Genomic DNA, 72,089 nt, shown 5'->3' with positions numbered 1-72,089 from the left:
GGTCACAAAAGAACCAATAACAACATTTAAAGGACTACAGGTCTCCATTGCCACATTTAGGATTAATGATGATTATTATGATTATGATTTATTTAATAATAAGATAAAGACTGATCAAAATGGTCTCCATGGGAGAGTTCCAAGGAAATAAACACTGCTGACCAAAAGAACACAACAGCCCCTCTCACATTTGCCAACAAACATCTTGATGATCCCCAGGACTTTGGGTAAATATTCTTTAGACCGATGTGATAAAAGTTTTTTTTTTTGGAAGGAGTGTGTCTCGTTACAGCTGACGTAAAACTAACACATAATTTCAGAAAAAGAACATCATACTGAATGTAAAACATGGTGGTGGTAGTGTAATGGTATGAGGCTGCTTTGCTGCTCTTGGATAACTTAATATGCTGTAATAGATGGAAGCAGGAATTCTGCTTTTTACCAGAAAATCCTGAAGGAGAATATCCGGCCATCTGTTTGTGACCTCAAACTCAGGCGTACTTTGGTTCTGCAGCAGGACAATGATCCACAAACGAGTCTACCTCTAAATGGCTTAAAAAAATGCTTTAACATAATCCTAATCAGGATTTTGATGTTGCTAAATTAAAACATTTCTGTACAAAAATTGGAACAAAAAATCCTTCACAGAGATGTGAAAGACTCGTTGCCAGTTATCTGTAAAGCTTGATTGCAGTTGTTGCCGCCAAGGGTGCCACAACCAAGTTATTACTTTTTCACACAGGGCTAGATTGGTTTGGGTAGTTTTTTTTCTCCTTTAATAAATAAAATTAGCATTTAAAAAGTGTTTTTTATATTTACTCAGGTTATCTGTGTCTAATATTGAAGATTGTTTGATCATTGGAAAAAAATCAGTATGACAAAAAAAGCAAAAACAAAATAAATCTGTAGGAGGGCAAATACTTGTTCATGCCACTGTATTTTTTACTGTGTGTTCTGAAAGATGCTGGGTTTTACTTACAGTAGACTAAACGCTCCACATGAGGCCAGTTTTTGCTGTAACTGACCCACCGGACGTTCACATGATTCCTGCTGCAGTTTGACTATTAAAATTCAGAGCCTCTGGCTAAGATCTGACCCAGATTACAGAGAGCAATGCAGAGGTACAGACACAAATCACGAATCAAACAAATGTATTAATCATTATGGTAAAATAATCTCCTCTCATTTCCATCTCCGCAAATATTGCACTTCTTTAATCAAATCTGAATTACTAATGCTGCACATCTCCGGCTCATACATTTTAAACCAAGCCGCCTTCCCCTTTAATCACTCTCACCCCTTCCTCCCTCACTCCTTTATTCTTCCTTTTATTCTTTATTTTTCCTTCCTTCTTTCACTTTCTATTTACTTCTTTTACTCCTTTATTCTTCCTTGTATTTTTCCTTTTTCCTTCCTTTTTCACTGCTTCATTCATTTAATTCTTATTTTTCCTTCTTTCTTCCACTCCTTTATTCATCCCTTTATTCTTTATTTTTCCTTGCTTCTTTCAATCCTTCAATATTGTTTTATTTCACTCCTTCATTCTTCATTTTATTCTTTATTTGTCCTTCCTTTCTCCCCTCCTTTATTTTTCCATTTTCCTCCTTTTACCCTCCTTCTTTCACTTCTTCATTCTTGCTTTTATTCTTCATTTTTCCTTCTTTCTTTCACTCCTTTATTCTTTCTTTTATTCTTAATTTTTCTTCCATTTTCTTCACTTTTTTATTCTCCCTTTTATTCTTTATTTGTCCTTCCTTTTTCCACTCCTTTATTCTTCCATTTCTTTCTTTTTCCCTCATTCTTTTATTCTTTTAATCATTTTGTTATTTTTTTCCCTTGCTTCTTTCAGTACTTTATTCTTCCTTTTTCCTTCCATTTTTTACTCTTTTATTCTCCCTTTTATTTTTTATTTGTCCTTCCTTTCTCCACTTCTTTATTCTTCCATTTCTCTTCCTTTTTCCCTCCTTTTTTCACTCCTTCATTCTTCCTTTTGTTCTTTATTTTTCCTTGCTTCTTTCACTTATTCGTTTTTCCTTTTCTCTTTCTGAATCCCTCCTCCATTTACTTTTTCCTTCCTTCTTTCACTTCTTCATTCTTTTGTATATATTCATTTTTCTTTTTTTCTTTCACTAATTCATTGTTCCTTTTCTCTGAATTTTTTCTCGGTCTTTAAATTTTTCTTTCTTGTTTCACTCCTTCATTTTCCTTTTATTCTATCACTCATTTCATCATTCTTTGTTGGCCTCCTTCCTTACTACTTTTTTCTTTCTTTGCCTCCTTCATTTCAATATTCTTCCTTTTTTTCTTTACGTTTTTTCTTTCTTTTAGTCACTCATTTCTATCTTTCTTAGCCTCCTTCCTTTCACCATTAATTGTGTCTTTCTTTTTTCTATCACTCATTTCCATCTTTCTTGGCCTCCTTCCTTTTATTATTCTTACTTTTTTCTTTCTTTTCTTTTTTCTTTCTATCACTTATGTCTATCTCTCTTGGTCTCCTTTCTTTCATCCTTTATTGTGTCTTTCTTTATATCTTTCTTTTTTCTATCCCTCATTTTTATCTTCTTGGCCTCCATCCTTTCATTCTTAATCCTTCCTTCCCTCTCGCCTTCTTTCCTCTCTAACGGCCTAGGTTAGTTTCTCTCTGACTCTGTGTGTGTCCAGAAGGGGGCGTTGTGTGGAGAGCGCTGAGTACAGAATCTGGACTGAAGCTCCAGAGTAAAGTTAGTAAAGTCCTGCTGGAGACCTCTGTCCTCTCTTTCTCTCTCTTTTACTGACCCACAGGCTGCTCTCGCTGCGTCCTCTCGCTGGGTCCTCTCGCTTCTCCGCTGTAAACAAACATCAAATCCGCGGCCTTTCACCGGAGCGAGTGCTGTGATGTCCTTAACGAGCTTCCTGTCCGTCACCGTCCCTCTGTACCGTCTTCAGTCTTTCATTTCACTTCAGACTCAGCTCCGAGACCTTTGGCTGACTTAATGCATCTTTTGATGCACAGTCAACAGCTAATTGACTAAATTAACAAGCTTATTTGCATAATCAAGAATTTTGGGGGAATTTTTTTTTAGGATTTTTTTTTTGGAGCGAGGCCCAGAGAGTGCCTGTCAGTCAGTCTCCGCTGTCACGTCCAATCAAACTCACTCTTCTGGATGACAGCTGACCGGGTGGGGGTGTGGGTGTGGGGTGGCCAGTGGATAGAGGGGGTAGTTGGGGTGTGGGGGTGGTAACCACGTCGATATGCAAAACAGGTCGTCTGGCCTGGCCAATGGCCGAGCTGTCAGACGCCAACGGGGGTCATTGGGAATGTATGCAAATTTGACATTTCTTCTCTCATTTGCATACACACACACGAACACACGCACACACACACATCAAAGGATTTTTTTTGCCGGTATCAGAGTGGAGAAGCTCATTGGTCTGGTTAGTGTAATTTGTATTTTAGGATGAGAGGACAGTGACAGGTGTCTGTCCTGCAGAGTCGCTTCTGCTTAATGACAGGAGTCACAGTCTCCGGGCCGGGGGTCTCCGTGTTCCCCCGAGCCCCCCTCAACTCCTCCACTTTCCCAGTTCTGATGTTTTGTCCTGATGACAATCCCTCTGATTACAGAATTAAGCTGCTGGTTGCCTGGGCTGAACATTCAGAACAGGGGGAGTGTTTTCCTATGGTGGAATTACATTCCTTAACTACATGGACAAAAGAATTAGAATGCCAGAAATCAAGGGTATTAAAAACGATTACATCCAGGGAGGCCCTTCTACTAGATTTTGAAGCATTGCTGTGAGGATTTGATTGCATTGAGCATTAATAATATTAGACAGATCAAGATTTTGGCCAATCACCACTCCACCTCATACCCAGCCCAGTATTGGACGAAGGATAATCATCATTCCACTTTTCCACAGCTCAAAGCTAGGGGCTTTATTATACCCCTACAGTCCAGACCTGTCATTAGGCATGGTGCCAGGAAGTTTATGTTTATCTCCTATTCTATTGGCAATAGTTCTCTACTGGAACTAGACATGTTAGACAATCTGTTCAGCTGCAAAAGGTGCTGAAACTTAAATTGGTTGAATCAGAAAGGGATTCCACAAACATTTAGATATTTATTTTTATGATTTTTAGGACTATCATATGCTGTTCAGTTCTGATATCTATTGTATATCCTAAACTGTGACTACTTAACAATTATACCATTATTTTTTGTATGAAATATATCAGAATAAAAATAAAATTATATGAATATAAATATTAATTTATAACATGGTAAAAAAAAACCTGGTACAATAACTCCATCCCTCCATTACTGACAATTTTGTAATTTACATTAACTTACTTATTACATCCACAGCATACATTTTAGCATACATAATAATATAGTGTATCGTATATCTACATTCTTGTAAGTGTAACTTATAATATTTTAACTGGCACCACATGGCAAACATTATTAATACAATATCCATAAGAAAAATCATTTATTATTAAAAATGTTGAATTCTCAAATATACAGTAGTATACAATAGTTTAATATCAGTATATCATAATTATAATTATACCTAGTGCTATCTCTGCAGTTGTAACTTTAACATTAACAAACAAACAAACACACACACACACACACACACATTTTATTAAAACACTTCCAGAATAATATTAAGTTCATTACTCAAAAGGATATTACATTTCTTTCTAATGTAAGGATCAAGAAATCATATGCACAATTATAGCGTACATGTTGTACAAATATACCAATATGCACAATCCCGATAGAATAGAGCAGTGTTTCACCACATGTTTTTGACCAGGTCCATGTACTGTGAGTCTGTCCAAAGATTTCCAAACACCAGGACTGTCAGTCACTTGATTAATTAGAAGAATTAGTACACACCTTTAACGCGTTTAGAGACACACAAGGCATATTTTTTGCGTTCTCACAATACTAAAGACACACTGACATGCTCTAAATCACCATTATAGATCACTACAATAGGGCCCCTAATGGTATGTTTGCAACTGTAACTTTAAGCAACATTTATAAAATTTTACTTAGGAAAATCTAAATAATATACAGCTCTGAAAAAATTAAAAGACCACTTGAGTTTCTGAATTAGTTTCTCAGATTTTGCTATTTATAGGTACAGTGAGTCCAAGAAGTATTTGATCCCTTGCTGATTTTCTTTGTTTGCCCACTAATAAAGACACTATCCTTCTGCACTTTTAATGGTAGATATATTCTAACATGGAGAGACAGAATATCAAGACAAAATTCCAGAATATAATTTTAAAGAATATATTTTAATTAATTTGTATTTCAATGAGGAAAATAAGTATTTGATCCCTCTTGCCAAACACACTCAATACTTAGTGGCAAAGCCTTTGTTTGCAAGCACGTTTGTTGTAGTTAACCACAAGTTTAGCACACACACCAGGGGGAATTTTGGCCCACTCTTCTTTGCAGATCCTCTCTAAATCATGAAGGTTGGTGGGCTGTCGCTTGGCAACTCTGACCTTCAGCTCCCTCCATAGATTTTCGATCGGATTGAGGTCTGGCGACTGGCTGGGCCACTCCATGACCTTAATGTGATTTTTCTTGAGCCAATCCTTTGTTGCCTTTGCTGTATGTTTAGGGTCGTTACCACGTTGGAAGACCCAACCACGGCCCATTTTCAGATCCCTGGCAGAGGGGAGGAGGTTGTCCCTCAGGATTGTGCGGTACATGGCTCCATCCATCTTCCCAGTGATGCGGTGAAGTAGCCCTGTACCCTTGGCAGAGAAACACCCCCAAAACATTATGCTTCCACTTCCATGCTTGACGGTGGGCACAGTGTTCTTGGGGTCATAGGCAGCATTTTTCTTCCTCCACACATGGCGGGTGGAGTTGAGGCCAAAAAGTTCAATTTTGGTCTCGTCTGACCACAAAACCTTCTCCCAATAACTTGGTTCATCTTTCAAATGATCATTGGCATACTTGAGGCGTGCCTCCACATGTGCTCTCTTCAGCAGGGGTACCTTTCGGGCACTGCAGGATGTGAATCCATTGTTGCGCAAAGTGTTGCCAATTGTTTCCTTGCAAACTGTGGTCCCAGCTGCCTTCAGGTCATTTGCTAACTCCTGCCGAGTGGTTGCAGGACGATTTCTGACCGTTCTCAGCATCATTGCCACCCCTCGAGGCGAAATCTTCTTTGGAGCACCGGGCCGAGGTCTGTTGATTGTCATGTTATACTCTTTAAACTTTCTGATAATTGCACCAATAGTTGTTACTTTCACATCCAACACCTTACTAATCTTTTTGTAGCCCATTCCAGCTTTGTGAAGGTCAACAATTCTGTTCTTTGGTTTTACCCATGTTGGAGACTTGAAATCTGTGTGATCTGTCTGATTCTGTGGACAGGTGTTTTTCACACAAGTGATTAGTGAGAACAGGTGGCTTCAGGTCAGGTAACAAGTTGATTGGGAGTGTCTAACTGGTCTGTAAAAGACAGAACTGCTAATGAATACTAAGGGATCAAATACTTATTTCACTCCATGAAATACAAATCAATTAATATATATTCCTTAGATTTATTTTCTGGATTTTCTTTTTAATATTCTGTCTCTCCATGTAAGAATACATCTACCATTAAAAGTATAGAATGATCATGTCTTTATTAGTGGGCCAACGAAGAAAATCAGCAAGGGATCAAATACTTCTTGGACTCACTGTATATGTTTGAGTAAAATGAGCATTGCTGTTTTATTCTATAAACTACAGACAACATTTCTCCCAAATAAAAATACTGTCATTTAGAGCATTTATGTATGTATTTATTTATTTATTTATTTAAAATAAAAAAGATGCTGCACTTTCAGACCTCAAATAATGCAAAAAAAAACCCAAAACAAAGTTCATATTCGTAAAGTTTTAAGAGTTCAAAAATCAATATTTGGCCGAATAACCCTGGTTTTCCATGCATCTTGGCTTGTCTTACACACTGCTTTAGGATAACTTTATGCCACTCCTGGTGCAAAATTTCAAGCAGTTCAGTTTGGTTTGATGGCTTGTGATCATCCATCTTCCTCTTGATTATATTGCAGAAGTTTTCAATTTGGTAAAATCTAAGGAACTCATCTTTTTTAAGTGGTCTCTTATTTTTTTTCAGAGCTGTAGTTATAATATTTACAATGTCTCCAGTCCTGCTGATGTTTTGTCTGGTTCTTTGCTGTTTAATTGAGGCAGCTCTGGGACAGTTATTACTCTCCCTTGGCCACACACACACACACACACAGACACACACACCAACAATCACACATACACAAACACACACATACAGGCTGTATTGGCACCTTGGTGACAGAGACACTGCGTCTGGAGAGACACGGGGGGGACGAGGTCACCCAGCTTTGGCAGGTCCAGCCTTGGCTCTCTCCCAGTCAGTGAGCTCACGGCCTTGGCAGGTCCCCCCGCCAGCCTGGGCTGCATGTGGCCGGCATCCCCCCCCATCCCGTCCTCAGCTCTCCGGATTACACACCTGCCTGGCACGAGAGCACGGCCAGGGAGCGAGGCCGAGCTGGACTCAGTGCTGCCAGCTCTCCGCTGCCCTCGCTGGGCCCACTCTGATGTCAGCTGGCTGTGAAAGGCGAGGGCCCCCGTGCTGACCAGAGACTGTGATTAAGCAGCAACTGGGAAGCGGCCAGTGCACTGGACCCAAGCCACGCCGCCCTTGTCTGTGAGCGCCACCAAGCCAAGATTCACTCGCTGGGCTGCTGGGGCCGGGCCTGCTGCTGCAGAATCAGACCCAGAGTGTACACAAGCTGAGCCTGAGTCTGAGTGAATAGGGAGGGTTTGTGTTTGTGTTAGCAAGATTGAACATTAATTATTCCCATCATTCCCATTCACTAATGTGTGACTGACTAAATGTGTCTATAATAGTCATTACACGATTTTTAAACTTGATTATGATTACAATTATATCTCTACAGAAAATATATATAATTAGTATTGTGTATAAATATAGAGTATTCCAATGTTTTCCTATCCAACATATTATTACATTATCTGTAATTGTCTTTATGTGCAGTATAATTTATGAACAGTATAATTATGAATGTTCATATTTGTTAAGTGTATATTATTAACTCGATCTTTTGTACAGCTCTATAATTATTTAAAACAACAACAATAATAATCATACTTTAACAACTTTGTAATCCATAAACAACCGATTTTGAATTCTTTCCTTTTACCTTTAAATACCGGTACCTGCCCAGGTTTAATGGTTCACAGCACTGATCATCATCACAGCCAGAAAACAGTGTCTTTTTTCAGTTTCCTCCATATTCATCATTACAAAATCATTATCCATAACTTTTTTCAGGCCTGACTGGTCAAACAGTGTCACTACACTGTGCCACACACCCCCTCCATCCATCTCCCCCTAAAGATTCACCCAAACAAAGTGGAGGAAAACAAAGACGGAGGCCGCTCTGCTCTTTAGGCGAAGCTGATGATGCATGAAGCTCGGACGGTGGCCAAGTCCACTCCGCTCGCTCCCTCTAATGCAGACTTACTGCTGCAGCCTCAGTGCACACGAGAGAAGACACGCACTGGCTGCTGCCGCTGGCCAATCGGCCGGCCTCTCACAGCATGGCCTCCCACAGCAAAGCGCTCTGGAGATAGAGGGGTATCTTTCATTCTCCACAGTTGGACACTTGTAGTGCACTTTGTGACACTGAAGGAGCGCTGGTCAGTGCACACTTCGAGCATTCAAGTGTGCAAGAGTGCAAGAGTATGGAAAGCATTCAATCTTAGTTATAGTCCGATAGAAAAGTCAAAACATTTGAAGAATTATTAAATCTTAGCTCACAAATAATCTTATTTACTATTAATTTTTTATTTGTTTGTTTTTAACTCTGATGATAACTCCTGGTCTTCCTTTCTTGGGGCAGTCCTAATGTCATAACGTTTTTAAGGGTCTTTGTAACTGCACTTGAGAAATCTTTCAAAGTTCTTAAAATGTGTTGGAATGATTGACCTTCATTTCTTAAAGTATTTTTTTACATAGTCAAGTTCTTGCTATAATATGGATTATAACATTACTCAAATAGAACTATTAACTGTATACCAACTCAACTGATACTCTCAAACATATTAGCAGGCAAGAAATTTAAGTAAAATTCAAGTTCAGCACAGCTGTTAACTAAAAGCTGTTTCAGATGACTTTGACAGATGACCTTTAGAGTAGAAAATTTAGCCAAGATTTGCAAAGCTGGCATCTAAGCAAGAAGAATCTTAAAAAAACACATATTTTGGTTTTTTGGTCTTACACTTTTTTGTTGGCTAAATAATTCCATCTCTTTTGGATGACTTTAGTATTAAACTACTATGCAAAACATTATAAATAATTATTAGGATATTTCCTGATATTCCTGTTGCTAATCTCATTTAACTTCATGAAAATTTATAGTCCTATTTACAGTACAGTCATCCTTATACAAAAAATACATATATTGTTACTATTTTCTTTTTAGCTTATTTTTATTCTTTAACATGTACGTATTTCAATAATGTTAGAACAATTTAAATGTAAAGTTAATTGCAATTAACAATGTACACATATATTCTGTTCCTCATTATCACAACATATAAATATTACCATATGTGAAATTTCATAATGAGAATAACACCAGAGAGGAAATTGGCATCAATGCTTTTGTAAACTGATTAATTTTCTCCTGACGTGTTGTCTGCAGTGTGATCTGGAGCAGATCCATTGTTGGGCTTGGAAGGATTTTTTATGTTCCCTCCTTCAATGAGAGCTCTCTGTTCTGTGTGTGCTGAAAAACATAAATTTTGTAATCAACCATGTTTTCATACAGATTATTATTGTTTTGGTGCAGGCTTTTAAATGTCTGAAAACAATAAAGCTCAGCTGAAGACAAAAAAAGGTGAGTTTTTATGTGAATAAATGCCAGTCTCCTCTAGATCATATATTGGGAGATAAACAATGGATATAATATAATATATTTTCAATACAGTTAACAGAAACTGGCAGCATGTATACTAGTTGTTTGCTGTAACTTTACAGGGACACTCTACTTTGTACTTTTTTCTTTACTGCACAGTGCTGTGGGGATTATAGTATGTACTCTATATACATAAAAAAAATAATATATATATATATATATATATATATATATATATATATATATATATATATATATATATATATATATATGCTATAGTGAATTTCACTGTATTGTACTGTCATGTGTTCTATTGTATTGCATTGTCCTGTATTGAATTTTAGTGTAGTAAAATGCACTGTATTAGATTGTATTTAATTGTAGAGAATTTTACTGTATTGTATTGTATTGCATTATATCCCATTGCATTGCATTGTATTGTACTATATTATATTCCATTGCATTGCACTGTAGTACATTGAACTGTATTGTATTGTTCTGCATTATATCCTATTGCATTGCACATTGTATTGCATTATATCCTATTGCATTGCATTGTATTGTATTGTACTGTATTATATCATATTGCATTGCACTGTATTGCATTGAACTGTATTGTATTATACTGCATTATATCCTATTGCATTGCACTGTGTTGTATTTTACTGTATTATATGATATTGCATTGCACTGCATTGTATTGTACTGTATTGTATCCTATTGCATTGCACTGCATTGTATTGTACTGTATTATATCATATTGCATTGTAATGCAGCGTAGTGAATTGCACTGTATTGTATTGTACTCTACGGTATTATATCATAATGCACTGTACTGTAGCCTATTGCATTGCACTGTATTGACTTGAACTGTATTGTATTGTACTGTATTATAGCATATTGCTTTGCAATGTATTGTACTGTATTATATTCTATTGCATTACACTGTATTGTTTTGTACTGTATTATATCATATTGCACTGTATTGCAGCGTAGTGAATTGCACTAATTTTTGTATTCTGCTGTTTAATTTTGTGCAATACTACACTGAAAAGCACTGTATTGTTTTGTAGACTATTCAATTGTATTGCTTTGCAATATATTAAATTGAATTGCAATGCATTACATTGTATTGCCTTTCAATGAACCCATTACATTGTGTCAGTTATAAAATCACACCAAGATCAAAAGTTTCTGCAAGTTTCTCTCGACTGCACCGGTCTCAGCATGAACCCCTGAAGCACCCCAGGGCTCTGACACTGAGCCACAGTGCTAGCAGTCATCTGCTCATGTCTTCACTCCACACGTCCTCTCACCTCTAAAAATGCCTCTCACCCACACTGGGCGGCCTGCATGCACTATTCATGAGATCCGTAACAGGGGACATTATTCTCCCAACAGAATAACCGGATTCATCCCGGATACGAGCATGCGTGTGTGCGTGTGTGTGTGGTGTGGAGTGAAAGGTCAGGAGAGATGGTAGAGGCTGTGATGTAGGGTGGCTACCCCTATCCCCATACCCCTGCCTGCAGCAGTGAATGCACCGTCGACCCGCTTTCTCATTTCAAGTGGAAAAACAAACTAATTACGTGGAAATATGATAATGTATTGCGCTTGGGGAGTCGCCGGCTTCTCTCATTAAGGCACTTGTGCAACCTCACTTGTTTCCTTGCACTACATTTGCCCCCCTGCCACCCCTCGCTACCCCTCGCTTGCTCTCTCTCTCTCTCTCTTTCTCTCTCTCTCGCTTTCTCGTTCATACTCTCTCTCTCTCTCTCCACTCAGCTAATGTGCGTTATTTCTCCCAGGGAGTGCTGCCCTTTCACGAGTCATGAACATTAGTGACCAGTCTGGGGCACTTTGCATCAAAGTCTGCCTCATTTGCATAATCACAGGATTGCTCCCCTCCTCGCCTGCAGTGAAGGTCACGTCCCATGATTCCTCTGGAGATCATACCCCCTCCTTCTGGTTCTCCAGACTCCTTACACACACATTCAAAGATCCCTAGCGTCCCTAACACGCCACCTGAGGGAAGGCCACAAGTGAGCCCTCGCTGGACTTCCTCCTCAAATTAACCCTCAGTTCCTCCATCCTGGTATCAGGAGCCTCGTCAGCCCTCATTCCATCCGACAGGTCCTCAGCTCTCCACTGTAAGGCCGCTGACAGTTAACCCCTCCGCGAAACTGTTAAACTTCTCCTATCGCGCAAAGTTTCCCAATGTTCCCCAGCATTTCCACACAGCAGGCTGTAAAACTGGGAAGCAAAACTTCGATCACGAGGTGCAGCGAGCTGGCGACGGCTGCCGCTGGGCTTCAGGGTCAGATAGTGTGCCAGCTCTGCGAATTCCGCCACTGTTGATTGGATGCGTTAATAAAGGATATCACTTTATTTGAGCCAGCGATAGTGAGGTGTTAAAGTCACATCCTCATCCTCCTTGTGTGTGGTGCTACTGTAACATCAGACTGTACCTGTTAATTAAAGGAGAGCTCTGTGCCAGTTGTCACTGCTGTGAGCAGATAGGAACTTTCCTCTCCTTCTTCAAAAGTCCCTTCAAAAGCTCGTCTCCACTTTCTGTGAGTATCGTACTGAGCCAACTTGAATGCTATAAAGGAACACCACAGAATATATTAGACAAATATCTATCTGTAGTTCAATGGACAACAAAATTCATTACATAATATTACTTAGAAAAGAAGATAGTAAAAAGAAAACTGACTCAAAACATGTTTTTACCCCCCAACCTGGCACCAGCTTCTATGATTACACTATAAGCATATACTCTATATACAGCTCTGAAAATAAATAAAGAGACCACTTCAGTTTCTGAATCAGTTTCTCTGATTTTGCTATTTACAGGTATATGTTTGAGTAAAATGAACATTGTTGTTTTATTCTCTAAACTATGGACAGTATTTCTCCCAAATTCCAAATTAAATATTGTAATTTAGAGCATTTATTTGCAGAAAAAAGGAAATGGCTGAAATAACAAAAAAGATGCAGAGCTTTCAGACCTTAAATAATGTAAATAAAAAAGTTCATATTCATAAAGTTTTAAGAGTTCGGAAATCAATACCTGGTGGAATAACCCTGGTTTTTAATCACATTTTTCATGCATCTTGGCATGTTCTCCTCCACCAGTCTTACACGCTGCTTTTAGATAACTTTATGCCACTCCTGGTGCAAAAATTTAAGCAGTTCAGCTTGGTTTGATGGCTTGTGGTCATCCTTACTTCTTATTTCTTTTGATACTTTCATACTTTTCAGAGTATCAAAAAAACCTTTAATATCAGACAAAGGTAACCTGAGTAAATATAAAAAAAACTATTTTTAAATTATTATTTAATTTATTAAGAGAAAAAACACATTATTTGGAAAATACATCCATATGCAGCAGATATTAGATTGACAACTGTTTGAGTGTTGCTTTATCTCCTTAAACACTGTACATCTACCCACACTAGTAATTTGATTAAGTCAATCTACATACAAATAGTTGAGATTAACATTTATTTAATTTGTTTAGAACCTGTTTTTAAACAGACAATAAATGTGTAAAACCTAAACCTTTACCACTGGCCCCTGACACCATTAATGTTACATGCGTGTGTCTTACATCTTATAACTCATCATCAAAGTGTATTAATTTCTCCATGTTATCTTACTCGATGTGTTTAATTATGATTAAATAATTAAAGTTTAGATCCTTTTTAAATTTAACTCACTTGGCAACCTTGACAGGTAAGTCTGTTAAAGCAGGAAAATCTTAACTGTTCTTAACTTAAATCCAGTTGGATGTCTGTTGCAAATGCAATTTACATATTAAAATTAAACAAAAACATGACTTAATAAAAACATTAATAATACCAGCTAGGTATTTATATTATTCATTAAATATAATGTGGTAAATTACTTAATTCCACCTGTTGTTCCACAATTTGTTCTGTGGACCTGTGTTGGAATCGAGGGTGGATGGAGGGGATGGATGGACTCAGAGCCAGAGAAAAGTTCAAGGCCCAACTGTGACAGGTGCTCCAGGCCTAGATGGGCACTCGGCCAGCACAGTGCCATGCTTTCTCTCTTCTAAGGTCTGAATGTAAAAGGGTAGCAGTCAGAATGCATCAGCAGTGAGTGGTCACTTCAGATGGGATTAAAGCTAAAGCCTGCTGCAGTTCCTGGCATCTTCTCAACTCACTGACAGCGTCAAACGAATTCACACACATGAAAAGTCAGAACCAGGCCACTGTAAAACTTTCTCAAGTACATGCGAGGCCCCAGAAAAACATGAACATGTGTTTTTTATGAAAGTCTAGAATTGTTTTGGTAAAGGCAAATGCTCTGTATAAAATAGAAGTATGAAAACTCTAAAAACATGTGGAAATTGTTTTTTGCCTTGTTAATTTGATCTCAATTATTTAGGAAATCTTCTGTTATACAGTATGAGATAAAAGTTTAACATAGCTAATCATAAACACAAGGTCATTGTGTCCATGAAGTAACAATATTCAACAATAATCTCAAAACATACAGTAGTGAATCTGGGTGAAATAAAATTAACAGGACAGGAAACAATTCTATATTATTTTTTTACGATTTCATTTTTCCAAAAAAGTATTTTTTTTAACAAATCAAACAAATGAGACAGAAATGTTAAACTAGCACATTTATTAATTGAGGAAAATGATACAATATGACAGTTGAATAGTTGAAACTTCTAGGGTAGATTTATGCAGAAATGTAGATCATTCCAATTTTATGGAATTATAGAAAAGCTGCACATTCATTTAAGAATATTTTAAAACAATAAACGGATCTATTAAAAAAAATCGAAGTATTTTTTTTCACATATCAAATTTTAAAAATCAACTGCACCCCAATGCATCATGGGAAAGCTCTATGTCAAAGTATCACATGACACTTTGTGGGTCAGTGTTTGTTCCTATTTAATATATTAAAAGGTACACAGTAAACAAAGCCAGTGCCACAAAGGAAGTAAACTAACTCACTTAAAGAGCTCGTGACAAAGATGTGATGGAAAATAGGACAGATATTGTAAAATAAGTACATTTTTGTAAAATATATTAAAAAGTGATGAAATAAATTATAATTTTCCACTTATTTCCCTGAATTACCACTTTTTCCCATTTGATTTACCTTATATTTTTGACATCACTTACTTTAGACGAGCCCCAGGTTCCCAGTGTTCAGTATTGACTACAGAACCAATACATTAATGCCTGGGAGATGGGGGGCTTTTAAGACAGTTGCTCGTTCAGCAGCCAGTGCAGGAAATAAATGTCAGTGTTTTGTGTCACAGCATCTCGTTAAACATGCCTCAACACATTCTTGAGTGATTCAACACTGGATTAATTAGAACTGACAGGCCGACGCCGTCAGCCCTGCCTGCGTAACCCCCCGAATCTGTTAATCACGCATTTACTGCACTCACTAACTCACTGTGTGTGCGTTAATAACAACATAAGAGAGTAGCTGGGTTTCATGAATGTACATGAAACTTTAAAGTGTTCACATCTTTTAGTGCAAGTTAATCAATTTTTAAAAACTTTTGCAAAGCGCTCACTGGGTCTGGCGATGCATTAACAGTGGATGTTAACATGACATTGCCACTGTTGAGGTCAGAAAGTAGATTACATTTTATTTGTCCTGAAATATGGATTAAATCTCATAATGAATCTTCAGTTTACACTTGTTTTCTCTCTCTCTCACACACACACACACACACACATACACACCACAGTGGAAGCTTAAATGCATTAATTCGACATGTTTCCTCATTTATCAGGATTAATAAACTTTTTTCTGTTTTTCTTTCTGTAAAACTTTTACTGTGCATAATAAAAAGTATCCTGAGATATTATAATTAAGTAAAGAAATACAGGAAAGTACCAACATTTGCACATTTTTAATTAAATTTTATATTCATTATGTGTGTGTGTGTGTGTGTGTGTGTGGCCTTAACCCCTACACAAATTTTCTTTGTGTACTTACCTAAATCATCACACACTCTCCTCCAACTGTGTGGAGGTGATCAATATTATATAATAGTGCTGCGGATGTGGTTTCTGATACTGTACGACTCCGTTATCTATACACATTGACTGACAATTACTTTTGTACTTCACTATTGTCAGTCGCTTTGAACAAAAGTGTCTGCCAAATGTAATGTAATGTAATGTAATGTAATGTAATTAACAATAGTGCAGAAAAATCCAGGATTTTTCCAGCCCACACTTGACATTGTGCCAATAGGTTCATGTTTACCTGTTTCAGGGAGTCCTATTCTATCAGCAATAGGTACAACGTAATGTAGCTGAATGCATTCACTTGAAGGGGCATCCATAGGCGTTTGGAAGTATAGAATAGATATCAATTTGTCATTCAATAAGTAATGTTAAAAGAAACCACATTTGTAAGTTGTATTGTAAGTTGACCATGTTTGTTAACTAGCTCGGTCAAAACTCAAACATCCAGTGCTAGTCAAAAACTAAAATTGTCAACCAGAATAACCAGATTGGGCAACTTAAATATACCATACACAATCTTACCAAGCTACTATAAACTTTTATTACTTGTTAGCTCCATTAGCCTTTGTGCCCGTGCTAATGTGATGTTGGAGAGGAGGCTTAGTATAACAGAACAGATTTACTGAGCTTGTCTGCTGATGGAATTGTCATTAGCAGAAAACAGAGCTCAAACTGGGGTGTATCAACATGGCTTGTTTTCTTTGCTGCATGTGCTATATCACTTGCACTCTCTGGGGGCAGTGAATGTATGCTCAAAACACCTCTGGCCAAAGCTGGGTCCAAAACCACACAGGAACAACATACTGAGTAATCTGACAAAGAGCTAGCCAACAAAGCAGGCCCTCAAACCCCTGCTGGATTTAGATGGTTTAAAATGGTCTTTGATGGTCAAGGTGGTTGAAAGGCTGGCTTGAGAGCAAAAGCATAGCCAATATATACTCGAAAGAACGTTTGTTAAGATGGTTGATCAGTTTAGTTTGTGACCAGTATACCCTAGTTTTATTTGTGAGTTTGATGGACTTAATGGTTCATGAGCATGAGCATTAAACTGGTTTACTAGCTTGATCTGTCATGTCAACAAGTTTGGTCAACCTCTTTAAGAGTGGCAATACTAGTCAGGCTTGTATGTATGTGGTCCTGCTTATGAACTTGGTCACGATATTTGTGTTAGGGTGCATTTCCAAAATTATGCATGAGAATGTCGTAACCACACACTGCAGAGAAACAGATGGACTACAGTCTGTTACCATATATGTGCTCCTATATGCTGAGTAGAGCCGATGGACAGTGGGTATAGAAACAAGGAAGTGGTCATACCTTCCAATCTATCTTTGAGGAACGTTGTTTATTCAGTTTTGAGTTTTTCAGTTCTTTTCTCACACATTTCTTGACAAACTGGAGATCCGCTGCCCATCAGAATAGAGGATACTGTTTTTGTACCAAATAGAGATGCAACAAATCAATAAACATGTATTTTCATACACAAGGCGCACTGGAATATAAGGCACATTATGTGCTCAGTAAGGAACAAGGGTGTCTCCATGTCCACTAAATGAGTCGCTAAATGACGTCAACACCTAATTTGCACAATACATGTTTTTAAAGCTGTAAAGGATTAAGGTTGTGGGAGTGAAAAAGGGTGTAAAAAACATCCTAAATATGTTAGAAATGTTACAAATGAACAACATATGTTGCTTTTTAAATAGGCCGTCACTTTTTTACAGTAACTTCATTTTTACGTGAATTACATAAATTAGTTTTTTTTAGGGTTTTGGTTTGACTGACTGAGACTGTGTGAGTTTAATTCAATATTTTTTTCGTGTCACACTGAAGAGTTATATTTACATCCTGATCTGTAAATACGGGGCGGGGTCAGTCAGCGGCAGCTGTGGGCACGGTGTTGTGGGCAGGGCTCACGGCAGGAGCCGCTGCAGTGCGGCTGAAGAGAGCGTGTGTTCATCTCAGAGTCGCCAAAAGTCTCCAATAACACCACAAAAACTCGCTAGATTTGTCGGTAGTCGCTTTAGTCGCTAAGTTGGCAGCATTGACTGACAGTCACACACTGTCTACTTAAGCAATAGAACACGAGAGGGAGTGTGTTATCGCGAAATAACATCACGGCTGTGAAGGTGAGTGCCGTAGATCATCATATCACAGCCGTGATGTTATTCGCGATAACACACGACCTCGAGTGTTTCTTTTTTTACTAAATAAATAAAGAAAATAAATCAAAGAACTTTAAGAAATTCAGGTTGAATATGCTTTAATATGGACTGAGCCTTCCGCCAAAAAGCAAGTACCCCTCGCTGCAGAACCACAAGTCCAGGGGGTGGGGCTGGATCTGATCCAACTCTTCCTACGTCGTGTTTTCATTGGTCTGAAGCAGATCCGGTTTTACTCACTCGCCTTTCGGAGTCAAGAGGAGAAAGAAAAAATATAAATAACAATCTGGCAGTAACAACATCCTCATTCTATACTCTCAGTGTACTGGGCATTTTTCCAAGCTCTTTTGAAAATTATACATCGTTACACTCTTTTTATAGAACTCTTTTTTTTTTGTTCGCCGTTTTGATTGTGTATTAATATCTGTAATAATAAATGAACATGGTAGCTGGTAGATAAGACACTCATTGGCATCCTTTATTTTAATTATTTATTTTTTATTTTGTCTTTAGGCCCTTTTTATTAAAGATAAAAAATGAAATAGTTAATATTTATATAGGAAATTTACAGCATTTTATTATGTTTGTAATCACAGACATGTTCCTTCTTTTAAATCTGTATTGTGTGATTTAAATGTGCTACGTAGCAAATAACATTTTGATCTATAAACGGTAAAAGTCTTAAGGTTGGGTTCCAGGATTTATTTGATAAGATAAAATAAGTCCTGGTCGGGAAACGTAAGCGACACGTGTTAAGTTTAACGACGAATTGAAATGCCATGACTTAAAACCAATGAAAAGAAGATATGGGTGGTCAGGAGGTCAGGCTCCACCCCTTGGATCAGATCCAGCCCCACCCCCTGGACTTGTGGTTCTGCAGCGAGGGGTATCTCCCAAAAAGTAGTTCCACCACAACTTAACTACATACAGTGTATGGTTCAGGCAGACTAACACCACGAAAGTTAGCTTGAAATCAAAATTAGGAATAGTGAAGACGGTAAAACGTTAGGAGCGCGAAATAACGTTAATACTCTCCTCTCCTGCTCCGTCTTCAGGTGAACGCCGCGAATTTTAGCATTTCTGCTTATTTTCCTGGGTAGTGTTGGTTTTAGCTAGCTGGCTGGACTGTGGTTAGGTTAACGTAGCTTGCTTTAGCTCAGCATTAACTTAGTTTAGCCTAGCCTGGCTGGTTAGCGTTCTGGCTGTAAGACGGCATTAACCGAGCGATTTTCGTTCCCTTTTTTCCACGAAAGACGAGCCAGCGCTGCGGGCTTCGGGCGAGCGTGCCGCGGCTGAGCGCTAGTCTGTGCTAAGCTAACGCTGCTGCGGGTGTCCTGTGTATATACGCTGTATGAAACGCCAAAGGCCCAAAATACGCCTGGACCAGACGCCGTGTATCGAAAAGAACGGCGTAAAATAAGGCGTTCTGTGTGGGTTTTACGCCGTAATATACGCCGTATGATTTCAAGACGCCGTAATATACGCCGTATGATTTCACGACGGCGTTAAAAACGCCGCTAAATATGGCAAGCCAAATGGGTCAGAATTCGCCTGGGTCTGACGGCGCTTAAAGCGTGCGTAATACTTAAAAAACGCCGTCCAAAACGCCGTTCAGGGCTTACTTTTACGCCTTGGAACAAACGCGAGGCGCCGCCAGGCGTTTAAGAGCGTGTGGCGGCGCCAGGCGCTTACATAACGCCACCACGCGTTTTCATAACGCCTCCAGGCGTTCCATATGCAAAAACGGACAGAATATACATATCCCCTCCTTCTCCAAGCAGTTCAGCCCTCTGACTCTGTCAGGGAACTATCTCTCCTGTTAAAATAAAAGCCCCCAAGTGCTTCAAATGTCTGCTGTGTTATTAGATGTGCTAGATTCCTGTATTTCTGGCTAAACTGGGCTTTGCAAAATGCAGTCCCTGATTAAAACATAACAAAATGTAATATCATTTTTTATCAACTCTTTCATTGCTGCTCTATTTAGTAATCATGTTTCATTTGTCTGATGCCGCAAGACCTGAGCCAGCCAACACACACACACACTCTCTCTCGAAGGCGTTGGGGATTTTAATAAAACGTGCAATACAGAGACCACCACAGCATACAGAATGAATGCATAAATGGAGAAATTAGGAAATCAACCGGACACACAAAATCCAGCAACACATTTAGCAGATCTGTGTAGAGATTCTATATGTTTTAGGGTCACTCTTAAAAAAATAAAAACTGTTCACTATGAGATCTTAATTTTCTGAATCATTCAGTATTCAAGGTATTCCTTAATTAAATTGTTTTTGATCATGGTACATCCTTATATTATTTTTTTCCTTTCTTACTTTTTAAATAAAAGCCCTTTTTGTATCGCTGCGCCTCAAAGGGGCAACGTGGGTATAAAATGAGCCACATTCATTTTCTATGCTACTTCAAGTATGGCTGTGTGGTTCTATGATATATTTTAGCAACGCATTAATTCCGTCGTTCAGAATTTAATTGACGAATTTATGAATGAGTGTTTCTTTAGCACAAATCTTCATTTTCATTCTCCTTACACAGGTTTACACACACGGGTCAGACACAACGCACATGAATTTACCATTTCACAGCTCAGCACAGCTCCCTCAGTACTGTTTTATGATAACATCACCTTAGAAAATATTTGATGCCACTAGTGAAAGATAACTGTACATAATATTTGATTAGGTTTAGGTTACCATTAGAGTGAGAATATTACCTGTCAGAAAGTTACAAGTACTTATTATTAGATGTTGACATATTCTATTTTAGTTAGCTTAATATACTGTAGTACTGTAGTACTTTGGTAGGCCATTTAGCTACAGGGTGTGTTTATAATAATGTTCTTGGTGACAGTAACTGAAATATTTTATTAATTTAAAGAATAAACATGTTTAATAAAATAAATAGTACAGTCTAATATAGGATAATAATAATAATAATAATAATAATAATAATAATAATAATAAACGTTTTATATAGAACATTCAAACAAAACATCTGTAAATCTCTTGGATTTTGTAAATAATAATAATAATAATAATAATAATAATAATAATAATAATAATAATAATAATAATAATAATAATAATAATAACATGCTTTAGCAATTGTGCCCATTTTTAAGAGCAGGCGTCCTACAGCGATCATATTTTTCCTGAATCCTAAATGTAGTTAAAAAATGCAAAACATATTCATAATGCGTGCAGAGTAGAACATTTTCGCTTTGTTAAAGTGCGCAAACTAAAGTTTTTCCCGCACTTTATTTACCGCGGTGGTTACGGCAAAAAAAACGGTAAAACATTTAGTTTAATTCAGGGCCGGAGTGGGCCCTTTTTTCAGCCCGGGAGTTTCATGCCCAAATCCAGCCCATTTTTTCCATGGAGCAAGAATTTTAATAAATAAAACAGCAGCTAGATCTGACAATGCCTTTTTATTGCATATAAGTACAGTAAGTAAGTATATGTTGGTAAGTTAACAGAACACCCTTCACTTAAACATGTTTCATTCAAATTTAAATCAGATAAAGATTTAAAAGGTAAAAAAAATATGAATTAATATGACTTAGAAGTAGTGCTGGGCGATATGGGAAAAATCTTTTTTTTATATATATATCACAATAACGATATATATCATGATATACCACATTTATATAAATCTATTATAAAATAAATTAACAAACACGAAAATGAGGATATTCAATCTAATTTCAGTTCGTTTTAGTTTTTTCTTTTAATCACCGTTTTTATTCGTTTCAGTTAAGGAGAAGTTTCTATAACAATAAGACTTGGTTACTTAGCTATATGGTGATTATCATGCAATAGCTTTATATAAAATTAAAATAGTATTAAAAAACAGATGACATCACAGACTATTTCGTGGAGCCCGACCAGCTGAGGAAAGTGACGCGCTCATCCGCGCGTTCAATAATGTGCAGGTGGATGAATAGGTGCGCTGCTCGCGGGGATCTGGCGCTAATTATACTGCTTTGGGGCTGCAGGACGTTCAGTCTCTCAGCCTGCAAGTCCGACTACAGTGTCAGCATATAAATCAGGTGCGTTTTCGTATAGGACAAACCATTCAAACATGCGGATGAGATCTCAGCACCTGATTAAAAAAATCATACAGTGTCTGTCTGGCTTAAAATTAGATACAGCTATTAAATTAATAAATAAACATTCATTTAAAAGACCAGGAAGACGTTCTGTATGCTAACAAGCTAGAAGCTAATAAGCTAATAACAACATTTAATAAAAACAGAAAAATAGATGTAAAATAGGAAAATAACCAACTAAACTAAGCTCAAAATGCTAAAAGAAATATAATCTAACGAATTCTAAAAGATCAAAAAGAAATAGTGAATCCTCAAAGCAGTAGCTTAAAGACAGAATATAAAGCTTTACCAGATTCAAAATTATGAATCTAAATTCTAATAAACAAGGCATATTTCGCCCTAAATGTTTATTTCCTGAAAGGACATACAGATAAATAGGCTAGATACTGAAAAGCAGAGATTCTAGGCTTTAAAATAAATAATAATAATAATTATTCATAAACACAACAAGATATTAACTATGACATATTTCTGGCCCGTCGGTGGGCCAGGGCGTGTTAAGAGGTTAATGATGTGTATTGGGCTCTACAAAATAAACTATGCTAAATCGATATTGCAAACGATATTGCAAAACGTTGCCCAATAGCTGACGATTCAAGATTATTTCCATATCTCTGTTTACCGGCTGCAGCTGGAGTCTGTCCTCTGGAAAACAAGTTTGTTAATTTTGCACATTTGGCTGCTTCTTCTTCCATCTTATTTCTTTTTTTTTAATCTGGCCTTTTCGGCTCCACCTGGCCTCTTCTTAGCCTCTATCACAGTCGACTGACGCTTCGTGCTATTCTGTTGCTGCATTTAATTTGATCGCTTCAGAAAAGACCACTCGTGGGCGCAACCAACTCAAACATTTGGGAGAGGAGAATTTCCTCAGATGGTTAGACCCATATAATCTACTGCGAAGTAGGGGCTGTGTTGTCAGACGAATAGAGAATGCATACGTAGTTGAATGGCAATGAATGCAAGAATAAGATTAGATAAGTGAAGGTAAATTATTTTTTTCTGTCCAACCGGCCCAAACTCGAGCCGGCCCATCGGGAATCCTCCCGAATCTCCCGATTAGCCACTCCGGGCCTGGTTTAATTAATTTATTAATTCAATATATAATAATAATATCAATATAATATCAATATAATAATAATAATAATAATAATATCAAATTATATTAATATATAATAATAATAATATAATAATAATAATAATAATAATAATAATAATAATAATAATAACAATAATAATCATAAAAGTAGGCGAAAGTGTGTGGAATAATAATGATCATAATAATAAATACTATATATATATATATATATATATATATATATATATATATATATATATAGTTTAAAAATGTAGTTTAGTTTAAAAAATATTAATAATGCTTGCAGAGTAGAAAATTCGCGCTTTGTTTAAGTGCGCAAACTGAAGTTTTCCCCCCCGCACTTTATTTACCGGTGCTGGTTATGGCAAAAAAACGGTAAAACATTTAGTTTAATTCATTTGTTAATTCATTATATATAATAATAATAATAATAATAGTAATAATAATAATAATAATAATAATAATAATAATAATAATAATAATAATAATAATAATAATAATAATAATAGGCGAAAGTGTGCGGAATAATAATGATCATAAAAATAAAAATATGATTTAGTAACTATGCCCCTTTTTTTTTACAAAGAGATCTGATTAATTTGTTTTACTAAAAACGGATTGTCATATTTTTTCTCACTCTAATGGTAACCTAATCCTAATCAAATATTATGTACAGTTATCTTTCACTAGCGGCATCAAATATTTTCTAAGGTGATGTTATCCTAAAACAGTACTGAGGGAGCTGTGCTGAGCTGTGAAATGGCTCAGGTCTGGCGGCATCAGACAAATGAAACATGATTACTAAATAGAGCAGCAATGAAAGAGTTGATAAAAAATAAGTACATTTTATTACATTTGTTATGTTTTAATCAGGGACTACATTTTGCAAAGCCCAGTTTAGCCAGAAAACAGGAATCTAGCACATCTAATAACACAGCAGACATTTGAAGCACTTGGGGGCTTTTATTTTAACAGGAGAGATAGTTCCCTGACAGAGTCAGAGGGCTGAACTGCTTGGAGAAGGAGGGGATATGTATATTCTGTCCGTTTTTGCATATGGAACGCCTGGAGGCGTTATGAAAACGCGTGGTGGCGTTATGTAAGCGCCTGGCGCCGCCACACGCTCTTAAACGCCTGGCGGCGCCTCGCGTTTGTTCCAAGGCGTAAAAGTAAGCCCTGAACGGCGTTTTGGACGGCGTTTTTTAAGTATTACGCACGCTTTAAGCGCCGTCAGACCCAGGCGAATTCTGACCCATTTGGCTTGCCATAGTAAAACCCACACAGAACGCCGTATTTTACGCCGTTCTTTTCGATACACGGCGTCTGGTCCAGGCGTTTTTTGGGCCTTTTGGCATAACGCTGTTACTCGGCAACGCGTTGGCGGAGAGATACAAGTTTAGTGTGAGAAGGCTGTGATGTTATCACCAGAGCCGTAGATAACGTGATTATGTCACACGCAGCACCGTGCGCAGTGTCCTAGGGCCTGTAAATGTAATGGTCCAATGAAGGTAATTTAAAAACCAGGACATTTCCTCACTTTTTGAAAAAAAAAAAAAAAAAAAAAAACCCGGGACGCACGGGAATACGGATATGTCCCGGGAAATACGGACGTTGGGTCACCCTAGTTTAAAGGAGTGCCGGCAGATCTACAGCCAGTGTGGGAGAGAGCTGAAAAGAGGAGCTGAATAAACTGCAAGTTTAATTTAATTTTACACTTTACTCACATACATTTTACAAAATAAAACATTTATCATATATCCTACCTCGTCAAAACTGGCTGAAAAATATGAGCTGTGCAGGGCTAAGTTAAATAGCTAAATATTAGTTAGCTGAGCTGAGTTAGCTGAGCTGAGTTAGCTTTAGCTAGCATTTGTTTGTTTACAGAGTGCATCACTCTGTGTACACTTCCAGTCATTTAGCTAGGTAGCTACCTAACTAATGTTGCTAGTTTCATATTGCTGTGGTAAATGTATAATTAGTTACACTAATTACTTAAGCTACTTAAATTAAATGACTAAAATTTAGCACTTCTAATTTTATCTAGGGTTAGCTAACGCTAGTTAAATTTATAAGTAGAATACTTAAGCTAGCTAGTTAACAGTAGTGTTAGTCACATTTCACACAATACACAATAGTGTAGCTACATATCTCTTTTCTTCCTTTTTGTTTAGCTTTACATTTGATATTTTACTTTTTATATTTTCTATCTATTCTAGCTTTAGCTCATTTTTTTAAATTTTATATTCTAAAATATGATTGAGCAGTTATCAAAGCATTTTTCAGCTTGTCCTGTTTTGAACTACAGTAGCTCACTATATACTTGACAAATACAACATTTAACATGAACTTATTATTTTTGGTTAAACTAAATTTATGATTCATACTAATATGCTTTACATATTTTTATTGTAGTTTTGTAATTACCTGTTTTAAAAAAGCAAGACAAAGATATATTTAGACTACATAAAATATTTTTCGGTTTTGGCCAAAAAGTGTCATTGGACAGACATCCTAAGTTGCAAAAAATTAAGATTTGCAGGCATCAGGGAGTCGTTATTGTATTACAGTACATCCCTAGTACCAAATCATTACTGCAGTCACCTGTTGAAAATCACATAACTATTTACTGTTTTTGTTTCATTACTAGCCCTAGATTTGGAATGTGCTGCAGGTCTAAAACGCAGGGATGGATGTATATGAACAAATTAAAAACCTGGTATCTTTGTTTCGGACTGTGTGTAATGAAATAAAGAGTTGAAACTAAATAAATACTGTCATTTTTGTCTAGAGAGAGAGAGAGAGAGTGAGAGAGAGAGAGAGAAACACACACAGACAGAGGGAGCAGACAGCACAAGAACTTCATCAGGCTCCACTCAGCTGAGAAAAGCTGCTCAGCAGGAGGTAACATGCCTTTGTCTAAAGGTCAAGCAAAGGTGAGAGACAGGCCCGGTTTGTGTGTGTTGGGGGTTGAGACTATGTACGTGTGCATGCAGGTTGTAGAGTGTGTTTTTTTTGTACTTGTAATGTGTTTGGACTGTGTATGTGAAGGTAGAGAGTGTATATTATAGCTCTTTGTGTTGAAGCCCTTTCTCCTCATTTCCCCCACATGGAGCACCCATTTCCTTCCAGGAAGCCCTGAATGCCATAAAACATCAAAGTCTCTGGTACAGACACACACTAACACACACACACACGCACTGATATATATGCACACTCAACACTCAAACAGGTCTGCCTTTCAAACTGGAAAAATTGGAAAACTTTTCATATTTTTTTTGAGAGTGACCACACAGTTATAAACCACAGACTTCTTAATCTATTTCTCTCCCTCTCTTTCTCTCTCTTTCTCTTTCAGAGCGGTGGGGTCTGAGGCATGCCTCCTTTAGGGAATAGGAACATCTGGGTTTGTGAGTGCGGCAACAGAGGAGTAAAACTCTTGGAACTGCTCTGCACATTTCCTGTGTTTGGAGGTCTTACTTTTGCTCGTTTTGCTCTCTCCCTCTCTCTCTTTCTATGTCTCTCTCCCTCTCTCTCCTACTGCTATATGGTGCTGCTTCAGTCTGCTCTCTTGCAGTGGTGGGGCAGTCTCTAACAGATGTGTCAACCTTGCTTCTTTTGTCTGCTTGATCTTTCTCCGTCTCTTTGTTTGGTCTCCTTTGTGATGAGTCGTAGAGGTCCTGTAGGGCTGAAGGTTGGGTGCACTCTCTCAGGAAGCCAGAGCTGACCAGATTCCTCCAGTGTTTTCTCAAAACAAGCCGCAGAGAAGGCCACAGGACGCGACTGAGCTGTAGCAGGTATGTCCTCCATGCTTTCTCTGTGACTACAAATCTTCAGCTAGTTTTACGGCCTTCTTTTCTAATAGACGAGCAGCAGCTTATGGGTTTTCCTATTTGTCTAGGCTGTTTTTATTGTGTCCTCAGGAAACAGCAGGGTTTTTTTATAATGTTCCTGATTTGTCTGTACATGTTTACAAGTTTTAACACATCTACAGGTGTGACAATTAAGCAAAAAAATAATCTACAACATAAAACCTAATACCAGACATGAGCTGAAAGACCATAAGATGCCCCAGCATTTAACTGTGAAGCAGTGTGACTATACTCTATGGAATGATGGTGCTCCATACTGTACTTTTAGTATGGTCTTATAAATAAATACAATCCTTAAAGCCTCACCTAGACAGTAAAGACTGTTTCTCCAAGAAAAGCAAAATAAACTCTTTTTAATATCCTTGATATTAGTGAATAAACAGGGGTCCTAATACGTTTGTCCATATAGAGTATCTAATAAACACTTTGGATGATAAATTAACTATTTAAGCTTTGCCTTTCGACACTGTTATCACCCTCACATGTTTTTGATTTACCTCAAATGACTCATTAGAAACAGTCACAACCAAAGCACCCACATGTTTCCAGCCTGCTGTAAAGTTCAAGGTACTTAAATGTAGCACCTGTGGCTCTTGCTGTTATAGCGTCTGGATGAATAAGCACTTCACAAGTTCTACGATTTCATTCCTAGCAGTTTCACTTGCAGCTTAGACAGGCTTTATTAAACCTGTAGCTCAAATTTTCGTGCTGTTTTGTTTTCTCTCTGTTTGATGAAACACAGATTGAGTCCTTGATGAGTTTCTAAGTAGGATACTTCAGTTTCTTTGTTCTCAACTGCTCTCCAACTCACAAAACACTTCTTCAGTTTATAAAAGCAGATAAACAACTGCCAAACAGCTGTCGAAATGGCAGTGATGGACTTCTTATGGACGCTGGTCATGTTAAGCCATATTCTACGCCTGGGCCAGGCTGAGAGTGTGCTAAGGGTGAATTCTGGACTGCAGGTGATCAGAGGGCAGAGCGTGTCTGTGACTGCAGAAGAGCTTCAGTTCAGTACCGATGAAAGCTCAGAGGCCTGCAAAGTGGAGGTTGTGCTCAACGAGCCTGCGACTCAAAGGGTGGGGAAGCTCACTCCACAGGTAAATGATATGCACTGCTTATTAACAAAATTAACAAAATCCAACATTCTCACAGAACTTCTGGAGATTCATTAACCTAAGATAAGCACACCATTCAGACATAACAATAAAACCACTGAGAGGTCAATTGAATGACACTGATTTTCTGGCTCCAGTAACACCTGTTAAAGGGTGGAAATACACTCATTAACAAAAAACGGAACCCAAAGAACCTAAAACGCCTGGACCTGGACTTGGACCCCCGCTAACACTCGCTTTTTCCCTGTCAACCTTTTTGCTATCACATTAACTCACCTCAACAGGCCTTTTGCAATCATTTAGTCCCCTGTGGGCAATGCTAAAATCACTATAACAAACTGTACAGCGGGCAAGGCTTTCATTGTTTTTTACTTTTACAAGACAATTTTGATGGGAGCCATGATGCTCCTGAATGCATCCCGTCCAAGAGAGAAAAAAAAAGCCCACTCACACTAAAAACCGATTGGCTGACTCACAGACTCGTTGCAGAGAAGAGGCCAATCAGAACCCTTTCTGTTTTGCATGCATTTCATAATTACGAACACAAAAGAAAGGCCTCTCTCTCCCTCTCTTTCCCACACTTGGGCCACTTGTTCTAGATTCCGGGAGATTTTATTGCGGTTTATGGTTTATGGTAAAATGAACTCCAGCTGAGAGCGGTATTTTACTCTAGATGGAATAAATATTTTAACTTCCACAACAGTTCAGCTTTACCTTGTGAACAGAGTTAAAAAAGCCAACTCCCAGAAAAGAGTTACTTTAACTCTGTCATAGAGTGTATTCGATGGTCATGCATATACACATAAAATGAGTTGATATGAACTCTCAGGGAGTTTATTCCAAAAAACAGTATTTGCGGTGTACATACGCTCCTTTGCTGTTTAAATGATGTAGGCATGGTGGTGTTTGAGCATGTGTTGTGGGGTGTTTCCAGAATGCAGTGGTTAGTACCTACCAAAAGTGCTTGAAGGAAGGACAATTGGTGAACCAGTGACGGGGTCAAGACTTACTGATATTTAAAAGGCTTTACCTCATTACTTGCAGGACATAAAAGGATCTGTTGAAACATCAGTCTTGGTCCCAGAGACCACAAGACACCTTCAGATGTCTTGCAGTCTGTTACAGCTGGTCACAGCTGTTTTTGGAACTACATTGAGTGTGAAACATTTTATGATTTTTTATGACATTGTTTTTATTTATTAGGTGTTTGACTGCCACTTCCTTCCTGATGAGGTGAAATATATCCATAATGGCAGCCCATTACTAGAAGAAGATGCAGTCATGCTGAGAGTCTACAGGCAAGGCTTCCACTATATATGGACTATAACTAAACATATCACATACTATTCCATAGGTGCATATTTACAGCCTGTCTGATCTTCTCCAGGTTCACAGATTCTGAGACGTTCACAGAGACGTTCCTGCTGAAGGTTCAGGTGGTCGGACCACAGAAGAGTTTGATAGAGTTTGGAAGTGTTCCCCTGGTCGTCCAAGCATTTTACGGCCTCTCCAATGCCATTGACAGTCAGGTGCTGACCTTTAGTACTCAGCCGAACGTGGTCTGCATTGTTCGTCTCCTCAGCTCTGAGATGAACGTCCCAATGCTGGGTCAGGTGGTTACAGAGGATCCTGCACAGGCAGATCAGGCCTCTGAGCCAATCACTGGGCCAAGAAAAGGTAGTGCAGCATTGCCTATTCGTGTGTTTTGATGGTCTATATTGTTTAAATTTACTGAAGTGCATATTTTTCTATTTTAACTAGATATGTACTGTTACTGCTGTTGTTACATGTCCAATTTAAAGCTGTTCTAGTGAAACATATGGGGCTTTTGGGGGTACCAATATAGAATATAAAGGGTAATGGAGGCAAGGATAGAGAAGGCTGGTATACTTCCAGAGATGAGTATACCAGAGGTAGCAAAATATGAATAAGACAAATATAATACTGACATGTTAAAAGTTATATGAGCAGTATGTAGTCTGATCACGAAATGTTACCTCGAGTGACAATGTTAGAGTGCCAAAACTTATGTACGTTTTGAGGAGATATCCTGTGAGGAGGGTGTGAACACCTCAATTGCCTTGCCATGAACATACTGGTCAGTGTTTAACCTTACTGGCAAAAAAAAAAAAAAACACCTGACAATATATATATAGCTGTGTGTGTTCCCAGTTGTCCACTGAGGTAACTGTTCGTGATCATTTTTTAAGAATCTTTTACATGCATTTTAAATGTGTGTCAAAATAATTCAGTCCCGTTTTTCTCACTATAAGGTGGACTGGAATTTAAGACGCACTATCAATAAATATCTATGTTCTTGTCTAGTTTCGTATATATAAAACGCACTGGATTATATGGCGCATTATGCAATATTAGTAATTAGTGTTAGGAACAGGGGTGTCGCTAAGTTTTCCGTCTAATTCAGCAGGTAAAACTAAGCTTAGTCAAGTAAACAAAACTGTAATTCTTTTAAAAAAAGTAAAATGAGCACTGGATGTTAATCTACACAGATTCCTCTCATGAAAACTGTTTATTTGGGTGAGTAAAGAGCTTCTGTTTTTTTTTTACAGTAAGGTTAGATTACCAAATTTCCACTAGAGCTGGAGCATTAGCATTAGCGTCTAACAGCTAGCGGTTAGCAGCTAATGCCGCCTGACAACGCTACACTGAGGAATCCTGAGTGTTCTGGTAAGCCAGGGCAATATTAGCTAGCTGTTCGTTACAGTTTTAACACTGTAAATGCGCAGACTACAGACTGATATACTTACCTCTGAACGGCAAAAGAGCTAACGCTTAGCACACTTAGCGGGTAATGCTAATGTTACTCCAGCAGTGCTATCCAGCAGTGCTAGCAGCAGGCTACAGGCTGATAATACTCACCTCTGGACCTTAAAAGAGCTAGCACGGTTAGTGTGCCTTATAGTGCGAAAAATACAGTAATAATTATGTAAGGTGAAAATGTCTTTAAATTTCATGATATAATATTTTACCATATTTAGTCAGATAATTTTAGTGTAAGGCCTACACTAGTGGTCCAAAAGAAAAATTAAATCTCAGCATTCAAATTTGGATAGATGTGTCTCTATTGGGTTTGCCTGAGCCAGGAAGGAAGCATCTGTTTTAGGCATCAGTGGTAAAGTCTAACAGTAGTTGAATTGAGCAAGTGTAGCAAATGTGAAATGTATACTTTATAGACTTAAGTTAAAGTACTTTCCCTGAGCTTGCTGTTGTCTTTGTTTTTTGTTTTTTTATTCTTACGAAGGTCGACAGACGGCTATATCCTGTCCTGGAAACAAGGCATGTGTCCATAACACCCGAGTAGTACAGTTTCTGAAGACCAGCTGCAGTGAGTTCCTCACCTCAGGTCTGAAGTATCAACACCTCAGCCCTCCTTCCCCAGAGATCGATTATGTGCCGATTAGAGTGGAGCTCAGGGACCAAATGACCCGAGCCCTTCTGGAGGTAAAAGACACGATAAGACAAGTTCATGCATGAACTGTGCAGAATTGTTCTCAGTGTAACAAATAAGAAAACACTGGTGATTGGCAGATTTTTTAATTTTATGTAGAACTGCGTAAAGAAGGTTTTAAGAAGATATTTGAAGGGAAATTTTTGTTTGTGGATTATTTGAGGATGTCACAATACCTGAAACTTGGTTGTTGCTACTAAGGGTGTGACGAGTTCTTGCAAGATTCGAAGGGCACGATATTCCTCATCAAGAGTTAAATATATGTAGCAGGAGTTGTGCACAGGTGACCAAACCAAATGTTTCATTATTTTGGGCTGCAAACAGCAGCTCTGGTAAAATTGTCTATACAAATTTTAATGGCATAACAAAAAATATAACAAATTGCATTAATATAAAAATATAAAAATGTTTTCAACTGTGTATTTAAAAATTATTTATTATTATTAATGCTATCATATAAGTTTTGACAGTTGGACATACCTATGTTTGCCTAAAAATGGCAAAATATAAAGGAGACTGTAACCCCAGCTATTTTCATTTGAGATTAAATGTTTGATTTTAGATACAGGTAAAAATGACTATGTTTTGATGAAAAAAAATATTTTTTTATATATTTTATTATATATATTTGTTTTTGCATGTGCTGAGCAATTCAAGATGTTTTCCCTTTTGCTTAACAGTGTCAGAAACAGCAAAACAGGGGATTTAAATCTGAAATCAGTTATTTAGTGAGTAAGCATGTGGTTTGGCTCTGTATTTGCTCCTTTTTTGTGCATTTGGTATCATATAAGACAGGTACCATCACATACCTATCATGTTGGCACTGTCTTGGCACTCAAGCATCTGTTCTTGTGGCATCCCTAGAATGATGTTCATGGTTCTTTACTAAACCAAAAATGGTTATTTAATAGCATTGCCTAAAAACCTTTTTGAAACATCTTTAATTTTAATAATATATAACAAAATTCATCTAAAGTATGTTGTATAATTTACAGTTAATTGCATAAACTTCTATAAAAAAGTCTATAATAAATTAAAATGCTGTTGTCTGTTGCGTAATGACTCTTGTTGTTTTGCTTCCTTCTTGTCCCACTCACTGTTCAGGCGGAGAGCATCTGGCTCCCAGTCTTGATACATGGAGCTATGCAGAACCAGCCTCCCCATGCTGCCTTCATGTCCATGTTCATTCTGGAGGTGGACCAGTTCATCTTGACCCCCATGACCACAGCAGCTCTAGACGCCAAAGATGATGAGACCCCTCAGGCCAGACTGCTCTTTAAAGTCACCAAACCTCCTGCAGAAGGCTATATCACACATCTGGATGATCACACCAAGCCTGTATCCTCCTTCTCCTGGCAGGATCTGAATGAGATGAAGATCGGGTACCAACCTCCAAACAGCAGCCATGTCAGCAGGCGAAACTATGAGGTAAACAATAGGGATCACTGGTGTACTCATGGATGTAGTGGAGTGAGTAACAACGCCACAGGACTAGGGTTAAGGCTAGGTTTTAGTTCTCGACCACTCTACACCAATTAGAGTTCAGTGTGTTTTACAATTTCACAGTAAAATGGAAGTGCGGTGTCAAGCTCGTTTCAGTTATCATTGAGTTGCTTTGAGTTATGTGTCAAGGTAGTCAGAAATTGAGCACACTCCTTTTAAAATAGTGGAGAAGTAGATAGTATTACTACATTTTGACTCAAGTGTGGTGATAGTGGAACCGTGACTGACTGATAAAAAATGACAATCAGAACTCTGACTGATTAACCAACACTGATATTCAGTTCTACATAAAGAATCAGTGTTCAGTGGTGATTTAATTCATGCAGTATTAACATAGTGCTTAAGTGATGGTAGCTAATGTTTCTGGAGCTCTATCTTAGTAAGGTCGCAAAAAAAAACTGAGTGAAATTTAGTAAATTCTCCAAAATTGAGGACCAGATGTATGAATATTAGGTTGTATATCGCAGTAAAACCATTTACCTTTTTAATTGTTTGGGAGTCCTTTCCTTCCCTTTTGTCCTGCCTTATTCCAAAAATGAAGATTCTGATTGGTTCTGGTGAACAGTTTGATTCCTGTTGTCCTCCCTTATTGCAAAAATGAAGAATCTAATTGGCTCTGGCTCTCAATTTCGACTCCTATTATCTTGCCTCTTTCCAAAAATGAAGAATCTGATTGGGTTTGGCTCTCAGTTTGACTCACTTTTGGCTGCAATAGAGATACCGTTTGGTTGTGTTGAGGGGTTTGACAATCTTCCTGTTTGTTATTATGTATTAGTGTGAGTGTGGTTTAGGGAGATTGAATTTCTTTTAATAATGGCTGACAAAATGGGTGCTAGATTTACTTGTTGGACCTGATTAAAACCTAATTTGGGCTGGTTCTGTCCCATGGCTGTATGTTTGACGACCTTGCCATACACAAAAGAAAAATGTTTTTGATTTTTTAAATATTTATTAATATGAAAATAAGACATTCACATGTTGTCTTTAAATGACTAAAACAGATATTAAAAGAATAAATAAGGAATAATGAATAAGAAATAATCTAGTATGCCTAACACATTATATCTATGCTTATATTATGTGTGTAATTTATAATTAAATATTTTTTTCTTATATTTGTAAAGATTGAGTTCCAGGCTGTTGATAGCTTCTTTGCAACTAGTCCTCCCATCATGGTTCACATTTCCATCCGCACAGCAGAAACCAACGCTCCTCGTGTCTCCTGGAACCTGGGTATGTAAAATATATCATCAGCCTTTCTGATTAGTCCTGTAGCATTTCTGTGCATAATAACAGATTCTTAAGTGAAGTAGAATCACTGTATTAATTTAGATTTTATATCATTTCACTGCAGATATAAATGCTTGTATGCTTCTCTTTTTTAAATCTAGGACTGGATCTACTGGAGGGTCAGTCCAGACCAATCACCTGGGAGAACCTGCAGATTGTTGACAATGACAACATAGACGCCGTCACACTGGTGGCTGTGGATGGTCCGCTGCATGGACGCCTGAGTGTTCGAGGTGGAATAAATGCACTTGTACTGAAGCTGGAGTTATTTTAGAAGAAGGGAAGCTGTAAAATTGTCCACTGCACATTTTAGTCCATATAATTTATATGAGCTGACATTTGCATGCCCATGCTATCTGCAGCTTAGGCTCAGTAAATGTCATATAGACATTCTTCCCCCTCATGCGTTTTTTTTTTTTTTGCTTGTATAATGCGCGCATGGCTCGGGAAGCATATGTGAGGTGGCCTGCATGTGTTTGCTAATCAGGTGTAAAATGCATCGGCGACTCTTTGCCAGAGGCCCTTTGCGCAAAGATGTCTTGAGAGTCGCAGCGTCTGTCCTTCCACTCCGACGGGTGGCGAGACGACCCTGAATGAGGCCTGTGCGAGGCCTGAATGAAGCAGATTGTAAAGACTTATGCCATTTCATGCACACTGCACATGGGCCAGATGTACGACACAAGGTCATTCCAGTGTCAGGCCTGTTAGCTTACTAAGCATGCTTTGTGGAGAGGTGACAGTCATATGTTCTTTTATTTTGATACTCTGTACGTCCAAATGTTTGTGGGCCTCCCTTCTAATGAATGCATTCAGCTACTTTAAGCTACACCCTTTGCACATGCACATATAGCTTGTTTAGTTCCTGTGCTATTCAAGCCAATAGAATAGATAATCATAAACCATAGAGCTGTGCCGAGATTAAATAACTATTATATTATTATTATTATTATTATTATTATTATTAATATTATTATATGTCAGGTGACATTCGCACAGGTAACCAAAACAAATGTTTGATAAAAAATAATGACCAATATCACAGCAGACCAATCAGAACTTCTGCTGTCAATAAAAAGAAAATAAAGAAGAAGAAAAAACACAGATAACACAAGGTTCAGTCATAGATTGCCAGGTGTGTATAAACCCTCACTAGGGGGATTCTGACAATAGTTCTAAGGTCTTTATATACTCATGTTTATGGTTAAACTAGCAGGTTAAACTGGCTGCAGTATACTTGTATACTGTTTTGTCTTTTACTCATTATAATATATCAAACACTATTCATAATCAGAGTAAAACTTAATTGACCTACTTACAAAATATAAAAAAAACACCAACAGTTTTGCAGTTTTGAATTTCAGTCATATATTTTAACTTATATTGTTAAAATCTTGTCCAAAACTCTATGATGTCTCCCCACTTCTTGTGAGATGAGTGTCTCGTCATACCCCTAATGAACCAATTGGTACCATGCGTAATGCATGGACTAGGAGTGAGCTAAAGTGGCAAAATGCCCCCAGCATTGGGCTGTAAGGCAGTGGAACTATGTTCTCTGGAATCATAGTGCTCCATCCAATACGTTTTGGACGAGTTGGGGAATTGGTAATTAGGTCTTATGGTGCTGTTCAGTATCCTAAAAGCTTCCCTGGATAGTAGAGACTGTTGCTCAAACAAGTGCAGTGTATATTCTATATTTATACTCTTGGTTTCAGAAGAAATAATAAATAATGAGGTGTACCAACACATTTTAAATAATCAGTTTCTGTGCATTACACAGAATGTGTGGCCTGCAGGATGAATTAGGGTGAAATGTGTTTTCCTTCCAGACCGCCAATAGGACACTAAGCTGCCTGCCTGTGGTTTCCCATGAAAACTGTGGTGGGATGTTGTTTCCATTTTAGGTTTGGAGAATCTCCAGGCTCATGGCCTGGTGCCTCATATCATTCCCTGATGGAAGGCCACCTGGTCTGCACTCCCATTCTCTGGCCTACTCAAACAACTTCTTTAACTTCCAGCCAAACCCCTCCTTTAATTACTGTTTGCTGTTTACTGTAGTGGGTGCTTTTCTCGTGACTGCTCCAAAAGTTTGGCTCCCCAGCTCATTTACTGATTCATCTATTTCTGAAAGCACCTGTTTGCTCATTACGGACATGTAGGGCTTTGGCATGAGTGCTGGTCCAACAGAGCACTCTCTCTGGAGGACTTGGGGGAGCTTTTGGGAATTGATCAGCGACACCTCTAACTCAGGGACTCCGACCCTGGGGAAAGTCACCATTCGGCTGGTCCAACGCCTTCAGCCAAATGGAACGCTGCCTCTGTCCTCTTGAGTCAGGTGTCTACGCAGAACATATTTTTTTTCAAGGCTTTTTTGGGCCTGATGCCCACAGCCACCTTTGGGCCCAATTACTAAGTTGTTTCTCCATTGGACTTGTAACCGTTTCCCCCTTGATAAAGTTGCTAATTAGGTTTACTGTGCAACCAGTCATCACTCAATCTGTCTGATGACCTTGCCCTTCTGTCTCCCTGGCAAGCAGAAGATGCCCACCCTCTCTATGGGCAGCAGCCATTGCCTGGGAAAGGCGCCATTTTTCTTTTTGTTTTTCCGCAGTGTGGGTACGCCAGAGCCAGGGTGCGTACCTTCAGGCTAAATAGAAACTTGTTATTTTTCACATTCCTGTCCAACAGCAAATAAAATCATGAGTGAAAAATGTGGATGAATGAGAAGAAAATGAACAGAATATGCAGAATATCTACCTTTAATGACTTAAGCTGAATCTTAAGCTGAAAATCTTTCTCTGTTTTTCCTCTGTCCAGGTGGGAAGGGCTTCATGTTCAAAGTGAAGGACCTCCGTGAGGGTGTGGTGGTTTATCACCACTCTGACAGCGACACCACCAGAGACTACATTGTCTTCAGGATCATGGACGGCCGCCATAGCATCCGTCACAAGTTCCCCATCAACATCCTCCCTAAAGACGACACTCCTCCCTTCCTCATCAACAACGTGGCTTTTGAGGTGCAGGAGGGGGGTTCAGTGCTGGTGGAGGAGTACATGCTCCTGGCATCAGACCTGGACTCCAGTGATGACTATATACAGTACCAGATCATTAATCCCCCACGTGCTGGGGAGCTGGTCAAAAAGGTGTCTCCACTTGAGCCGGGTTAGTTATGCAACCTATGATTTTTTTTTCTGACAAGAAAAAAAAAAATAATTTTTAGGGCCCAATCTTACACATTGCCCAAGGCGTGTGTCATGATGCTCATTGCTTCATCTTACAAACTGCATCAGTCTATTTCCACACCTTCTGCCTGTGCCATTTGAATAGCAATGGTGTCACTTGTCTGTTCACACAGAATATTCTAGCCCAGGGGTGATTCTAGGATCAAAGATTTAGGTCTGCTGAGCAACCAATGAACCCAAACACACCAGCGTCCTTAATAAAAACAATGTAAAATAAAATGGAGGAGTTCCCAGAAGGGGTGTGTAACTCATATCAGAATAAATAGAATAATTTAGATTAAAATCAGACCCACAAACTATTATGTAACTATTACGTAGCTATTATTAGTTTATTAGTTTATTATTATTACTACTAATTGTATGTGATTTAGAACACAAAAATGAACATGTTTAGGGATTGCATTACAGACATAAAATAAAGGTCTTATGTTTTTCCATCACTAGAACATAATTCAGGTCTGAAAGTGTTAAACAATTGTGGCCATTCCCAAGCCACTTAATTCCTAAAGTAACACTTTGCGATAAACTTGCATACTAAGTTTTTTTTATGTTTTCTAAGCAAGTGACACTGTTGGCAACCTGTAGATGTGATGAGTAATGTAGTAATGTAGATGGTAGATGTGTGACCTGCTGTTGTTGTGGGCAGGTGTTCCAGTGAAGACCTTTACACAGAGGGACCTGTTTCAGGGCTTGATCTACTACAAGCACTCAGGAGAAGAGAAGTTTGAAGACTCATTCGATTTTATCCTTTCTGACATCCATCAGCCTCCAAATCTATCAGACAGACAAGTGAGAGGATTACATTTGTTGTAGTGGTCAAATACAAAACTGTAGTTATCAATAACATAACAGACATTATTATTTCCCTGTCATTAAAACACTTTATCAGGAGCATCTGTACAGTTTTTACAGCTGCATATTTATGCAGTGATCGCATCATCCAATCTTTAGGCAGCAAATATGAACCAGCAGACGTGATGCATCTACTGTATTTTCCGCACTATAAACTGCACTTAAAAGTCTTTAATTTTCCCAAAAATCGGCCCTTTACTCACCCAAATAAAGGGAAATCTGTGTAGATTAGCATCCAGTGCTCATTAGACTTTAAAATAAAATGTTTTAATCTTTGCTTTACAGCTGAAGTAAAAGAAAAAACATGGCTACACCCCTGTTACTTACTACTGTCGCATAATGCGCCTTATAATCCAGTGCACTTTGTGTATGAAAATAGACCAACAAAAATTGTTTATTGGTAGTGCGCCTTATAATCCGGTGTGCTATATCGTACGAAAATACTGCAATATTTATATCAAGTATTAAAATCTGGGAAAAATATTCCTAATAAATTGTTGAGAAAAACGTTCCTAATAAATTGCTTGCTGAGTGTATGTGCTACTATGACCATTATTGTAATAACAGTAAAAATAACTAATTAAAATAATTAGTAGTAACTATATATACATACAAATAGTCCTTTTCCCATAGAAATAAATTTAAATCTGTAAGTGCATGCCTGATAACTTAATTACTTTATTGTTTGTGACCACAAATTAGATTTTAATTTTTTTCTCTGCTTCTCTCACAGATGGTGGTGATTCATGTGTTTCCAGTGAAAGATCAGCTGCCAGTGGAGGTCTCAGGCACCATTCGCTCCATCGTAGTTAAAGAGACTGAGGTTGTTTACATCACACAGAGCCACCTTCACTTCCGAGCCCCCGAGCACCCGGACGCTGACCTCATGTACTTTATCTCCAGCCCATGTTACAGTCCTGCCAAGGCCGGGTATGTGCTACGTCTATTTACCTGATGATGAAAAGAAATATAAGAGTGTTTTTATAAAATTATTTTATTGAAAAAGCTTTGTTAAATATGGAATTTTCACTCTTAAAAACAAAGGTGCCACATAAAGTACAGTACCAGTCAAAATTAATACTAAAGTCATCAAGACTATGAATGAACACATACGAAATCATGTAGTAACTTAAAAATACTGTCAATCTGGGGAGCTGTTAACTTGTGGTTTCTGAGGCTGAAAACTCTGATGAACTTATCCTGTGCAACAAAGGGAACTCTTGCTCTTCCTTTCCTGGGGCAGTCCTGATGAGAGCCAGTTTCATCATAAGGTTTTTGATGGACTTTGCCACTGCTCTTTACGATACTTACTTAAATTTTACATTGACTGGCCTTTATTTTGAAAGTATTTTTTCTTTAATTAGTTGAGTAGCTCTTGTCATAATATATATTAGAACATTACTCAAATAGAGCTTTTCCTCTCACAACACAACTGATGCTCTCAAACACATTAAGATCCAAGTAGTTCAAGTTCAGCACAGCTTTTAACTATAAGCCAATACAGGATACTCTACCTTATAAAGTTGACTGAGAAAATCCAGCACAAAGATGTGCAAACCTGATCATTTAAGCAAGAGGTACTACTTTGAAGAATCTAAAATATAAAGTTCAACACTTTTTTATTTACTTAATTAATTAATCTGTTTTTCTTTATACTTTGGATGAATTTAGTTTTATTGTACAATGCAGATTTTTTTTTTTAAATGAAAAACCTCTACATTTTATTGTCCAAACTTTTGACTGGTACTGTACTTTAAGTGATGTAATGAAAGAACAAACTCTGGTTACTTCAAAAACATGGGATGAATTCATTATTGTTCACCATTGTTCACTATTGGTTTTCTTATTTTGAACAATACAAACCAAAATGTATAATTATGTTTTTTTAGGCTTTCAGATGCTGGAAGACTCTTCTACACAGAAAGCACAAAGTTCATGAAAAAAGATTACATGGTTCCAGTGCTGAAGTCATTCACTCAGGTATGACATGCAGTAATTCTCGGATCACGTGCTGATCAGTCTAACAGAAACATTATAAACAAACTGTTTTTATTGTTTTTTCCTCAGCATGCAGTAACCCACCACAAAGTGGGCTATATGCCCCCTATAGAGGATGTTGGTCCTGAGCCACTGTTTGTGCAGTTTGTCTTTTCTGTGAGTGACCAACAGGGCGGCGCTCTGACCGGGCTTGTGTTCAATATTACCGTCCTTCCTGTGGATAATCAGGCTCCGGAGGTAATGAAACGTTCTTTAATGATTTACTCTTTTTTACTATATTAAAACAACAGCTCTTTACACTGTGTGTTTATATAAGCATTTCACATTTACATGAACAGTTACATTAATTTAATGTAGTATTAGGATATGGTTTAGTCCTGTGTACCCTCTTGTTCTTATACAGTGTAAAAGTATGTTTATCTTCACCTCTGACCTGCAGATGTTCACGAACCTGCTGAGGGTGGAGGAGGGTGGCAGTAGTTTCCTGATGGAGGAGCACTTGTTGGTGCATGACGTAGACAGCCCAGAGGAGAAGCTCAGGGTTCTGGTTCGGACCCCACCCCGCCACGGGACACTGGAGCTGCAGGGTGTGGCCCTGTCAGAGGGGGAAAGTTTTCACCTGCAAGATATAAAAGCACTAAGAGTTAGGTATGACTAAATTAAAGAGAGAATTGTAACACTTAGGGCTCTATCTTACACCCTGTGCAAGGTGTGTCTCAAAGCTCATTGCTAACTTATACCCTGCCAACAGTCTATTTTCATGCCTTCTGCCTGCATAATTTAAATGGCAACGGTGTTGTGAATGTCTTTTTTTTTTTTTTGGAAATTAGGTGTGTTCAGGTAAATTTCTAGTTTATTGTTATCTTGGCATTGGAAAACACTGTTGTCAGGGTTTTAATCAGTCAGTGGAGCACCTGTCAACCATCAAACATTCATTCCTATCTTGGCTCTGTAGGTGCGCTGCACTCGGTACACGTACACACAGTTCGTTACACACACTCAAGGAAGTACTGCAGTGCACAAACCCAACTTTTAAATCAATAAACAGAATACAAAATTGCTGAGCAGGTCAGTTTCCTCTGCTAAGATGCGCAGAAATGCTGCGCCATTAACATAGCAACCTGCCAAAGTCAAAGCGCACCTAGCTCTTAAAGGGAATGGCAAGTGACACAGTAACTGGTTTATTTCAAATTTAGCCCAAAATACTGCCTTTTACATGTTTTGAGCACATTTTATCAAAGACACCCTGACACGCCCTTAATAAAGCTGCACAATGCACTGTTGATGGCTTGCCTAGAGATTGCTAAAATAGGGCCCATATTGTTAATATTAAACTAAACATCTTGATTCACAAAAAATAAGGTGAATAAAATTTAAATTTTTGTCCCTAATTTAGTTTTAGGCCGATTGTTTCACCCATTCTGCTGTATATCACTCATCACTAGTGATGCCACAATAAAATAAGGGTGAAGACTAGCACATGCCTCCTCCGATACATGTAAAATCATTCACCGCCTCTTTTTGAACTGCTGCTGATGTTACACTGCCGAGTAGCATCACAGCACGCTCGTAGGTGCTGATGGCAAGCTGCATTACCAGGATTTCGAGCCAGCGATCTCCCGATCATAGTGGCAGCACTTAGCCTGCTGCACCAATTGGAACCCCTACTAATAAGGTCATTTGAATTTTATTATGATATCATAAACATATATTGATGCTCTGTTTGTGGTAGATACACCCACGATGACTCGGAGACTTTGAAGGACAGTGTAGGCCTTACTATTACAGATGGAATCAACTCTGCTCATGGTGAACTCTTGGTGCAGGTGAGTGACAGTATATACATCCAAATTATGAAACACAGTATGTAAAATGATTGGTTTCTTTGTTTTTCCAAATTGAAAACCTCTGGAGTGGCATAAAGTTATCCAAAAGCAGTGTGTAAGACTGGTGGAGGAGAACATGCCAAGGTGCATGAAAACTGTGATTAAAAACCAGTGTCATTCCACCAAATATTGATTTCTGAACTTTTAAAACTTTATGAATATGAACTTGTTTTCTTTGCATTATTTGAGGTCTGAAAGCTTTTTTTTGGAATTTGTGAGAAATGTTGTCCGTAGTTTATAGAATAAAACAGCAATGTTCATTTTACTCAAACATATACCTATAAATAGCAAAATCAGAGAAACTGATTTAGACACTGAAGTGGTCTTAGTTTATTTTAGAGCTGTATGCCTTTGTCTCTGGCTTTTGTAATATTGGATTATTCCCGTGTTTAGATCCTCCCTGTGAATGATGAGCCCCCTCAGCTGGGGTCAGGCCTGAGGGCTGGACTGTCCTGTGAGGAAGGCGGTCGTGTGAAGATCACTGCAGAGTATCTATTTGCCACAGATGCCGACAGTGACGACACTCGACTCACCTACATGCTGGCTCGGACCCCTGCCCGTGGCGTGTTACAGAGGGACAGGGTCACTGTTGATAAGTTCTCACAACTGGATGTGCTCAATGGCCTCATCTTCTACCTGCACACAGGTGAGAGGGAGGACCAGTATATGTTGGAGGTTGGATTTAAAGCAATTATGTAACAATTATGTAGCAGTTTTACCAGAAATCAGCAGTTTGAGAGTTACATAGCGTTTGTACATGCTTTCTTGTAGCAAAATCTTAGTATCAAAGAATAAAGACAGTAAACCTTCTTTTCAAGCATCTCTGCACTCATTCGTTGTCTAACAGACTTGATTAAACATTGGAGGAAAAATAAGCTGTTAACTGATACCAGATCAATATTTTTGCTCTAGGAATCTTGATAAATATGGGTCGGTGCATGTAACTAAATTGGAATCTGAGAGACTTGATTAGGTTGTGTACCAGTTAAACTTTTGTTTCTACATTGTAAATCAAAAATGAAGTCATCCAGACTATGAAAAGCACATAATGAATCATGTAGTATATTAAAAATTCTAAACAAACCAAAATACTCTGTGAAGCATTTATGTAGATATGTTCTTAATTGGGATGCTGTTTACTTATTCTGTGGTTTCTGAGGCTAGAAATAATTTATAATAAATAAGAATTTATCCTGTGCAGTAGAGGTAACTCTTGCTCTTCCTTTTCCTGGGACAGTCCTGATGAGAGCCAGTTTAATCATAATATTTTGATGGTCTTTGCAACTGAACTTGATGATATATCCAAATTTTTTTAATTTATTTTTCTTGCCATATTATGGATTAAAACATTATTTAAATAGAGCTATTTACTGTATACCAACTCTGTCTCATCATAACTTTACAACTAATGCTCTCAAACACATTAAGAGGGCAAGAAAATCAAGTAATTAACAGCTTTTAACTGAAAGCCATTCCAGATGACTCTGTCTTATAAAGCTTTCATCTAAGCAAGATGTGCTTAGATGTGAAGAAACTGAAATATATATTTTTTTGTTAACTAAATAATTCTATAAGTTTTTTTCTTATAGTTGGGATGACTTTGGTATTACTCTACAATGCAGAACATTTTAAAATAATGAAACACCACTGAATTTAAGGTCTGTGCAAACTTTTGACTGGTTCTGTAACATTGATACATACATGCACAAACACAAGGCGCATTAAAGCAGCACTGCTATGAAATTTTGTATATAACATTTTTATATAATCTTATTGTCTGTGTGTAGGTGGCGAGATTGGTCCAGACCCAGTGTCAGACATAGTCACTCTCATAGTGTCGGATGGGGAGGGCGACACTAGAGATGGCTGCTGCCAAGAAGACGCTGTCCCACCACCCATCCCACTGCATGGGACACTTCCAGTTTATGACCTCAACATCACTATCCTTCCTATCAACAGCCAGGCCCCAGCCATCACTATAGGTAAGCAAACACCTGAACCAACATCGAAAATTAGAAATAAAAGGTAAATGAAAAACTGTATTGAATATCTGTTAAGGCATGAATATAGGAAGCAATAAAGTGAACAATCAGTTTTTGAAGTTGATGCACTAAAGCAGGAAAAATGAAGTAAGAGTAAAATTCTGACACACTCTAAAAAGAACCAAACTGAAAGTGTTGGCCAGATGACTGTGTCACATGACACTGTGTGGGTCAGTGGTATTTACTGTGTACCTTTTAATTATATAAAATAGTAACAAAGTCAGTGCCACAAAACAACTAAACTAACTTATTTAAGAGCTCATGACAGAGATGTAATGGAAAATAGGACAGATATTGTAACATAAGTAAAGTTTTGTAAAATATATTGAAAATTAATCTTTTTTCCCCTAAATTTCCAGTTTTTCGCATTAGATTTTCCTTGTATTTTTGACGTTATATATTTTATACAACCACAACTGTTCCAGTGTCCCATTAGAGGCTGGGAGAAGGGGGTCTTTTAAGGCACGGTACCAGCACATTTTACTTCCTGATGGTGACTGCTCAAAATGACCAAAAAACACAAAAAATGCAAAACAACAACCCTAAAACATCTATTTCAGCCCAAACTAACACCACAATATCTGAGAAACACTTCTTCATACAAAATTCCTTAATAATTATTAATAAAAAAATTTAAAATAAACGGCACTCCAAAGCATTATGGAAAACCTCATATGTCACATTGTCACATGACACTGTGTGGGTCAGTGGTTGTATTTACTTTGTACCTTTTAATATATAAAAAAGAAGCAAAGCCCGTGCCACAAAACTAAACTAACTCAAAAACAAGCTTGTGGCAAAGATGCAGTGGTCAGTGCCTGCAAAAAGTGCTCCAAGTTGGAACAATCTTGGGTAATTGGCCCACAAAACTCATTGATGCTCATAGAGTCCCCATCTCACAACTTACAGGACTTAAAGCCCCTGTTTCTAACATTAGTCTTCTTTCCAGAGAAAATTCAATAGTCAATATTTGCAGTCCTATTTTTGATGACGAGTTATGAAACACAAAAATAACAGCTAAAACTCCATACTTCTTAGGGTTGAGTAATCAGCCAGTAAATCCTGATGTTCTACAACCTGCTGAGAACATCACTTAATCACTTTCTCCCACACAGTGCGCTGGGACTAACAGAAAGCCAAGCTTTGTGTCTTGCTGCAAACATACACACACATACACACACACAACATCTTGCAGCGTTTACATTGCTTTATATGTGCTCATTCACAAGAGCTCAAGCCAAGGCAGGGATTTGCTCTAAACCCCCTAAACTAACTAACAAGAAACTCTGCAGTTATCAATGAGGAACAGTGACCACTGGGAGACAATGAGAAGGAGCAGAAAAGCGACTGGGTGTCACAGTTTGAGGCCCACATGGAAGCCCAGTGTGCTTGCTGCTGGTGCATTCAGGGGCACTGGAGCAACGTACAGCTGACTGGGATTATACTGGGAGCGCACAGCAAGAAACGCTACAGCTGACAGCACATAAACACGCTTCCCGTGGAGAGAGTGGACAATGAGGCAGAGGAGAACACAATGGAGCTTCCATCGTTCAGAAAAGGCGACACACACAGCCTAAGCTTACTCCTCCGCCTCTCCACCTGCCAAACATACCATCCTAGTGACAATCTCCTAATTCTCTCCAAATCCTTGGCTAGAAAGCAGGCACGGATTCTCCAGGACAGCAGCCGCACACCAGACCCTCACAGGTTTACCACCAAACCCAGTCGTTTAATTAATTTACACTGAATAACGAATGGCTGGAATAAGAGCATTAAGCAAGTGGAACAAGAGGGAATCTGGCTCTCCCTCTTCCCTCGCTCAGGGACGATGGTTTTATCACCTTTATCCCAGACTGTTGGTCATTAATTTCTCCCCTTGTTGCGGAGCCTGATCCAAACACGGCCCCCTTCGTGCCCGTTCTCCCCATTCATTATTTATCAGTGCAGTAAATGGGAGCAGATGCCAGTGAGCATGGGCATGATGGCTTTATCAGCACCCAGGTGGCAGCAGGCTGGCCAAGAGCCGAAAGATAGAGGGAACGCGAGGGGGGCTGCAGCATAGTGAGACTGTACGAGAGAGAGAGAGTTAGAGACTGGGAAGATAATGAGACAAAGAGAAATAGCTAGGGAGAGTGAGCTATAAAAAAAGAACAGCAGGCCGCCAGAGAAACGGTGAGAGAAACAGTTAGACAGGGGAAAACATTGGATACTGTTTAAATAAAAATATTTTTTTTGAAGGGAATTGGAATTAAATCATCCCAGAAAATGAGGCTTTCTTTTATATTGATATACTGTAGACTAAAGATATTAAAGTGGTTTACATATAATAAATTATATAGAGCAGATTGTTGTGTTAATCTACGCAACAAGAAATATTTTAAAAGTTTTATTCAACGTTTGTCCTTCCTTGGAGCCTTTTAAGATATTGACCACTGCATACCAGGAATCCTCCTGACACTCTTGACAGACTTACAGTGCTCTGAAAAAGTATTTGGCCCCTTACAGATTATCAAACAAACTTTTTTTTTTTAAATGCTTATTCCATTTATTAAGGGAAAAATAATTCAAACCAACCTGGCCCTGTGTGAAAAAGTAATTTTTCACTTAAATAGAGCCTGACAACATAAAGAAGGATAAAAAGCTTAAAAAGCAACACATTATCAGATCTGACTTGAAAACTGTTAAGACAACAGAAAAAAAGTAATTGACATCTTTCAGTCTGGAAAAGGTTACAAAGCAATCTCTAAGGCTTTAGGACTCCAGCAAATCACAGTATTAACTATTCTAACCAAAAATGGAGAAAACATGGAACACTGGTGAACCTTCCCAAGAGTGACTGGCCTACCAAAATTACTTCAAAACCACAGAGACAACTCATCTAGAAGGTCACAAAAGAATCCAGAACAACAACTAAAGCTATCAGGCAACTAAAGAACTGCAGGTCTTATTTAATAATAAAAGAAGAGACGGGGGCGAAAATTATATCCATGGGGGAATTCCAAGGCAAAAACCACTGCTGACCAATAAGAACACAAAGGCCCATCTCTCATTTGCCAATAAACATCTTGATGAGTCCTAGAACTTTGGGAATATATTCTGTAGACTGATGATTTAACTTTTTTGAACTTTTTGAAAGGTGTGTATCCAATTACATCCAGCGTAAATTTAACACAGCACAACATGGTGGTGGTAGTGTGGTGGTCTGGTGCTGCTTTGTTGCTGTGGTCCTGCCATCAGCTTGTGACCCTAAGCTCAGGCCTGCTTGGGTTATGCAGCAGGACAATGATCCAAAGCACACAAGGATACAAACCATCCAATGTTGCTGAAAGTAAACAAAACAACTCTGCAAAGGAGAGTGGACCAAAATTCCTCCACAGAGATGTGAAAGACTTAGTCATTAAGTTTAGGGGGCAAATACTTTTTCACAAAGGGACAGGTTGGTTTGGGTAGATATTTCCCTTAATAAATGAAATTATCATTTAAATAAAAACGTTAACTTTGTCTGTTATTAAAATGTTTGAGAATCTGAAAAATGTAAGTAAAAACAAAAACAAAATAAGTCTGTAGGAGGGCAAATACTTTATCACAAAGAATAAATGTGTTTACTTGCTTCCTAATTTATCCCCAACTTGACAGGCACCATCAGTAAAAATTAATCAATGTTATTCACTTTACTCAGTGGTTTTAATGTAATGATTGACTGCTGTTCAAACACAAACTAACTGACTGTTTTGGAAAATAACCTCTTGTTACTATTGTCTCTTTCTCTGCTAGGAAACATGTTGGTGGTGGACGAGGGCTCTAGTGTGTGTTTGTGTGGAGGTGTGCTGGCAGCTACAGATCCTGACTCCAAGCCAGAGCAGTTAATCTTCCAGCTGGAGAGCCCACCTCAGCATGGCTTTCTGGAGAACACCCTGCCCTCACCTGGCTTCGAGAAGAGCAACGCTGGAATCCGAGTGGGTCAGTGTTCATCCATGGACCTTACCTGAAACTAATCAAAGCAAGACGCTCACTGAATGATACTGTCTGAATGAAGTTTCTTTCAGCCAGCTCCACCTCTCCTCTGGATACATGAACTACGTGCAGTCGGTCCACAGGGGTGCGGAGCCCACGGCAGACCACTTCACCGTCACTGTCAGCGATGGGGTCCATAGGTCAGGGCCTGTAGCCTTCTACATCATCATCAACCCCACCAATGAGGAGGCTCCATCTCTGCTGCTCAGCAACTTTACAGTCAGTCAGCCGCTTACATTGCACTTTAAAATAGTGAAAGTATTTAAACTTGCTTTACAATATAAAAACCTGCCCTGTTGGGGGATTCAAGTGGTCCAGCGGACTAAGCACTGACACTATGATTGGGAGATTGTGGTTCGAATCCCGCTCATGTATCTTGCCATCAGCTGCCAGAGCCCTGAGAGAGCACAATTGGCCTTGGTCTCTCTGGGGGGGATGGTGCTTTTTCCCCTCATCACTCCAAAAGGGTGATGTCACCCAGCACAGGGCGTCTGTGAGCTGATGTATCGGAACCGAATCGCTGCACTTTCCTCCGGCAATGCTGCATCAAAGGAGGCATGTGCTAGTCTTTACCCTCCTGGTGTTGGGACATTATTAGTGATAGGGTTAGTCCTAATGAGTGGGTTGGGTTACAATTGTCCTTGTAAAATTGGGGAGAGAGAAAATGGGATAAAATAAAAAAAATAGAAATAAATAAAAAAAATAAAAAAAAACTGCTCTGTTACCACCTGCCTAGTACTGTTTAGAATCCCTTTGTGCTGCGAAAACAGCTCTGACACTTTAAGACATGGACTACACAAGACATTTAAAAGATGTCCAGTGGTATTTGTGCCCATGACCCTGTTGCTGGTTCACCAACTGGAGTAATTTTGGTAGCTGGTAGTTATTAGTGTCCTCTGCATACAAAAAACACTCCACAAGACCTTTATGACATTTTGGAGAAGTCATCTAGCCATCACTTTCAGTTTGGTTCTTGCCAAATTGTCTCAGGTTCTTACTTTTGACTGTTTTTATTGCATAATTAAATTTGTTAACTCCAAGAACAAGCTGCTCATATACTACCTGATATATCCACCGTCTGACAGGAGACTTAGGAACCAGATCACTGTTATTCATTTAAGTCTGCAGTGGTTTTTATGTTATGGCTGATTATTGTATTTTAATATGAATATGAAGGATTTAAAACTTTACAGAGAAATAACTATTACTGTTAACATTACAAACAATTTATGCACAACAACAGTGAGCTTTCTTTACCATTTCTTCTCTCTCCAAAAGGTCATGGAAGGAGGAATGAAAGAACTGACCCCTGACATTTTAGATGCTGTTGACCTGGACGCTCCTCCAGACATTCTGACCCTTACTGTTCTGGTGCCTCCTGCTCACGGGACCTTAATGAATGGGATCAATGGACTGGATATGAGCAGATTTAAGGAGATGGGCCCTGAGATCCTGCAAAGGAATCTTCCCATCCACTCCTTTACCATGCAAGCTCTACGACAAGGTCAGCTCCTCTTTAGCAGATCCACAAACATCTCTACAGTCTTTAAAATAATGTTTTCAAAAGGTGCTTTGGAACAATGTTACAGAAAATCAGTTTGGGTTTTCTATTAAAAGGATTGAGTGTCTTCAAATGATAATCATTTTTTAAAGCTTCAAAGATTTTTTTAGGTGACACATTTGTTATGGCGCATTGTTTTGGACATGGAAAGGAGTTTGGTGTAGTGTCCCACTATGAGGCTGGCCACCCCTGCTCTTTCCAGAGGGCACGGGTTTGTTATCTCTGGGGCTCAGGCTTGCTGAACAGATGTTGCGGGAGACAGAGGTCAGAGAGCGCCCGTGGTGCTTCTGCCTCATCTGCAAAGTCCTTTCCTGCGCAATTACCTCACAGCCACTGTGCACCCGGTGATCTGCACAGCTGCCCTCCCTGTAAGAAAGTAATGTAGAGCCACAGAAACATAGGTGACCTGAGAATAAGCAAAAAGCACACTGCCAGTCAAAAAGAACTGCTCTGAAAAATTGTTTTGTAAAGCAATTATGTTTAGCAAAAAAAGAACAAGAAAAAAAGGTTATGTTGGAGTGTTTATAAAAAATTCTATACTAACTTGCACTGTAAACCCACAATTAGTTTTAACTCAAACAAATTAAGTCTGTTTTACGTAAGATTAGATATTTCCAAACATTACTCAACTACTATAAATTAAGTGAACATTTGTGGGCACCTATACAGTACATTTAAACAGAGATCTTTGAGTTGAGACAACTTATAATAACTGAGTTTAGTCTGTTGGGACAAACTAATTGCATTTTGCTAGTATTGACCCACGCCCTTGACTGGGCAGAGAAGAAGAAAAGAGGGGGAGCGAACTCAGAGTATTTGGGATGGAGTTCGGGGCAGCTTCGCTGTAAAGCGTGAAGCCAAAGCCCACCCTCACATGAAGAGAAACACGAGAAGAGAATAAAATTAAAGAAGGAGGAAGATGGGGAGGAGGTGGGTGCGAGGTTTGTTCAATGAGCAGGTAGAGAGGAAGTGACGGTTTAAATAGGGAAGGAAGTGGGAGGAGTGAGGGCGTGGATCACTCCCAAAACTTAGTTATGATACATAACTCCACTTTGGGTGTGTTCTCCAGTTTCTGACACTCACCGTCCATGTGTAGTAATTCCCCCTGGGGCTACCTTTGATGAATTTGCAGACTATAAATTATGATTAACTGCCTTGACCTTTTCCAGGCTTACAGTGTGAATATTTATAAAATAAATATTTGAGTAAAATGGAATTTAAAAGAAAAGTAAGAATAAATCAACATCTTTATTTATTTGGAACACAAGATAATAAGTAGAAATTTTGGGCAAATGAATTGTTATAAAAATATAAAATCAACTTCTCTTTTAGTACCATCAGATGTCCATTCCTATCATGGCAACGCAGTATGCCAAGTATCAGTATCCTCTGCTGAAAAGCACAGAAGCGCTAAGCTTTAAAGAGACCAGTTGGGCAAAGTTAGAGCATACTTATCTCTTAAAAGGAATGGAAAAACACACCCATGATTAATTAAGAGAATCAGTACATGCCTTTTTTCGCATTTTGAGCTGGGAAAGGTGTACTTTTCCCATCGTTGCGATAGCAAAGACACACTGAAACACCTTGAATCAAGCTGCACAGTGAACGATTAAAGGCTCACCTATAGATCGGTAAAATAGGGCCCACTGTGTCCGTGTTCTATACTGTATATCACTTCTCTGTCCCAATACCCAAGCATTCCTTGACTCCTTCCCTCTTGCTGTGTTCCACAGGAATGAAGATTGTGTATATGCACGATGACACGGAAACCGTTAAGGACAGTTTCACCGTGCAGCTGACAGATGGCAAGCACACTGTCCAGGGGACGACGTGGGTCCACATCCTACCAGTCAATGATGAAAAGCCACTGCTGCTAAAGTAAGGATGCCCTGGGACAAATTCAGAGCCAGAAAGGCGGACGAAAGGAGGGGCGGGAGGAGGGGGTTCTAGCCAGGGACCGAAGGGATGGGGTGGATTTTGGGCACATGTGGCAGGGGATTCTGCATCTCCCTGACTGAGTGACCGAGAATGAAGTTACATCCTTCAGTAAATCGAGCCGCTGTTTCCCATCTTTTTCCCCCAAGATCAGGAGGATTGTTTTATGTTCCTTTTGACTCAATGAGTTGGCACAGAGCTCACATGCAAACTCCAGAGCAGCAGAAATAATGTGCTTTTTTGGCAGACGCCTGCTTCCTTGTTGCTCATGTTCTCTCAGATCGTGATGACAGGCCGGTCTTGCTTGCCTTTGTTCCCTCCAAAGCGTCCGGCTCCAGCGTATTTGCGTATTTATTTATTTAGGATTCATTTAAGCGTGCAGAGTCACCATCGGTGCCCGCTATGCCCTCAGCCTCTCTGATTCTCTCGGTTCTGTGTGCACAGGAATGCAGGTGTGGAGGTGGAGGCTCTGGAGCGCAGGGTTATCTCCAGTGTGGTGCTGGAGGCGGAAGACCACGACACACCCAGTGACCTGCTCTACTACGTTCTCAATGCAGGCCCCAGGTTTGGCCTACTGCAACTCAAGGTTAGCATGCAGGGTCAGGCATAAACACTGCTGTTCAACAGTTTCAGAAGTTTAAAATCTGACTTTTTCTCCGGTTTGGTTAAAACCAAAACAATTCTAATTTCTTCATTGAGATTTGGACTCCACAAAACCTCTGAAGGTGTTGTGTGGTATTTTTCACCAAGACTAACATTAGGAGCAGATTTTTCAAGTTCTGTAAATTGTGAGATGATGGGACCTTCATCTTTAAAAGCTTGGGTGCCCATGATCCTGACACAAGTCAGTCCACCAGTTACTTTTTCTTTGAGCACTTTTATTAGGCGAATTTTTTTTTATTAGGTACCGAATTTATAAGACGCACTATCAATGAACTTCAATTTTCTGGTCTTTTTCATACATAATGTGCACCGGATAATGCAACACTAGTAAAAAAAAACAGGGGTGTCTCCTTTTTTAAATTCTAATTCAGCAGGTCTCGTCACTGGGGGTGGGTAACTAAGTTAAGTAAGGCTAAGTTAAGTAAAGAAAACTGTAATTCTTAAAAAAAAAAGTATTTTCTTTTAAAGTCCAACAAGCGCTGGATGTTATTCTACACAGATTTTATTCCTGAAAGCTGTTTATTTGGGTAAATAAAGCACTTCTGTTTATCCCATGTAGCTTGTTTTAACGCAATAAATGCACAGGCTACAGTCCGATAAACTCACCTCTGAACAGCGAAAGGGCTAGCACTTATGCAAATAAAAAAATGCAGTACTAATCACTGCATACATGAAAAACTGAACGTTGCCATATTGACTTAATAATCAGGTTGAGAATTGTAATAGGTTGCAGTGGAAATACATATAAATGACAAAAATACAAAATAATGTTGTGGATAAAAAACTGAATGAAGAAAAAAAACTGATTTGCAGACAAATACGTATCATGTCTGTATTGTGCACCTTATGGGTTTCAAATGTTTGGTAGCTGTAAAATGTGCAAATTAAGAAATATACATACATGAAAATAATAGATTATAGTAGTTCTTAATAATATTTCAGTCAACATTGTAAAAATTATGTTTGTGTATAATAAGCTGTACTGATGTTTCCCGTTGCCAGTGATTTATTTATTTTTTGGCAAACGTTTGAACAGTGTTGTACCCAAATGCTAAATCCCTTAGTAAAACCCCAGGAGTGGATGTGTCTCATGTGCTTGTGTGCAGACAGAATATGGATGGACTGACCTAAATGCAGGTCAGAATTTTACCCAGGAGGACGTGGAGATGAACCGCCTCTGGTACAAACACACAACCTTTAGTGGGTTCAAAGGCCATGACCGTTTCCACTTCTTCCTCAGCGATGGAGACCATCAGACGCCCCCACAGAGCTTCTTCATTTCTGTCCACATTGTTCCCAAGGGTATGAAAAGTCTATATTTTAACTCTGAAAACTTCTATATAACATTAAAGTCTAGGTCAAGTCAGTTGTACATGTAGACACAATTACTGACCACGGACTTTGTATTTATTTTGGTTTAATCTAATGTTATAAGGAGTTTTACTGGTAGACACATTCACTGTCCAAAGACCATATAACATTACAATTAACAATAAACTCAAATAAACATAAAGTCAGTGATCATTGAATGTGTGTCACTCGAGCCAAACCAAGTGAGGATAATCCAGATATCAAATATACAATTTTTTATCAAAGAGACAGTGTGAGAAGGGCAAAATGGAGTCATACAATGATAATCCAGCAGGTAAAAGAGCAAGGCAACAAAAGTAGTCAATATACAAAAAACAATAAACAATACAGAGGGCAAGGGAAGAAAGTAGTCAAAAAAACAAAAAACGGGTCAGTAACAAGGAAAACAACAAAAGAACGCGTCATAGAAGAGCTAGCAAACTAGATTCAATACTCAGTGAAGAGCTAATGAAACAGGGATACTTATAATGAACAAGCCAGGTGTGAGCAATCAGAAGCTGGGAGTGTGCATGCATGCTGTGTGAATCAGAGACCAGAGCAGGCAGACTGACAACGTTAAGATTGACAGAATGTGTCTACCTGCAATTTACTCTATATAACATTAGAATAAACCCAAATTTTTATAAAGTCAGTGATTATTAAATGTGTCTAACTGTAATTCACACTATATGACATTACAATAAACCTAAATAAATATAAAAGTCAGTGATTATTGAAATTGTCTAACTGTAATTCCCTCCATATAACACTAGAATTAACCCAAATAAATATAAAAGTCAGTCATTATTGAATGTGTCTACCTGTATTTCACTCTATATAACATTACAATAAACCCAAATTAATATGAAGATTATTGAATGTGTCTACCTGTAACTCACACTATATAATATTACAATAAACCCAAATAAATATTAAGTCAGTGATTATTAAATGTTTCTAACTATAATTCACACTATAAAACATTACAATAAACCCAAATAAATATAACGTCAGTGATTATTGAATGTGTCTAACTGTAATTAACTCTATATAACATTAAAATGAACCCAAAGTAATATAAAGCCAATGATCATTGAATGTGTCTACCTGTATTTCACCTTATATAACATTACAATAAACCCAAATATTTTAGTCAGTGGTCATTGAAAGTGACTACCTGTAATTAACTCTGTAAAACATTACAATCGACCCAGAAAAATATAAAGTCAGTGATTATTGAATGTGTCTAACTATAATTCACTCTATATAAGATTACAATAAACCAATTTAAATATAGATATTTTAGGTAGATACACTCCCTGACCAGTAACATTATGTTTTAGTTTTATTTAAATGTTATTTTCTAGGCTGCTGTAATATCAGTGGCTGTAGAATAAGACAGTATCCAGTATCAGTACCTCCTTTTATCCCAACTATATCTGTGTTGTTTTTGTTTACCTGACAATCACAAAATAGTGGAAATAACTTTGCTGAATGCTTTAATTGGCATGTATGTATAATTTAATGCAGTGGTGTCCCTGTGGCCGCAGTAGTTTTACTGGTTGAGTGGGCAGGAGAGCGTGGCAGGCAAGGCCCTTCTGCCCCTGGTGCTGACGGGTCCAGGTGGAGCTGAGGTGAGAAGGTTCTGGCTCACAGGAAGAGCCACCTTCAAACACCCAGCCAGTGTGAATTATTTACACACCAGAGAGCCAACAGCTGCACCCTGTCCCAGCTCCCAGACCAGTCCTCTCAGACACTGCAGAGCTCTGATTCAAACTGGGATGAACATCACATCTGATGTCAGAGTGAGATATCAGATTACGTGCTTTTATAAAAGTAACTTTATAATAACCTTTTTTTAACTTTTTTAAGTTTATGATCATTTTGTTAACCCAACGTTAGGATTAGTCAAAGCAGAGTCAAGTCCAAAAATCCATGGAAAAAAAAAAAAGATTTTATTATTTCATTGTAAACAGTATGAACCCAAGATATTCTGTGTTTTGTCTGATCAAATTTAATAAAAAAAAAAAACATTTCTGCAATTAAGGCCTGCAACACTTTCTTAAAAAGCTGGGACAATTATGCATTAACCACTTTCCTCCAACAACACTAACAACAAAATTGTGTTGGCATCATATATAGCAAACAATTAATTGTTTCAGGTGTTATTTTGCCCCGTTTTTCCTTGAAAATGCAACCTTAATGTATGAAACAGTTTTGTTTGTCTTTGTCGCATTTTGTGTTTTAAAATGATCGACACATCGGAGACAGGTCAACATTTACCCACACCGTCTTTCCACAGCCATGGCTTTATAATGTGTGCAACATGTGTTTTTTATTGTCTTGTTGAAAAATGTTACAAAGACTTTGGATTGAAAGGATTTCAATTAATTTTTTTTGCATGAATGCTGCATCACAAAAGTGTACTGGCACAACTCTATACCATGACAAACTCTGACTTTTGGGCTGATAACAGTCTGGATGTGCCTTTGGTCCAGAGCACTGATACCTTTTTCCACAAATAAAGTGCCGGAGCCGGTGCCAGTTCCTGGAACCTGCGAACCTTTTAAGAACCGACACGTGTTTCAACTGCTTTAAGGAGTTACTCACTATGTATGTGAATGTGGGTGTGTTCCACAAACTGGAAACAGAAGTCAGGGGCCGATTTAAATGCCTTTTTCTGTGTGAAACTAGAACACCCTGCCCTTTGGCCACTCGCATCACAGGTTCACTTGTTCTAGAACTGCAAGATTGTGGGGCCAGAACTGTACTTTCTGGGCTAGAACCTGTGATTTTGCAGTGGAAAAGCACAGAAACGTTCAGGGACTTGGTACCAGCACCAGCACCATGCCAGTGAAAAAGTGCCCAGAGTGTCCATTTCTCCCAAAATTATCTGGAATAATATTAGTCTGACCACAATCCACAAAAATTTTAGAGTAGTTAAGGGTTCTATCAGCTGTAGTTGAATACCATTTTTTAAAGCAGTGCAGGCAAAAATTATTGTAAATGTCATAAATGTTGAGCTTTGGCTTTCTCTCTTGCTCTTTATGCAATAAAATCCCTTCCAATTCTGTAAATAATCCAATATATATCATTGATATTATGCACTGGAGGAAGATTGAAATAATATGCAAATCTCTTCCAGTCTCTCTATGAGGAACATTATTTTTCAGCATTTTAATAAAGTCTCATGCATTTCTTAACTTTAATTAGATATCCTTTACCCATCTTTGCAGCTTAAAGACTTCTGTAGTCACTGCTTTTTTACTCAATAATGATTACAGTCGTCAAAGTTATTTCAACCTCATTACTAGCCCTAAATTGGTCCCTCCCAATGTGTTGCAGGCCTAAAATTAAGAAATCATTAAAATACACTCAAGAAAGAAAAGAAGCTGTAGAGATATAAGATCAAATTGCTTGGCTTTATACTGTCTGCAGTATAGTTTCTAAACTGTCCCAACCTTTTCTAATGTGGGGTTGTAAGTTTTAACCAACACACATTTTAAAAACATGCTAAAGATTCCATTAAAATATATTTTTCCTTTAAAGGTAACCTTGTTCGCCTGTCTGCCTTCCAGGTGACATTGTTCTAATTGCCAGGCCCGTGACCCTAACAGAGGGAGAGAGGGTGGTGCTGACCACAGACATTCTGATGGCCACAGACAGTGGAAGCAGGTCGGATGAACTTGTCTATACCGTGACTGTTCCACCTAAACATGGACATCTGCACATGGTCCAACACCCTGGGATCATCCTGCTGACCTTCACCCAGATGGATGTAGCAGCGCATCGAGTGTGCTACACTCACGACAACAGTCACTTTACTGACCACGACTCCTTCAGGTAGCACTACGTGTGTCCGCAGTGTCTTCTAAAAAGAGTTAACTCTCTGTATGATGAGATTTTGAGATGTTGTACACAGTTAATATGGTCATTTTATTAGGCAGCAAGTGACCAGTCTGGTCTTGAAGTTTATGTGTTAAATCAGAAAAATTGTTGAAGGTGTTTTGGCAGCACGAGATAATTTTCCAAATAATTTATTATCCAGTGCAGCTATTGTATGATTTCTACCAGTCATGTTGTAAGAAGCAGTAAAGCCACTTCGTTTCAGTAAAGTATCTCCAGCACCAAAGCTGAAGCAGTATTAGCATTAGCCCCTAACTGCAGCGCTAGCTCTTTTGTCATTCAGAGGTGAGTTTATCGGACTGTAGTCTGCATGTTTACTATGTTAAAACAAGCTATGTAAGACGAACCGCTAGTTGCGGCATTAGCCGCAGACCATGGCTAGCACTAGTGATTAGCTGCTAATGCTAATGCTTCTGCACCCAAATTTGGAAATCTGGAAATCTAAGCTTACTGTAAATAAATAAAAGTGCTTTACTCACCTAAATATACGTTTTTCAGGAGAGAAATCTGTGTAGATGAACATCCAGCCCTCGTTTGACTTTAAAATATATATATATTTTTTTTAAGAATTACAGTTTTGTTCACTTAACTTAGCTTAGCTTCACAGGTCTAGCGTCTGACCTGCTAAATTTGAAGGAAAACTTGGCGACACCCCTGTTCCTTACTAGTGTCGCATAATGCGCCTTATAATCCGGTGCGCTTTATAGTGCAGAAAATACTTTAAGTGCAATTTTTTTAACTGTTCTGATTGTTCATTGTACGTGGCAATGAATAAGAACAACAAAAAGCAGAACAACAAAAGAACAGATGGTTAAGACCATGTTTCTTTCACTTCTTTCTGCAAAGTTCACATTGCAGATAAACAGGAGACCCCAAAAGAGTAAAGGTACCATTAGCTTAAACAAATACCTACTACAGTAAAAGCAGCTTCAGTATCAGAGCTAAAACCAAGGCCAGCCGAGGCAGAGCTTTTCATCAGCCATGTTACAGCACTGTCAGAAAAAAACACAAAGGGAAGCATTTCAACGTGTTTATGTGCTTTTCCAGCCAATTTGGCAGCAGGCGGACTTCAGAGAAGGCAGCGTATGGCTGACCTGTCCTGCCTCTCTCGTGTGTTTGCGCCTTGGTTCGTCACCCAAAACCTTGGCTGAGTTTCACCTCGGGGTCAGCTGGGAGCAAACAAGCCTGGCTCAGCCAAGTCTGATGAGGGTGCCACTTAAGAGAGGGCAAGCAGTAGCCCCTCTCTCAGCCAACATGTGTGGTCAGAACAGCACGGGGCAGAGCAGAGTCCAGCACTCACTGTAGTCACGAGGCTTCTCTTATTGTCTACACATCTTTTCTAAATTTAGTAACACTAAATAAAAGAATAATACTTTATAGTAGCTTAGCTTTTTTAAAACATATTATATACTTTATTATTTATAATTGTTATTAATACAAATGTATTTTTGAGTTTTCATTTTATTGATTTCAAATGGCATCATCCATTATATCAGTATAATATATTATTAAATATATTGTTTTTATTTGTTTCTTGTACAGTGTAAAAATAATTGAGTAACTAGTATTAAAAGGACAATATAAACAGTAACACAAAGCTATTATTAGTAGTAGTAACAATAGTATTACTACTAATAATAGTAAAAGTAATGTATCAGTGAAATATGTAGTAACATGATTAGTTCTGTAGTACTAGTACACATATTACATTCTAGTCAGTAAATATAGTAGTAGTAATTGGTAAAGTGGTTATTACTGTAGTAATAGAAGCCCAACAAGTCATAATAGTAGTATTAATAGTAGTAATAATAGTTTTAATAGTGGCATTATAAATAGTATTAATAGCGGTATTGTAGTAGTAGTAGTTAAAAATAATAATAAAACTACTAGCAAAACTAATACATGAAAGGAAGTGCTATAATGTAGAATATTGTCAGTGCTTTGCTGCAGTCATAGATCAGCAGTTGTAGTAGTAGTAGTAGTAGTGAAGTATTAATAGTAGTAGTGTAGTAGTAGTAGTAGCAACTAGTAGTAATTGTAATATTAGTAGTAATAGTTTTAAAAGTGGTAGTATAAATAGTAGTATTAGTGGTATTGTTGTAGTAGTAGTAGTAGTAGTATAATTACTAGTAGTAATAGTAGTATTAATAGGAATTAAAACAAATATGATTTACAATAATAACAGTGGTGTTGGTAGTGGTGGGAGCAGAGATAGTCATAGTAGAAAAGTATAGAAATAGTAATTATTGTAGCAGTAGTAATATTAAAAGTGGTGGTAGTATTGTAGTGATAGTATTATTTGTAGTTGCAGTAGTAATAATAGTTTTAATAGCAGTGTTATAGTAGTAGTAGTCGTATTACTAATAATAGTAGTAGCAAAACTAGTAGAAATTGTAATTAAATAATTAATAGTAATTAAAATATATAGTAATAGCAGTAATAATAGTGGTGTTTTTAGTGGTGGGAGTAGTGCTAGTCATGGTAGAAAAAATATTATTTAATTATTGTAGCAGTAGTAGTATTAATAGTTAAGGTAATAATAGTAATAGTAGTTGTAATAGAGGCATTAAGGTAATAATAATAGTCGTCTTCTTTGTTTCGTTTCTCTGGATAACAGTTTTCCTTTTCACAGAATCTTAACCAGTCAGGGCTTCTTTACTGGGCTGTTTGATCTGTTGGATTGCAATAGTTTGAACAGACCTGAGAGTCGTGTTTTTGTTGTTTTTGTGTTTTGAGACAGCTTGCGTTTGTGCTCATGGCAGGCAGCTTGTGACAGCAGACCCTGTGATCGGGAAACACCTGAGCGAACACCTGTGTGTCAAAAACAGGGAGCCGACAGCGGCGCTGGCCGAGGCCAGGAGGGAGAGAGAGAGAGAGTGAGTGAGTGGGAGAGATAGAGGAAGAAGGAGAGAGAAAGAGGCAGAAGGTGTTTTTTGGGGAGCCCTGCTCCTCCTTCTGCTCTGCTCTGACAGGCAGATGATGAATGGGCATTATTAGAAGAGTAATAATTCTGCCTGGCAGTGTCTCTGTGACGGCAGCTCAGAGTGGAACTCTGGGCACAATTACAGAGCAAAATGTGGGACAATGGTGATGCCAGATGTTTGGCTGGTTTGGTGGTGAGAGAGAGAGGGGAAAGGCCAGTACGAGGTGACAGGAGCGCTGTTTACTCTGGCCGGAGATTACATGCTGCAGTTTGGTGGTGTGTGTTGTGAAGCGGACGGATTTGGCAGGGGGTTCAATGAGGACCCTCGGCTCTCGTGCTCCTCTCGTTCATCCAATCATTTCTCCTCCTTCTGCTTCAGTGCGATGCCACATTGCCACAAGTTGGACTCACAGACTCATAGTATGCTCTAATTCTCACAGAGACGTGACTGTTGCTCTGAATTTGAATCAGATAGATCTTCGGAAGTAGATCTTTAGAAGAATATTGAGTCTAAAAAACACCATATAATGCATTTACAGCTCTGGAAAAAAATTAAGAGACCACTTCAGTTTCTCAATAATTTGCTCTGATTTTACTATTTATAGGTATATGTTTGAGTAAAATAAACATTGTTGTCTTATTCTATAAACTACAGGCAACATTTCTCCCTTTTCTTGGGAGCATTTATTTGCAGAAATTGGGAAATGGCTGAAATAACAAAAAAGATGCAGAGCTTTCAGGCCTTAAATAATGCTAAAAAAAAGTTCATATTCATAAAGGTTTAAATCAATATCAGAAATAGTTTAGAAATTAATAAATCAGCATCTTGACATGATCTCCTCCACCAATCTTACACACTGCTTTTGGATAACTTTATTCCACTCCTGGTGAAAAATTCAAGCAGTTCAGCTTGGTATGATGGCTTTGTGAGTGATCCTCCATCTTCCTCTTGATTATATTACAGAGGTTTTCAATTTGGTAAAATCAAAGAACATTTACAGAGAGACTAGACACCCCAGTATACATTTAAAGCGAATATATATACTCGTCTCTGAACAGCAAAAGAGCTAGCACTGCAGTTAGCGGCTAATGCTAATGCTGCTCCAGCAGTGCTGGTTGAGGTTAGCAGCAGGCTGTAGGCTGATAATACTCACCTCTAGATGGCCAAAAAGCTAGCAGTTAGCGGAGTTAGTAACTAATGCTAATACTGCTGGAGAACTAAACTGAAACTCCTGTATAACACTGTATTTCAGTGGAGTGGCTTTACTGCTCCTTACAACCTGACTGGTAAATAATTTTGGGAAAATTAAAGGATTATAAATGTGTCTTATAGGGCAAAAAATATGTTTAGCTAGATGTTTCTGTTTATTTAGAAGTATTAGAACTTTTCAGCATCCGCTTGTAATACTGTATTTTTGAATATAAGAAATAAGTGCTGCTAAATGACGTGGTCTGCTGATGTTTATTTTCTGATGTGATTTTGTTCCCCTGGTCCAGCTTTCACATCAGTAATGGTGTGACCTCCAGAAGTGGTTCCATTAGTTTCACTATTGAACACACTGATCTTATTCCACCCACTCTGAGCATCAACACCGGCCTCCAGCTGACTGAGGGCTCCACCGGATCCATCTCTTCTGAACACCTTCAGCTAACTGATCCTGATACAGCCTTAGAGAACCTCACCTACAGTCTCATTCAGCTGCCACAGTACGGCAAACTGCTGCTAAACGGCCTCCCCCTGTCCAAGACCAGCTTCACACAGTTAGACATCAACAACATGCAGCTAAGCTACCAGCACCTCAACAGCTTCGCCAGGATTGACAGATTCACCTTTCAGCCTTCTGACGGAACCAATAAAGGGTACCTGGAATTCGGACAGCTGAGTGAGCAGCCAGCTGTTTTCACAATCCAGGTAAGAATGAGTTAACCTTAAAATTAAAATAATAACAAAACTATTTATACTCCATTAGTACCATTTGTTCTTTTTTTTTTTAGCTTTTTAAGAGGTGAATGATAAGTTGATGAGAGAGTCTTTGTAATCGCTGACTGATAAAGGGTTTTGTATAGTATTTTCTATTATCTTATATCACCCAAAGATGTGTAGATTGTACACAGATTTTAAATGTATGTCATACAGAATCCTTCAGTATATGGAATTAAGACATACAACTCTGGAAAAAAATAAGAAACCACTAAAAATTGTAAGACCAAATTGAAAACCACAAAGCCATCAAACCAAGCTGAACTGCTTGAATTTTTGCACCAGGATTGGCATAAAGTTTTCATAATTAATTCAGTTTGATTCAGGATTAAAAAATAAAAATAACTGCTCTTTCCCCATCATACATTATGTTGTCTCCCTCTTCTGGCTAATTAAAGCAACTGCACATTTCTGTGAGCAGAAATGTTTGTAAATTGACCAACTCTGTTCACAGATAGAGGTCATAGACAAGACCCCCCCACGCCTTATCCACAAAGGCACCCCCAGTACAGTAGAGACTCTACAGGAGGGTCAGTATGGCATTTAAATCACTTCCAAACAGCTACAGGCTTCAGATCCAGACAGCACAGACCAGGAGCTGGAGTTCATCATCACAAGGCCTCCACACTTTGGATACCTCGAGAACGCCATAACAGGCAGGTTTGGTTTGCAGTATTAATTGTATATACAGTAGCAATCAAAATGTGGACACACCTTAAATTCAGGGTATTTTTTATTTTTTGCATTGTAGATTAATACTAAATAGATAACAAACCAGATTATGTTTTATATTTTAGAATCTTTAAAGTAGGCACCCCTTGCTTAGAATTTCTTGCCCTCTTAATGTGTTTGAGAGCATCAGTTGTGCTGTAAAGAAGTTGGTATAGAGTAAATAGATCTATATAGCCTAAATAAAGAAGTAAAGAAAGTAAAGAAAAAAATACTTCAAGAAGTGAAGGTCAGTCAATTAAAAAAAAAAAAAAACTTGGAAAGTATCTTCAAGTGCAGTCGCAAAGCCCATCAAAAAATGTATGATGAAACTGGCTCTTATCAGAACTGCCCCAGGAAAGGAAGACCAATAATTACCTCTGTTGCACATAATCGGACTTAACAGCACCCCAGAAAAGAGCACCTAAATGCTCCACCTTAAGTATTTTGGTTTGTTTAACACTTTTAAGTTACTACATGATTCTTTATATGGTCCTTTATAGTTTGGAAGACTTCAGCATTAATTAATCATGTAGGAAAACGTTTGAAAAAAAAAAACCTTTAAATTATTAATTCAGTCAAACTATTGACTGGTACTGTACATCTGAATGTCCTGAAAGTGAATTCAGTACATTATTAAATGATACAGTGATGCCATCAGCCTCCATATGTGATCAGGCCACTGTCTCTCTCTGACTCTCTGAATGTGTTTTTAGGTGCCTATATTAAAGGCCGCTTCTCTCAGAAGGACGTGGACCAGCGAGCGCTGCGCTTCATCATTCCCTCAGACATCGACGTGACAGCAGATAGCTTTGAGTTTCAGGTTAAGGACCCTGCAGAGAACACCATGCTGCCAGAAGTGTAAGAGAATTATTTTTGTGTCTTAAAATGGACTGTCAACTGGGATTCAGTGTCTTTATGTTAGTTGCAGAGCTAATATGCTTTTGCTTTTCAATATTACATATTTGAGTTTTTTTGATTTTTAAAAATGTAAAGAGATGTCTAATTAGACTGTGTTCATTTAAAAACAGATTACACTACTGATGCATGTATAATGTATGAAACAAATGTATGAGATAACACTTCATGATCATTTTACATACTTCTATTCTATTCTTAAAAGTCAGTGTGTATAATATAAGCTATAATATAAACTTTTAATAATATCTATATGTACATATAAAGCTCTGGAAAAAACAAAAGACCACTTAAAATGATGAGTTTCTTTGATTTTACTAAATTGAAAACCTCTGTAATATAATCAAGAGGAAGATGGATGATCACAAGCCATCAAACCAAACTGAACTGCTTAAATCTTTGCACCAGGAGTGGCATAAAGTTATCCAAAAGCAGTGTGTAAGACTGGTGGAGGAGAACATGCCAAGATGCATAAAACTGTGATAAAAAATCAGGGTTATTCCACCAAATATTGATTTCTGAACTCTTAAAACATATACATGTGAACTTGTTTTCTTTGCATTATTTGATCTGAAAGTTCTGCATTTTTTTGTAATTTCAGATATTCCTAATTTTCTGCAATTAAATGCTTTGAATTACAATATTTTTATTTGGAATTTGGGAGAAATATTGTCTGTAGTTTATAGAATAAAACAACAATGTTCATTTTACTCAACATATACCTATAATTAACAAAATCAAAGAAAATGATTTAGAAATTGAAGTGGTCTATATATATATTTTTTTCAGAGCTGTGTATATATATATATATCAGTGCCTTTTGAATCCCTCACTAAAAACCACTAACATACCAAAAGTCATGGGACAGCCATATGTAAACTGATTATAAAGGGTTAATATAGATGGTATCTAAATGTTGTGAGGTTTTATCTTGTGAGTGAAGAGGAGAGCATGTTTTTTTACTATTTTATGAGTTTTCTTTAAAAAAATATTTACCCTTTTTAGAGCAAAATATGCTGAATTTGCTAAGTATTTGTGCATTACAATATATTTATCTCTACATCACCACCAAAAAAGGATGTGCAAAATAAGTATATATATTAGTATTTGTATTTGAATTTTGCATATAAAGAATTTCTGTGTGAGATTTTGATTAGGCAAGCAGTTAAAATTAAATATTAAAATCTAGGTTTGATTTTTTTCATATACCATACAAATAACGGAAGCCTCAGTAACAGTCACATCAACTCCTTCCAGCACAAAACCGCATAATGACAGTTTTTATGACTGTATCACTTGGAAAGACTTGTTTAGTTCGTTAATTCGCCTCACGCTGTGTTCTTCATGGAGACGCATTTCAGATAGATTGGTTATTCACCATGACTCCAGCCAAGTCCTGGTGTGAACGAGCTCTCTCTTCTGTGCCAAAGCAGAATGGAACTGAGATGGTCTCGTGTGGAGCTGACAGCTTCCTGTTACCGTGTTTGTGAGAACGCAGGAACTCTAGCTGTTCAAGTGATGCGCAGTGGGAACAGCGCCGACCCCGCCTACATTGGCATACAGGTGAAGTTCTTCAACAGTAAACTTACAGACGGAGTCTAGACACTGAAAAGAGGGATAGAATGGACGGTTTAATGGGTGTTAATAGTGTTTAAAGCTTTTCTCTTTGTGTTGCAGGTGGAAGAGGGCACAGCCAAAGTGGGAAAAGATTTCACTCACAGCACTGCCAGTCTCATACAGTTCGATCCAGGTGATCAGATTAGTCTGACCATGGTGATGTCGGAAATGCACACAGTGCCATTCTTATATACTCTGGGCTTGATTTTATTTGTACATTTGGGTATACATGTTGTTTATATATTTTTTAAGAAATTCCAATTAAAAATATTGTTATTTGGAGCATTTATTTTATAGTAATAATTAAAAAAAAATCAGTCCTCAGATAATGCAAAGACGTTTATATTCATTTAAAACCAACAAAGTACTGATGTTCTTAATTAGGAAGAGTTCATACATCAATATTTGGAGAAATAACCCTGATGTTTAATCACAGCTTGCAATGCTCTCCACCAGTCTTTCACACTGCTTTTGGGTGATCTTATGCCACTACTGGTGCAAAAAATCAAGCAAATTTTTGCAGTACAGCTTTGTTTGATGACTTCTGACCATTAATCTTCCTATTAATTACATTACAGAGGGTTTTTAATGGGGTTCAGGTCTGGAGGTTGACAGTCAGTTTATTTGAAAGTTAGCCTGCAACCGCAGGATGGCATTGAATGACCTACAAAAAGAATGGCAAATGGTTGCTATGGTGAAGTGCACTGACAGTTTAAAACCGGCTCCTAGAGGCAAGATCTGGAAAAAGCCCTTCATCAATGAGATGCAAAGAAGAGCCAGGCTGATCTTCTCTGATGAGTCCAATGTTCAGCTTTGCACAACATCTGGTTATCTAATCATACAAGCAGGAAGCATAAATAAAGCCACATACAAGGTTATTCTGGTAAAGAATTTTATTCCATCTATTCTGGGAAAGTTGCAAATGCTGTTGTATTTGCATTATTTGAGGTCTGAAAGCTCTGCATCTTTATTATTATTTTAAACATATCTCATTTTCTTCAAATAAATGCTGTAAATGGCAATTTTCTGTCCATCCTCATTTCATTTATCTATTCTTAACATTGGCATCTATTCTAGGAGTAAATGTCAAATTCTGGAACATTTACCTGAAAGATGATGGCCTGGAAGAGAACCATGAGAAGTTGGAGGTGGTGCTGAAAGCACAAAAGAATGTTGTTCTGGGGCCTAGAAACAAAGCGACGGTGGAGATTGTGGACCCCCGAAATGGTATCTCCATTTTTGCTGTATTTGACATACTGTGAATCCGGCAGTTGTTTTCTTTATACTTTATGCAAATATTTTAATCTACTGGAACTTGTCTACTGAAAAACTATTTCTCGTGGAAAGTTGTTATTTTGGAATGTTTGTGCAGCAGCAAATATATATATACACGTATAGTACAGCTGATATAGTGTACAGTTTTCTCCTCCAGGTAGGTGTGACCCAGATGATCTGGTTGTTGAGGACAACAATAAGAAGTACCCTACTCTCCTCCATCCTCCACACACTGATGAGTCCCCACTACGACCCACACCACCACCACAAGAGGAGGAAGACGAGTACACCCCAGACCCAAGCACTGGGATCATATGGGAGAACTACCCACCGAGAGGGGACGTCCCGTATCGCACTCAGTTCATCCGCTTTAACGGTGCTGAACCTCAGAACCAAGCTCCCTTCAGACAAGGCAGGAGACACACTCAACTCCTGGGCAATAACAGACATAGAGGAAACCATGATGCCTCACACTCAACATGGGTAACACTGCCTGTTCTGTGCTATTCTGTGTTTATATCTGAAAGCTAGATCTTAATGCTAATGTTAGCAGCTAATGCTAATACTGCTCCAGCAGTGCTAGCTGAGGCTAGCAACAGGCTACAGGCCAATAATACTTACTTCTGAACAGCAAAAGAACTAGCATGTAGAGCGGAATGCTTATCGGCGGAGTGGCTTTACTGCTCCTTACAACCTGGCTGGTAAAATTCTTGCATTAGGCACACTGGATTATAAGGCGCACCAATGATTTTTGGGAAAATTAAAAATTTTAAGTGTGCCTTATAATGTAAAAAATCTGGTAATAAAAGTTTTATAAACACTGATACACCAAGAAGTTTTAACCAAATTGCCTTTAAGGTGCTTAAGGCTCTGCACATCTGTCCATCATTATATGTTTAGGGCCCTAGTTTAGCGATCAATAAGCAAGCCATCAGCCACACATCACACAGCTTGATTTAGGGCATATTAGTGTGTCTTTGCTATCGTAATGATGGGAAAAGTATGCCTTGCATGGCTTGAAACTCTCAAAAGGCATGAACTAATATGCTTTATTAATCATGGGAGTGTTTTGGACAATAAAAAGGTGAAATAAACCAATCAGTCATCAGGTCATTTAAGGAAACAGCAATGTTTTTTTATTCTGTATTCTGTTTATTGTTAATTTAAAAATTGGGTTTGTGTACTGCTGCACATCTTTATATATGGAGCAGGGGTGTACCTGTGTTGAGCATGTGTGGTGTACCTGCATGGGCAAGATAGCAATGAACATCTGACTGGTGACTGTTGTCAGGGTTAATTTCAGTCAGTGGCACACCTGTGTTTTTTGCCGACAAGATAGCAATACACCAGGAATTTCCCTGATAACTCCTTGCTTCTAGACCACCACCACCATCAGCATAAATTTACTCATAAGCATTTTTGCAAATTTAATGACACTGATGCAAGGCCTGAAAATAAACTATTTCAATAACTGAAACACTTTAATAAAGTGTTTCAGTTTATTTACTCATATTTTCATCTCTTTCTATTAGCTCCATAGTTTGATTCCTATGAGGCCGGTAGAGGAGAGATCCATACCTCGTGTCCATCCTGAAGTGGAGATTACTCCAATTTGGAGCTGGTCTGGACATTCCACAGACATCAAATCAGTGGACATTCCGCAGAGGGATGCAGTTCCAAGTGACTTCAGCTCGGCAGTACACCAGCACAAGGTAAAGAGATTCAGCTATCGGCACAGTCAGCTATGGAGAAGAATTAGTGCAAGCAAACACTACCTTGGAAAATGTAAATGCAGTCCACAAGATGCATTGATTTTCCTCACTAACATGAAAATAAAATGAAAAACCACTATTACATTACATTTCACTGCACTTGATCTCTCTTTATTAAAAAAAATACACAAGAATTTACTCATTTTAAAACCAAATGCTGAACACAAACCTCCTTAACGGCATTGTATTCCTCTGTTTGCCGCTGTGAATGTTCAAACGTAAATTACAGTGCACAGGATTGCATTTCGTCTAGGAGCAGCGCGATATTCGTTCCAAATTGAAATGTGTTCACTATACAATCAGAACCCACCACGTGAATTTGGGCTTAAACTGGAGCTGAGAAATCTGTATGAAGTAAGCACTCAAAGCGGTACTTTAAACTAGAGAAAATGTCTTTCGCATCAGGATATAGGCACACAGTGTAATACAATGCAGTTAAGCTGATTGTATTTTAAGAATTTGTTTTTCAGCGTTGTGATTTGAAAATGTAAATTCTTGTGTATTGATTTTCAATAAGGAGATCAAGTGCAGTGAAATGTAATGTAATGGTGGTTTTGCATTTAATTTTGGCACATATTCTGCATGTTAGTGAGGAAAAGCAATGCATCTTGTGTACTGCAGTTACATTTTTCCACCATAGTGTTTGTCACTAATTTCTTTGCATAGTAAGCGAGCTATGTTACCACAGAATGTGGATGTGTGTACATTCGTTAAGTATTAGGTTTTACTAAAAATATAAGAAGATATTATAGTAGATATTTTTTTCCAAAGGTTTGTGTTTTTTATGCCTTTATAAAGTATAAAAACCCTCTTTGTCAATTTAAACAACAAAATTTCCTCAGATGGCCTAAGAGTGCTCGGCACCCTACTGTATAAATGCTTCCTTCCTCCTGTTATTTTTAGGCTGCAAAGGCTGTTAGTGTTGGCTGTCCCACTGGGTGGACCTACTACAGACGGAACTGCTACATCCTGGGCCCTGGTGTTGCCACCTGGAGCAGCGCTCAGCATGCATGCACAGTGTATGTTATTTACCAGTATTGCATTTGTCTTTCACTCATTTTACATGGTTACTATCAAAAATATTTATTTTCTTTTATTCCTTCCTGCTATTTCAGGCTTGACGGTCACTTGACAAGCGTTCGTTCGAAGGCTGATATGAAGTGGTTGTGGAAATTTGCTGTGAAACAGTCGTTCTGGATTGGTAAGGACACAGACTGCAATATGTCGGATACTGACATTTGACTTGTTCATTTTTTGAGGCTTGAACAGTTGCAGAAGTCCAGCAAAAAATATTAGAAACTGCTTTATTTTACAGAACATCTGTCTAATTCAGGCATTATACTCACTTCTTTCTGTCTGTATGTATGTACAGTGGCTTGAAAAAGTATTAATACCCCTTAAGTGTTTTCATATTTTTTCCCCTTACGAACACAAGCTTGATACATATAATGAATTTTACTGAGACCAACAGAGAATAGCACATAATTGTAAAATAAATAATGAATGTTTTTATTTTTTTATTGTAATCAAATAAAAGTCTGAAAAGTGTGACGTGCAAAAGTAATCAGCCCCCTATAATCAACACTTAGTATAGCCAACTTTCGCTTTTAACAGGGTTTGTACGGGTGCTTGAAATCCTGGAAAATGCTTACATTTTTACATTCTGTTTTCCAGGCCTGGAAAGTGCTGGAATTTTGGAGAAAGTTCTTCACAATTATATGCTACTTTCTGTTGGTCTGTCACTTAAAATCTAAATAAATACTTTTAAGCTTGCGGTTGTAAGGTGACAAAATGTGAAAAGGTTCAAAAGGGGTAGGAATACTTTTGCTAGCCACTGTATATATACATCTATCTATACCCTATGTTTTTTGTGTTAAGTAGGGAATAATATTATTTTGTTAATAATATTCCCCTGTCTGTCTGTGTGTGAGAACTCATGTTTTCTGATTGGACAGGGCTTTCTGGTACTGCAGGGCAGTGGTCCTGGGCTGACGGCACATCATTAACATTCTCTAAACTCAAGAAGGACAAGGCTTTAGACCAGCAGCATCGTATTAACTCCTTGCACAGATGCGTTCTGGCTCAAGACCAAAAGAAATGGACTCCAAAAGATTGCACAAGACAATCAGAACACAAATATGTTTGTTCAGCACCTTCACAAGTTAACAAGTAAAAGACTAAGAAATAAACGTGTGCCCATGCCAACATCATTCTTTTTTGTAAAAAAAAAAACAATAAACATTTGATTAAAGTTGGTCTGTTCATTTATTATGTCCTTCAGTACATAAGGTTTACATATGAGACAATAAGCAATAAAGTAACATTAACAGAGTTGTCTTAATGTTAACAAACTCACAGTAATAATTTTCCTAACATGAGTAGAAAACATTCCCACATGACATTAGAAATGTTAGCACAACATTGTGCAGCACAATACACCGCAGTGCAGCACAATATTGTGTATAATGCACTACAGTGCAGTATAATATATGTATATATATATTATAATGTTTTTTTCTGGTAGGTTAGAGTGGAAAATTCAATTAAATTCAATTTTATTTTTATAGCGCTTTTTACAACAAAGGTTGTCACAAAGCAGCTTCACATGGAAAAACAGGTCCACGCCTCTTATGAGCAGCACCACAGAGATGCCAATCCCTTTAAGAGGAAGAAACCTTGGAAGGAACCAAGACTCAGTCAGAGGAACCCATCCTACTCGGGTTGACCCGCTCAGTACAATCAAATAACAAACAAATAACAGAACAAAACAACAGTACAGAGAATTAATGTGAACTTTAGGTAAAATAAAAGGTACTAATTTATGAATATAAATTTGAT

At 38.1% G+C, this 72,089-nt stretch overlaps 1 protein-coding gene across 1 annotated transcript; it reads left to right on the top strand.

Moving 5' to 3' along the window:
- The first annotated feature begins 26,154 nt into the window (after positions 1–26,154).
- On the top strand, positions 26,155–71,502 carry frem1b (Fras1 related extracellular matrix 1b). Its single transcript, XM_049465839.1, is given in 35 exon segments — positions 26,155–27,156; positions 27,974–28,331; positions 29,553–29,647; positions 29,737–30,026; positions 31,612–31,811; positions 32,923–33,246; positions 34,446–34,554; positions 34,713–34,844; positions 37,426–37,770; positions 38,497–38,639; positions 39,436–39,632; positions 40,592–40,682; positions 40,770–40,937; positions 41,140–41,348; positions 42,433–42,526; positions 42,980–43,232; positions 44,374–44,568; positions 48,403–48,588; positions 48,665–48,861; positions 49,921–50,146; positions 51,937–52,081; positions 52,583–52,724; positions 53,908–54,103; positions 57,730–57,994; positions 62,478–62,892; positions 63,416–63,617; positions 64,386–64,530; positions 66,021–66,150; positions 66,265–66,337; positions 67,282–67,431; positions 67,637–67,962; positions 69,012–69,191; positions 70,155–70,270; positions 70,367–70,452; positions 71,207–71,502. Coding segments are annotated over 34 exon segments (6,477 nt in total). The 5' UTR covers positions 26,155–27,156; positions 27,974–28,097; the 3' UTR covers positions 71,425–71,502.
- The last annotated feature ends 587 nt before the right edge of the window (positions 71,503–72,089 follow it).

Source organism: Astyanax mexicanus, chromosome 16, assembly GCF_023375975.1.
Source record: "Astyanax mexicanus isolate ESR-SI-001 chromosome 16, AstMex3_surface, whole genome shotgun sequence".
NCBI classification, from domain to species: Eukaryota; Metazoa; Chordata; class Actinopteri; order Characiformes; family Acestrorhamphidae; genus Astyanax; species Astyanax mexicanus.
This window is presented reverse-complemented; position numbering and strand designations above follow the sequence as displayed.